Source organism: Lactuca virosa, chromosome 8, assembly GCF_052849685.1.
Source record: "Lactuca virosa cultivar CGN04683 chromosome 8, Lactuca_virosa_CGN04683_v6, whole genome shotgun sequence".
NCBI classification, from domain to species: Eukaryota; Viridiplantae; Streptophyta; class Magnoliopsida; order Asterales; family Asteraceae; genus Lactuca; species Lactuca virosa.
In genome coordinates, this window is record NC_136433.1 from 298,013,129 (window position 1) to 298,085,217 (window position 72,089).

General features: G+C 37.6%; 2 protein-coding genes and 1 long non-coding RNA gene across 11 annotated transcripts in view; 2 read left to right on the forward strand and 1 right to left on the reverse strand.

Moving 5' to 3' along the window:
- The first annotated feature begins 22,787 nt into the window (after nucleotides 1-22,787).
- LOC145134725 (uncharacterized) lies at nucleotides 22,788-32,128 on the forward strand. 7 transcript variants are annotated; one of them, XR_013719298.1, is made up of 5 exons: nucleotides 22,788-23,114; nucleotides 23,190-23,349; nucleotides 25,493-25,599; nucleotides 29,485-30,540; nucleotides 30,647-30,926. It is a non-coding gene; the product is annotated as an uncharacterized LOC145134725 (long non-coding RNA). The 7 variants fall into 7 exon arrangements; XR_013719303.1 differs by lacking the exons at nucleotides 22,788-23,114; nucleotides 23,190-23,349; nucleotides 25,493-25,599 and adding exons at nucleotides 28,740-29,208; nucleotides 31,083-31,157; nucleotides 31,856-32,128 and having other exon boundaries at nucleotides 30,647-30,742; XR_013719300.1 differs by lacking the exons at nucleotides 22,788-23,114; nucleotides 23,190-23,349; nucleotides 25,493-25,599 and adding exons at nucleotides 28,740-29,208; nucleotides 31,083-32,128 and having other exon boundaries at nucleotides 30,647-30,742.
- A 1,129-nt stretch (nucleotides 32,129-33,257) lies between these two features.
- LOC145134724 (uncharacterized) lies at nucleotides 33,258-36,826 on the forward strand. 2 transcript variants are annotated; one of them, XM_079069560.1, is made up of 6 exons: nucleotides 33,258-33,684; nucleotides 33,863-33,958; nucleotides 34,048-34,305; nucleotides 34,376-34,507; nucleotides 35,070-35,542; nucleotides 35,851-36,826. In XM_079069560.1, the coding sequence occupies exons 3-6, from the start codon at nucleotides 34,050-34,052 to the stop codon at nucleotides 36,385-36,387; spliced, it is 1,398 nt and encodes a 465-aa protein (XP_078925686.1). In that variant the 5' UTR covers nucleotides 33,258-33,684; nucleotides 33,863-33,958; nucleotides 34,048-34,049; the 3' UTR covers nucleotides 36,388-36,826. The 2 variants fall into 2 exon arrangements, with proteins under 2 accessions (XP_078925686.1, XP_078925685.1); XM_079069559.1 differs by having other exon boundaries at nucleotides 33,259-33,684; nucleotides 34,035-34,305.
- Nucleotides 36,827-62,816: 25,990 nt separating this feature from the next.
- LOC145129793 (ketose-bisphosphate aldolase class-II family protein) overlaps nucleotides 62,817-72,089 on the reverse strand; it is a 9,463-nt gene continuing 190 nt past the window's right edge. The window contains exons 2-36 of one of the 2 annotated variants that reach the window (XM_079064601.1): nucleotides 71,459-71,596; nucleotides 71,237-71,318; nucleotides 71,073-71,151; nucleotides 70,949-70,989; nucleotides 70,678-70,872; nucleotides 70,325-70,400; nucleotides 70,116-70,196; nucleotides 69,971-70,051; nucleotides 69,511-69,587; nucleotides 69,264-69,318; nucleotides 69,122-69,170; nucleotides 68,901-69,038; nucleotides 68,724-68,805; nucleotides 68,540-68,618; nucleotides 68,404-68,450; nucleotides 68,067-68,275; nucleotides 67,881-67,968; nucleotides 67,685-67,804; nucleotides 67,477-67,595; nucleotides 67,309-67,381; nucleotides 67,087-67,206; nucleotides 66,548-66,616; nucleotides 66,294-66,464; nucleotides 66,160-66,207; nucleotides 65,943-66,084; nucleotides 65,773-65,870; nucleotides 65,558-65,702; nucleotides 65,197-65,285; nucleotides 64,990-65,100; nucleotides 64,799-64,873; nucleotides 64,560-64,625; nucleotides 64,263-64,451; nucleotides 64,069-64,179; nucleotides 63,882-63,962; nucleotides 62,817-63,220 (exon numbers count right to left, since the gene is read on the reverse strand). In XM_079064601.1, the coding sequence (XP_078920727.1) occupies nucleotides 63,032-63,220; nucleotides 63,882-63,962; nucleotides 64,069-64,179; nucleotides 64,263-64,451; nucleotides 64,560-64,625; nucleotides 64,799-64,873; nucleotides 64,990-65,100; nucleotides 65,197-65,285; nucleotides 65,558-65,702; nucleotides 65,773-65,870; nucleotides 65,943-66,084; nucleotides 66,160-66,207; nucleotides 66,294-66,464; nucleotides 66,548-66,616; nucleotides 67,087-67,206; nucleotides 67,309-67,381; nucleotides 67,477-67,595; nucleotides 67,685-67,804; nucleotides 67,881-67,968; nucleotides 68,067-68,275; nucleotides 68,404-68,450; nucleotides 68,540-68,618; nucleotides 68,724-68,805; nucleotides 68,901-69,038; nucleotides 69,122-69,170; nucleotides 69,264-69,318; nucleotides 69,511-69,587; nucleotides 69,971-70,051; nucleotides 70,116-70,196; nucleotides 70,325-70,400; nucleotides 70,678-70,872; nucleotides 70,949-70,989; nucleotides 71,073-71,151; nucleotides 71,237-71,318; nucleotides 71,459-71,596 (3,613 nt within the window). In that variant the 3' untranslated portion in view covers nucleotides 62,817-63,031. The remainder of the gene's footprint in view (nucleotides 63,221-63,881; nucleotides 63,963-64,068; nucleotides 64,180-64,262; nucleotides 64,452-64,559; nucleotides 64,626-64,798; nucleotides 64,874-64,989; nucleotides 65,101-65,196; nucleotides 65,286-65,557; nucleotides 65,703-65,772; nucleotides 65,871-65,942; nucleotides 66,085-66,159; nucleotides 66,208-66,293; nucleotides 66,465-66,547; nucleotides 66,617-67,086; nucleotides 67,207-67,308; nucleotides 67,382-67,476; nucleotides 67,596-67,684; nucleotides 67,805-67,880; nucleotides 67,969-68,066; nucleotides 68,276-68,403; nucleotides 68,451-68,539; nucleotides 68,619-68,723; nucleotides 68,806-68,900; nucleotides 69,039-69,121; nucleotides 69,171-69,263; nucleotides 69,319-69,510; nucleotides 69,588-69,970; nucleotides 70,052-70,115; nucleotides 70,197-70,324; nucleotides 70,401-70,677; nucleotides 70,873-70,948; nucleotides 70,990-71,072; nucleotides 71,152-71,236; nucleotides 71,319-71,458; nucleotides 71,597-72,089) is intronic. The other variant, XM_079064602.1, reaches the window with a different exon arrangement.

Below are 72,089 nucleotides of genomic sequence, written 5' to 3' on the forward strand. Positions count from 1 at the left end.
CCGCCCGACATCAAACCAAAGTCCGGCATTGGGCCCCGCTAGGAATTGGATCGAGATCCGGCATCGGTCCCCGCCTTGTGCTAAATAGTATTTAAATTACAAAATACATAAGTCTCATATGATATGCATGCTATAAGTTTAAATTATTTCAAAGTTTCAAAGACTTCTATACATGAATACTTTTATGCATAAGACTTTACACACATATACGAGATCATTACATTGAAATACATTTTTCTATAAAAGCGAGTACTTTATACTATTATAAATACGTTAACCAACTCAACTTTTATGAACATTATACTATGAAATTCATTATATGTATACTTTTATGCATAAGGTTGTACACATATATACAAGTTTAAAGTATTCCGAAGTTTCGAAGACTAGTACCCTCGAATGCTTTCTTGCATAAGGCTTTACACACTTATACAAGATCGTTATGTTGAACTACATTTCTCTATAAAAGCGAGTAATTTATATTTTATAAATACTACAACCATACTCAGCTTTTACAAATGTTATACTACGAAATTCATTATGTCCGGCACTTAATCTTAATTAAGTTAGGGCTGAGAGTTATTCAGAACTTTTCGTTAATGGTTTTTGAGTGAGACGCTACTATTCATTAGCTGAGTTTAATCAATTAGCCTACCTCACACTGCTATAATCGTTAATCTTCGGAGCGAGGTACATATGTATAGATCTATATGGGGTCGACAACCCCACCTGTGGTTGCTAGCTACAACCATCGACTGATCAATCGTAGCAGGTGATATGTGTCTACGATCGTTACTACGACGTCCAATGAAGCGTCGTAGGGAGGGGTACTTTTCGTCCATAGCTCGATTATAGAACTCACTAAAAACATTAACACGAATCTCTCTCTCTTACTACGACCATAGGGTTGGTTGCCTTCAAGTACATTTGTAAGTATGGAAATTACTTATACAAAGCATTCATTTTGACTTTTAAGAAGTCATTACAAGTACATTTTTAAGTATGGAAGTTCCTTATACAAAACGTTCATTTTGACTTTCAAGAAGTTATTACAAGTACATGTTAAAAGCATGAATTTACTCATATCAAAATACATTCTTGGCTTTTAAAGACTCTTTGCAAATACTGTTTGTAACTATCATTATACATACAAAGATAATACTTTTTAGACTTATTAAAAGTATTACTGCGTTAGCAGAAAACCCGTGACACTCACCAACCTTGTGTTGACTTTCAAAACTACATGTATTCTCAGGAAAACACTAAACAAACATTCAAGACAGATTGGATTATAGGTGACCTAGTTTACTTACTATTGTATTAAATGCCTATCTGTTAAGGGAATTCATGTATAATTATTATTATTTGTAAAAACCTTGTATTCAAATATCAGGATGGAACATGAATGCTATTTTGTTTATTGTTGTACTTGTGCTATATATTCAATTTGTCTGTGATCCATGAACTTAGCTGCACAGCCCGGCGTGTTCCGCCGTCTCGGCTGGGGTGTGACCAGGGGCGGAACACGGACTATATTATGAGGGGGCCGAAACTAAAACTTAAAAACGAGAATATGAAAAAGCTTAATTTGGTTTTCATTAATAACATTTTTAACATACGAAAGAAACCTTATATTTTTTGTTTAAGCATTAGTTTTCTAACAATTTATCTCAAACCCTATTTAGACACCTAAACTTAATGCAAATATAAACGCCAAAATAAAAAGAATAACAAAAGCATGCCAATGTATCAAATTCTTGCGTAGAGAGGCATTAGGCAAAAAAATGTTATAGTCTCCTAAGAAAAAAACCAAAAACTATCTCCTAAACAATTTAGTAACATATATATAACTGATAATGAGGCTCACTGAGTCACTGTAGCATAGAGACGCACAAGTGACCACAGGCTACTAATGTACTATATTCATAGATAAGTAAATAAAAAGCAATAAAAAAACCTTAAAGCAATACTCTAAATCTATAATAAGAAAAAGAACAAAAAACAAGACAAGAGGGGGAAAGAAGAAACAAGACAAGAGGGAAAGAAGATGTATAGTGTCAGACTTACAAGTAAGCAAGGCTGTAGAGATTAACCGAAGTCGGTAGGTGCTCCGACGATCGGAGTCGTGAAAGCGAGAGAGGATAACAGCCCGGGCGATCGATCACAGGAGTTCATCGACTCAGAACTTACCAGAGAAGAAAACCATATAACAGAGACGACAAGAAGAGAGGCGTCGGCTGATGACTTATGATTAAGGTTTAGGTTTTGGGTTTTATTTCTTTTATAATCTTTTTGTTTATCTTTTCTTTCCATGGTTATTAAATACTATAAAATTGTAATCTTTTTCTTTTAGGAAGATAAGTTTTCCTCCGAATTAGGAATTATAGGTATCCTCAAATAGTTTAGATTTTTACGTGATTTCCTTTCAAGTTTCTATAATCACATCCTTCTCCTTTGAATAACTCGTACATAATTTATATATATATATATATATATATATATATATATATATATATATATATATATATATATTAGCAGGTTAAAAAGCAGGGGGGCCATGGCCTCCCCTGGCCCCTAAAGGGATCCGCCACTGACGACAACCATACTCAGCTTTTACGAATGTTATACTACGAAATTCATTATGTCCGGCACTTAATCTTAATTAAGTTAGGGCTGAGAGTTATTCAGAACTTTTCGTTAATGGTTTTTGAGTGAGCCGCTACTATTCATTAGCTGAGTTTAATCAATTAGCCTACCTCACACTGCTATAATCGTTAATCTTCGGAGCGAGGTACATATGTATATATCTATATGGGGTCGACAACCCCACCTGTGGTTGCTAGCTACAACCATCGACTGATCAATCGTAGCAGGTGATATGTGTCTACGATCGTTACTACGACGTCCAATGAAGCGTCGTAGGGAGGGGTACTTTTCGTCCATAGCTCGATTATAGAACTCACTAAAAACATTAACACGAATCTCTCTCTCTCTCTCTTACTACAACCATAGGGTTGGTTGCCTTCAAGTACATTTGTAAGTATGGAAATTACTTATACAAAGCATTCATTTTGACTTTTAAGAAGTCATTACAAGTACATTTTTAAGTACGGAAGTTACTTATACAAAACATTCATTTTGACTTTCAAGAAGTTATTACAAGTACATGTTAAAAGCATGAATTTACTCATATCAAAATACATTCTTGGCTTTTAAAGACTCTTTGCAAATACTGTTTTTAACTATCATTATACATACAAAGATAATACTTTTTAGACATATTAAAAGTATTACTGCGTTAGCAGAAAACCCGTGACGCTCACCAACCTTGTGTTGACTTTCAAAGCTACATGTATTCTCAGGAAAACACTAAACAAGCATTCAAGACAGATTTGATTATAGGTGATCTAGTTTACTTACTATTGTATTAAATGCCTATCTGTTAAGGGAATTCATGTATAATTATTATTATTTGTAAAAACCTTGTATTCAAATATCAGGATGGAACATGAATGTTATTTTGTTTATTGTTGTACTTGTGCGATATATTCAATTTGTCTGTGATCCATGAACTTAGCTGCACAGCCCGGCGTGTTCCGCCGCCTCGGCTGGGGGTGTGAGTTGTGACAGCATCGGACCGAAGTCTAGAAACATATAAAACAAGCACATGCAAGAATCACGAAGACATCAAGCATACAAACATTCCTTGGCTTTCCTCGACATTGGACTGAAGTCCAGAAACATATAAACCTACATCGGGCACTGTCCGACATCGGACCCTAGTCTGGAACATACTAGCATACACAAATGGGCCGACATTGGTGCCTTAGACCCGTTCCTACGGGAGGAAACTCACCTCGCAAAGTTGAATGCAGAATCTCACGGTAAGGAATCTCTAACGGCTGCTCCAACGACTACCCGGCTATCATTATCACAATAACACTTAGTCGAAATCCAATAATCCTTCTTAGGGTAAAATGACCAATTTACCCCTGGTCAAAGTCAACATTCTGGTCAAAGTCAACATTCTGGGTTGACTCAACTCGCCAATTTAACCCATCAACTCGCCAAGTTCCATAAATCAGAAAACCCTGAAATCGCGATCCAACTCGTCGAGTTCTTTACGAACTCGTCGAGTTTCTCCTATCAACAAAATCGGGACTTTCCAACCCCACTCGTCGCGTCCGCCCTGGAACTTGTCGAGTCTTACCTTCTAAAGGGTCGGGGCATTTCGACCCAACTCGTCGAGTTCTTCAGTCTGATAAGTTATCTTAATATGTCACACCCCGATCGACTGCGGAAATCGTTGGGGTTGCGATGTTATACAATTGGATCACAAGTTAACCACATATATCGAACACTTAACATATTTAAATCATATATTACAAACCTTAAAGTTTTGGAATTGGAATTACATATTCATAGTTTAAACACACCACGGTAAATAAAAATAGTTCAAGATTATTCTCAAAAGAAAGGAACTATAATTTCCTTAGAACCGATGTCCTACCTCCGGCTCCTTAGTTACCTGAGAATACACATTTTTAAAATACGTCAACAAAAATTGTTGGTGAGTTCCACAGGTTTTGACTCCGTGAGTTTTATTACAAGAAATCTTTATAAAAAGTGGAATGTTTAACAAAATAAGATGTGCAAAACATGGTCGATAATGTTACCGATATGCTTCGTTTGAGACCCGATATTTGAAATCCAGTACGAGTATCCATGTTACATACTTACGATAAAAGTAAATATTAACATATTTTTGTGAAGCAAAATATTTAGTATTTGTATAAATAGATACTAACAATCGGTTTAGCAATCTACAAACAATATTTATACCACATAAAGCCTCATCCCAGTATGTATTTGTATATTTATATCCGAGACTTTGTTATAATTTCCGATTGTTTGAGTTTAAAGATTTTTGGCTGTAATGCTTAAAAATGTAAAGCTACCAAAGTTCTAACAGGACAACTGTCGTATGTGTCCATATACGAGTTTAAACAATACGTCGACTGTAACTGACCATATATTTAGACAGTACTCCGACTGTAAGTGAATAACAAAGTTTATACAACACCCTGGCTGTGAGTGACCAAAGTTGACACAATTCAAATCATCTTATCTTATAAGGTTGTCAACATGATTATATTAGAAATACTTGTTATAATTTACACTTTTGTAACACTTAAAGTATGTGTGAATTAAAAAATGTCATAATTTGTGTATTTCTCATTTACAACAATACTTTATATTTATATTTGAAAAACCAAACAGCAAGGTTTATCAAAAGAGCAATTATGTCCATGATTTTAGAAAAATTATAGAAAAATTATCGTAAGTCAAAATTGTGATCCATAAACTCTCAGAGCTTAGAAAATGAGTATACTTTGTCCATAATTTTTACCCTGTCCATAAGTGGTTCCTAACGAGAGTGAAAATGTTCATTTTCACAGACTGGTCCGAAAATGTTCAGAAATGATAGGCAGTTTTATAAAAATCATCATAAATTGTAGAAAAATCGTATGAACACGTGTGAGTAGTATTTGAAAAGGTATAGACCTGAACTATTTTCATATTGTACAGTTTTGAAATCCATTAAGTTTAAGAAGGGAAAAACAGTCTGTGAACAGACCACAACTTTTCTGTAAAAAGCTGAAATTTAAGCTTAGATATGTTTAGTGACATAACTTGCATTTTTAGTTAGCAAAGCCTTTAAATCATTCAACTATAATTTTTTTTAGTGTGTATTCTCCCCTAAAACTCGTAAAGCATAAAAGAGGGGTCGTAGAAAACTCATGTTCGTCACGTATCGTTTTTGGGTTCGAGTTATATCGAGATGTTCCCGGTTTCTCCAAGGCTTACGATGGAAGTGTCTTTGGAGAATTTTTTCATAACAATGATAGATCAGTAAGTTAGAAACCAACAATATGTATTCAAATAACTAAACCAGTTATATTTTTAAGGTAGAGTTTATAAGCTGAAGATGGAGTCATTACCTTTGTTCTTAAGTTTCAAAAGTAAGTTGTCAGACTAAGGTTTGAACACAAGTTTATCAGCAACCAAAGAGATGTATCTTCTTGGTTTTGTGATTACTTGAAAATGGCTTCTTGTATGGTAGTTTAAATCTCGAAATTGGACAGCAAAATAGTGGGTTCTTGGATGTTAAAAGCCACTCAAAAAACAACCATTTCTTTCACTGGTTTGGGTCTCGAAAATTCAACAAGAACATAATAAAAAGATGAGTTTGTGGGAAATGTAATTCTGATTTAGTCCTTGTGTTGACCTTGTCTAAAGGAATAATTGGAGTAGTTGCCTACTATTTAGGAGGTCACGTTTTTTCAGTTTTTAGCTTAGCAGTTCCTTTCTTTTGTTTAGTATTTAAAGCTTTGTAAGTCTTTGTTTTATGAATATAATAAGAGAGAAAAACTGGGAATCTTTTCCCTGCAACTCTGTGTTTTGCTTTATTTGGGTATACTCTTTTGATCATAACAGGGGCCTCAAACCAACACTTGGTATTAGAGCCTTCCATTTTATGCCGAAAAATATTAGATACAGTAACATGATGAGTTCTAGCCATCAGGTCACAAAAGATAATGGTGGGGTGTCGTTCCAGTGTCCATTGCTGACTTCAACAAACTATACCACATGGGCAATCAAGATAGAGGCCATTATGGATGCTCAAGGTGTTTGGGAATCCATAGAACCAACAGTCGGAGTGACTGTGGATGAGAGGAAGAACAAGATGGCATAGGCCTACATTTTCCAATCAATACCAGAGGATATTCTCATGCAGGTAGCCAAGAAGAAAACTGCAAAAGAAGTGTGGGAATCTTTGAAAATTCGGTACCTGGGTGCAGATCGAGTGCAAAAGGCAAGATTGCACTCACTCAAGAGTGAGTTTGATGCACTGAGGATGAAAGAAGGAGAGTCAATAGATGAGTTCGCATGAAAGTTGAGTGGGATTAACTCAAAATACATCAGTCTCGGTGCAACAATAGAAGACAACACTTTGGTGAGGATGTTGCTTGATTCTGTCCCAGAAAAGTATCTACAACTTGTAGCCTCCATTGAACAATATTCAGATTTGGATACCATGCCGTTTGAAGAAGCTATAGGAAGACTCAAAGCTTATGAGGATCGGTTGAGAAGTCGTACCGAAACCACTAATGCTGAAGCTGGTCTGCTGCTCACCCGATCAGAAGGGCAAATGGGTCAAAAGTCAAAAAAAACTCCACCAACTCAGCAGGAAGAGGACGTGGCTCATCTCACAGTGAGAGAGGAGGTCGAGGAGGTCATCATGGTGGAAGAGGAGGCTCAAGGGGTAGAGGTGGTCGGGGTAATCACCAACAATCACGAGACAATGGTCAAGGAAAAGGAAGAGACAAGAGTCACATAAAGTGCTTAAACTATGATGTGTTTGGACACTATGCATCAGAATACCCCAATCCTAAGAGGAAGGAGGCTGATGTCAATCTCACACAGGTACAAGAAGAAGAACATACTCTTTTATTAACTGTCTGGGGTGAAGGTACAGATAACTGGGTATTGCTTAATGAAGACAAAGTGTTCCCAGCAACAAAAGAGAATGAGAAGGATACATGGTACTTGGATAATGGGGCCAGTAACCACAAGACAGGGGTGCGTGAGTACTTTGCAGAACTTTATGAAAGAGTAACAAGGCAGGTGCATTTTGGGGACGGGTCCAAAGTTCAGATCAAAGGAAGGGGTACAATTATCTTGGAATGTAAAAATGGAGAACAACAAGTCATCTTTGAGGTATATTACATCCCAGCCTTACAAAGTAATATACTTAGCCTAGGACAGATGACAGAAGTGGGATACAAGATCGAGATGCTTCATGAATTCTTAAGGGTTCATAATGATAGCAACAGGTTGATAATGAAGGTACAACGTTCAAAGAACAGGTTGTACAAGATTGTCTTGCATACAACACAACCTGTGTGCCTTAGTGCGAGCTTAGATGATACGGCATGGCTGTGGCACGCAAGATTGGGTCACGTAAACTTCCGTGTGATCGAGTCTATGGTGGTAAAGGACATGGTGCGGGGAGTGCCAAGAATTCACCATCCCACACAGATCTGTGAGGGATGTCTAGTTGCCAAACAGACCCGATATTCGTTCCCAAAAGAAGCAGAGTGGCGTGCAAGCTCTCCACTTGAATTGATTCATGCAGATTTGTGCGGTCCTATAACTCCCCAAACACTAGCTGGAAATCGATACTTTCTCCTCATTGTAGATGACTACAGCAGGTACATGTGGGTGTCGATGATTAAAGCCAAAAGTGAAACTCTCACTGCCTTCAAGAGGTTCAAGAATCGAATAGAAGGTGAAGGGAAATACAAGCTAAAAATGTTGCGCACTGATCGTGGTGGTGAATTCACGTCAAATGAATTCACTGAGTTCTACAATCAGGAAGGAATCAAGAGGCAATTAACCGCACCCTACTCCCCTCAACAGAATGGGGTAGTAGAACGCCGGAATCGCACAATCCTTGAAGTCACCAGGTCTTTGTTGAAAGCAATGGACATCCCAGAAACACTTTGGGGGGAAGCCATTCGCCACGCTGTGCAGATTCTAAATCGAGTCCCGACAAGAGGAGTGAAAGATCTGACTCCGTATGAAGGCATACATGGGAAGAAACCCACACTTGAACACTTTAAAGTGTTTGGCTGTGTCGCTCACGCAAAGGTGCCATCAAACAAGCTCACAAAATTGAGCGATAGGAGTAAGAAACTGGTGTATTTGGGAAACAAGGAAGGAAGCAAGGCATTCCATTTATATTGCCCTGAAAGAAACAAAATAAGTGTAACAAGAGACATCGTATTCAAAGAGAAGAGAAAGTGGGATTGGGCTAAGGTCCAAGATGAAGGCCCAGTTTTAAGCAACAATTGGGTTAGATTTCCCAGTGAAGGAGTAGCCCAAGAGACTGTGGGAGAATTCGATCCAACACAAGTCGAGATTGGAAGCCCTAATCCACAGTCAAACGAAAGTCACTCACAATCGACATCACCTAGTCAATTACAAGCTGGAAACGAATCACCAAGCTCAATTGCGGATACCTTATCTCCATCACCAGACGAAGTTCCTAGGGAAACATACGACAACAAGCCAGTTCATGGCTTTCGATCTCTGACCGATATATATATGAAGAAACGCAAGTCCTGCAAGAAGATTCGGAAGTCCTGATGTATGCAGGTGAAGAACCCACCACGTATGAAGAAGCTTCACGTGACAAAGAATGGAGAACCGCAATGAAACAGGAGCTGGAATCTGTTGAAAAGAATAAAACTTGGAGACTAACCCATCTTCCCAAAGGGAATAAGGCAATAGGGCTGAAGTGGGTGTTTAAATTGAAGAAGGATGTGGAAGGAAAAGTAACCAAATACAAGGCAAGAATTTTAGCAAAGGGGTATGTACAGCAAAAGGGTGTCGATTTCGATGAAGCTTTCGCTCCAGTGGCACGTTTGGAAACAATACGGACCTTGTTGGCTTTGGCTGTAAGTGAAGGATGGAAGGTTCATCATTTGGATGTAAAATTAGCCTTCTTAAATTGGATTTTGCAAGAAGAAGTGTATGTCACACAACCAACCGGTTTTGTTATCGCAGGAAAGGAGAACATGGTGTACAGGTTGAACAAGGCTCTCTATGGCCTACGTCAGGCTCCAAGGGCATGGAATGATAGGCTTGATAAAACATTGAAAGAAATGGGATTCCAGAGATGTCCACAGGAATATGTTGTGTATAAACTCCAAAAGTCAAACAGGTCTTTGATTGTCGGGGTCTATGTGGACGACCTGATTGTGACAGGTTCAAGTGAAGAACTGGTTGTTGAGTTTAAGAGAAGGATGTTGAAGTATTTTGATATGAGTGACTTGGGAACCTTATCCTACTACCTAGGGATAGTGTGACATCCCCATTTTCACGGTCAGAAAAGACCGATTTTGTTTATGCTTTATAAAAATTAGAGTACCTTTTTTTAATAAAAATGTTGCGGAATTTGTTCCCAGTAAAACATGATAAATACGTTATCAAGGCATTTCTGAAGAAATGTATTTTTATTCATTTTAAAACATTTGGGATGTCATCGTCAATACAGAAACATAAGCATAAACAGAACTTACATTCATTATCACTAGTGATTTATATCTCCTTAATCTCTCAGTGTAATGTAACTTCATATCGACACCTGTGATATAAATAAACTGAGTGGGTCAGGTTGGGAAACCTGGTGAGTACATAGGGTTTTCAACCCACAATAATATAATTATTATGTTTAAACAATCAAGCAATCAACCCAATTACCCATCCCCATTATCTTATTTATTCTTAAGGATCTACCCTAAGAATCAGCTATCTCTCGTTCATTCATTCCTAAGGATCATCCTAAGGAATTGGCATGAAGTCCATCGTTGCCATGGTTTACACAACGGGCACTAAGTTTGCATAGTCGCCAGGGTTTAGGCATCAAGTCTGCATAATCACCAAGGTTTAGGTATCAAGTATGCATGATCACCAGGGTTTAGGCTCAAGTCCGCATGATCACCTAGGTTTAGAGTACACCGGGTGAAAACATCGTTCACAACACCTACGGGTTGAAAGTCTGCTAGTGTTCCACTGGACTGTCTAGAATAGTCTGTGGTTGTCATCCATACTCTGCTGAATGACAGGGCCATCGTTTGGGAAAAGGCTTCTCACATCGTCCACCTCTCACCCTCACCTCGTGGTCTATAACACCTCTCAACTCATCATCCAACTCATATTCCATCTATTATATCTACCCATGTTTTATCCCAACATTTTCGTAGATATAAAATACATATACAGTTTAAATCGTTTAAATCGTGTATAAAATCGTTCATCTAGCATAGACAGCAAGTATTCAGATAATATGCACACATAGCACGTAATTTATATAAAATACTTCATATCTATGTGTAAGATGAAAGTAACTATGCACTCACTTGAAAGGTGGTGACTCGGTCCTCGGACAGTACTTCGTAACTCTTAAAACAATTTTCCTCGACAAAACCTAGTATCATTACCACTAGGGTTTAGTTTAATATTCACCGAGACTAATTTAATAGTCTAGCTATTATTATTTTATATAAGAGTTAAACAACACTATATAACTCATAATAATAGCCCAAATAAATAATTATTTTAAGGTCCTAATAATGTTACTATAATTAATTAGAAGCTATATTAAAAATTTCATAGGCGTAGCTCACTTACAGCGGATTTTAAAGAAAATCGGGTCTTGCTCGGAGCAGCGTTTCTGAACCGAAAGACCCTTTTTCTCAGGACTCCGGGAGCCTCGGGGCTTCCCTCGGGTGCTAGGGGTTTTACCTAGGGTTTAGGGGTGGTTTGGAACCTTAGAGAGAGAAAGAATTTAGAGAGAGAAGGGTTTTTGGTGTGATTTGCTCGACAGCCCTCGTAGCCTATTTATAGGCGTGAGCCTTCGGAGGTACGCTGGGCGTACAGCACTACGCGGGGCGTAGTTCGGATGAGGGGACAGATGGCGCGGCTTCGGTGGGGCGACGTGGAGCTTCCGAGACCAAGCGATTTCCGAACGCGGGGCGTACCCTCTTACGCGGTGCGTATGCAAGGCGACGTGTCATCCATCCGAAGCGAAGCCTTGGGCAACAAGCAACAGCTCAGATGCGGCCACGTCATCTCCCTTCTCACAGATTTCGCAATTTTCCTTCCCGACTTCTAAAAATCATAACTTTCGCATACGAGCTCCGTTTTCGACGTTCTTTATATCCACGAGTAGGCGGGAACATACCCTACAACTTTCGTTTAGACTCCGTCGGCTAATTTTGAATCAATTTTAAAAGTTATATTTTTAACAGGCCGGGACACGATTGGTCCGTTAAAATTCATAACTTCTTCATCCGACGTCCGTTTTCGTTTGTCTTTTTATCGTTACGCTACTATTAACGAGATCTTAGATTCTCGTTTAGGTTGTCTCGGCCAAAAACCACTCGATCTAATATTCGAATTTCGGAAGCCGAAACTTCGAAAAATCATAACTTCCTCTATCGTAAATTCACTATTTACGCTTCCCGGTATTGTGCCGGTTTTGACGTAAAACTTCGACGGGCCATAACTTCTTCGTTATAACTCAGATTTCGAGGCTCTTTATATATACGGAAACCTTGTAACATATACTACAACTTGGTTAAGATTATTTATCCTAAATAATCTTTTACCGAAAAGTCATTTTCGACACTTATTGCCTCTAAATTGACTAGCCCGGATCTACGGGCGTTACAGATAGAAGTTCACCAAGACAAGGATGGCATCACAATTGGTCAAGCAGGGTATGCTAAGAAGATTTTGCAAATAGCAGGCATGGGAGAGTGAAACCCATCTCAATACCCAATGGAACCTCGACTGGGTTTGACAAAAGATGAAGATGGAATACCAGTCAATGCTACCGAGTATCGACGCCTCATTGGAAGTCTTTGCTATCTCATCCACTCAAGACCTGATTTGAGCTACTCAGTTGGAGTAGTGAGTAGATACATGGAATCACCAAAGCAGAGCCATCTCAAAGCAATCAAACACATTTTAAGGTACATAGAGGGGACAACCAACTTTGGCCTAATGTACAAGAAAGGTGGTGATAAAGGCTTATTGGATTCAGTGATAGTAGCAATGGAATGGATATTGATGGTAGAAAGGGTACAACATGAATTATTTTCTTTCTATCTATCAGGTAATCCAATCACATGGTCGTCCCCGAAACAACACACTATGGCCCTATCTTCCTGTGAAGCAGAGTTTATGGCAGCAGCTGCAACAGCATGCCAAGCACTTTGGCTAAGGAGTCTCCTCAAAGAATTGACCGGTTGGAAAGAAGAATGTGTCAGGATGTATGTAGACAACAAGTCAGCCATAGCTCTTATGCATAATCTTGTTTTCCATGGGAGGAGTAAGCACATTGACACCAAGTTCCATTTCATACGGGGTTATATTGAAAGGAAACAAATTCATGTGAAACACATCAGGGGTGAGTAACAAAGAGCAGACCCCTTGACAAAAGCTTTTCCTAGACTCAAGTTCTTGGAGATGAGAGATCTGTTGGGAGTTATAAGGCTTGAGGACAAAGCTTAGAATTAAGGGGAAGTATGTGGGAAATGTAATTCTGATTTAGTCCTTGTGTTGACCTTGTCTAAAGGAATAAGTGGAGTAGTTGCCACCTATTTAGGAGGTCACGTTTTTTCAGTTTTTAGCTTAGCAGTTCCTTTCTTTTGTTTGTATTTAAAGCTTTGTAAGTCTTTGTTTTATGAATATAATAAGAGAGAAAAACTAGGAATCTTTTCCCTGCAACTCTGTGTTTTGCTTTATTTGGGTATACTCTTTTGATCAGAACATACATTACATTACCCATAATAGCAATTAATTTTTATGGGTTTATTTGCTACATATTGTTATTAAAATATGTAAGTATATTATTATGTGTAAAGAAACGTAAGTTTGCTTTAATTGGTTAAAAAATGTTACTATGTTATTGTAATATGGGTAAAGAAATGTAAGTACAGGGGCCTCAAACCAACAGAGTTTTGGGGCTGTTTTGGTGACTTCAAACATACCGTAACAGGAGGCATGTTTAAGGGGTATTTTTGGGATAAAAATGGGTTGAAAATAGGTGCTAAATGCTGTGACAGGAAACTAAAAAAAAAAAGGGAGGCAGCAGCTCCATTTCTTCTTCTGTTTTTGATGGTTTTCGTGGAGATGGGAGGGGCTGTAAGAAGGTTGTTTTTCTTGTATGATATTGAGAGAAAGAAGGAGTGATTGTTTGCAGTAAAATGAGAGTGAAATGGAGGGGAGGGTGTCGATGTATTTATGGCCGGAGGAAAGAGTGAGGAAGGTGCAATCGAATCAATTCACGTGCTTCCCATAATTAGCTAGATTTTTGAAATCTTTTTTTTAGTTAGTTCTCAATTGGTATATAGTTAGTAATATAAGAGAAGTTATATTATTTGTGTGGGATGTAGAGGGTAATAAAATGGAGGGGGAAGAAAAGAAAGAAGAAAAATGAATCAGGTGGTTTCCTTCTAGCTTGTAGCAATCATCCCCTATTTTGAATTTATATTTCTTATCTTCTAGATGTTCTAGGCTCATATCCCCTGTAACATATCACCTCCTTTAGGTCTCATACTCCTTTACTTGTTATTATTATTATTATATATACATACATATATTTATGTATAGCCAATTAAACTTTGGTTAAATTAAAATGTGACATATACGATTAGTATTTATATACTTTTTTTTTGTTGATCTTTATGCATTTTATATTATCTTTTCAAAGCCATAATTGGTAAGATTTATAATCTAATACAAAATTATGTACTTTTGTAAAAATGTTATTTATTTTCCGTCGATTTTGTTCATAAACGACTAAGTTTGATAAATTTCAGTTCCGTATATTTGTCCGTTGATAGTATGACACGTAACTTTTATAAAATTTTCCGTTACCCGAAGTCGTGTAAATATAATATTTTGAACACACAATTTTTAGTCGGTTGTTTTCACGGAACCGGTTCTAGTTCAGATTATAAAATAACATCGTTATTCGACAAATTCCTAGATCATGAAATTTCCTCAAGTTATTATCTAACTTGTATCAAATTTTCTCAGCATTTTTAGAAGGTATAATATTCGTTATTCATTATTAACATAGATTGTCGTACAGAAGTCTATATTTTTGCCAATTGTTACATAATAGATTAAGCTTCTCCTTAAGATCTATTATCCATCCTTCATATACATACAATGTCCTTTTAAGGGTAGAGTTCCCAACTTTTACCCATTAATACCCTTCCTTAATGGATTTAGTTCAAACTCTAACTCTTTAAGACCTAGATCTTGATCCATAAGCCATTAATACTTCAAGCTAATGCATACAAACTGAGATCTAGACCCTAGACACTACATGAACATGCAAAGTCTCTGAATTTCTCTCCATGCATGGCCTTTTGGAGCTTAAAAGGCCAAAATGACATCCTAAAGCTTGCATGGGGATTCAATGACCATAAAGTTTGCACCTTTATGCCATGAAAGTCCTTCAAGGCTCAAGATCTGGAAGTATACCCACTTGGGACGTCCATTTCCCAAGGACCATGCTATTTGGACCAAAACCCAATAAAAGTGAAAATAAAGAGATTTAAGTAATCATTAAGCAAGTTTGAGACTTGCTTACCATAAAATGCTGTAAAAATGGAGTGAAGTTTATGGATCTAAAAGCTTTCTCTTGGCACTCAAGCTTCAATACACAAGTTTTCTCTCAAAAATGACTCACAAGCTCACACAAGGCATTAGGGTTTCGAGATTTAGGGTTTGGGACTTGGAGGCTGGAAATGGGGCTAGCAAGAGGGAATTAAGATGCTTAAATAGGGTGCAATACCCCGAAATAGGGTTTCACCTTTGCCAGCCTACTCGTTGAGTTGAAGGCTCTCAACTCGTCGAGTAGGTTACTTAAAACCCGCGCCTCACCTGATCTCTACTCGACGAGTATAAAAGTTGAAATATATAAAAGTTGTAAATGAATAGGTAGATTATTTTTTTAGATTTACAAATTATAAATAAATGATCACTAACTTTTTGAAATATATAAGTTATGTATTAACAGATAGATTATCGTTTGAGATTTGAAAATTATAAGAAAACTAAGGTTTGGACCGTCCGTGCGATGCTGCAAAAGCCCAATACGTTGAAAATGCATATCGACATATATAAGGTTTTTGGGAGAAATTTATGCGCATTGCACCGAAAAACTTCTTTACAAAGTGAATTATAAAAGTATAAAATAAGGTTTCGAAGAAAAAAATTATGTTTGGATGATACATACAAAATGAAGTTTGAAAATGTATCTTAAACGTATTAATCATCGTTTAAATAAAAAAGTAATATTAATAAAAATAAAAACTATAAAAATAATTATGTAAGGGACCAAAAATATAACTTTAAAATATAGTAAGGGATCAAAATTATAACTTAAAATTACCAATAATTTAAATTTAAAATTATAAAGGATAAAAACTATTTAATCAAAATTATTTTAGGGTAGAAAATATAAATGTAAAAAGTTTGTTGTAATAAGAATAAAACTTGCTATTTCCAAATAAAACCTTATTTGCATTTTGTACACAAAACTTTAAAAACTATAATATGATAGGAATTTAGTAAATTTGGTTATGGAAAAAGAAAAAACCAAATGAACACCGACTTATACTTGTTGGATTAGTGTCTAAGCCCGTAACTATATTTGGTATGTACTTGGCCCGGTTGTGCATGGTCCTTTTGGGTTGCCTTCACCAAAGCAACTAGACAAGGTAATTTAAGGAGAGAGAGAGAGAGAGAGAGAGAGAGAGAGAGAGAGAGAATATTATGGTTTATTAATATATTATAAGAATAATATATTAAAGGAGAAATCATATTTATTCAATTGGTATTGGTCATAAATTAATTAGGAATTAATTTGGTGACTAAAAGAGATTAATTGAATAAAGGGGTATAAACTGTCAAATGTATGATAGTTGAGTTTTGGGCTGGGAAACCTAATGGACTAAGGGGGGAACGAAATTATGATGGGGATCCATCATATTTTCGTCCAAGGCCCTAATATAGAAGGTTCCTTGGGCTGCTTGGTGATTAAGCTGTCCATTAGGGTTTAGACTGAAACCCTAGAAGCCTGCAGTATAAATAAGACCCCTATGCTATGAAAATCAGCGACACTGGATTCCAAGAGAACCCTAAGGCCGATTTTAGCATCTCTCATCCTCTCTCATATTGCCTTCTTGCTTGTGGGGTTTGTGAACCATTAGAGGAGTTACAATTGTGCCTCTAAGCTCAAGATCAAGAAGACTACAAGGATTCCAAGTTATTTGAAAGAAGTAAACACTTAGATCTGTTCTTATGATGTTATTTTCGAATTATATATGATAGATCTAGGTTTGTAAGTCTTGGATTCAAAGCATGTACAATAGAGAAACCTAGATCCAAGCATTAGGGTTTGTATAAGCACATAAGATTGTTCTTATGCATAAAACCCATCAATACTCACATACTCGAAGTTGATATATATATATATATATATATATATATATATATATATATATATAGGTAGGTTCAAATGTGGATTAACAAATATTGTGTGGATGTAGGGATTAATATGGGCCAAGTATTATTTAATTTTAATAAATAATTAATTAAATCTTCTACCTTTTAATTTAGGCAAATTACTTTATTTAAAACCCTATTGCCTATTTCATCCACACCCACAAAATCGCCTTCGGCTTCCATCGAAGATGTCAAGATCGTCGGCACAAAATCGCCTCCTACTTCCATCGAAGATGTCAAGATCGTCGGAGGGAAGTTCTCAGATGCGTTGTCCGCTATTCTGGATGTCGTGACCAATCGAGATCGTCTCCAGGGTTCGAAGAGGTTGAAGAGACAGAGGGAAGATGGGAGGTCGTCGTCTCCGGGGTCGACAAGGCCAAAGGGGAAAAGCAGCGCAGGGTCTGCTCCGGCAATCAAATGTGTAGAGAAGGGAGAAGGTTGATCCGAGAGGGTAAGGCAAGCAGCAACAACACACGATCTGGGGAGATGCGAAGGAGGCTGCTGCCCTCCTGACCACCGGGTACCTGCAACCTCTTGACTAATCGGAAAGCCCTCCTACGACGGTACTGGACAGCCTACGAAGATGAAGATGAGTGTTGCTCCGATTGATAGCAGGTTTTCTTTTTCTTATCCGTCGTCCACATCTTTACATAATTCTGAGTTTTGGTGTCCTTAATTTTTTCTTAAATGTACCAGTTGAGTCGATTCTTAGATGTGTACACCTAATTCTTATGCATAGCAATTTCTATAGAATTGATGTATTTATGTGGATTTGTTTGTCTGTATATATACATAATGGTGTTTCTAAGTGTGTTAGAAGACAATGAATGAACCACATGAATTCTTGAAAATATAATGATGTTGTTTTCTAAAAAGGTCATAACCCACATAGCTTTTAGTAATTGTAAAGTTTGAAGCTGTCAAGTTTTTCTTAATTCAGCCATAAAACTTAATTTCTAAACCACATGTTTTCTTGTTATTTGTATAATCTTATTCCCATGCTTATTTTTGTTTTTTTTAAATACAGGTCTTTGTTTACTCATTAGTTGAAGATCTAAAGTCAAAGGAAATAAATCCCCTTCTAGGAAGAAGGAGAATATTCTTATAGAATGAAGATATTTTCAAGACTTACTTACTATGGAGCTTGTATTCTTATAGAACTTGACAAAAATTCAAAAAAATGACATTGTATTTTTATAGAATGTAACAGTAAAAATTGTTTTTTTGTTTATTTTTGGACCTTAGATTCTTCAATAATATTAATAATAGATGGTTATTCTTTAAGAATGTTGTTATTCTCCAACTCATGGTTCAAAATTTGTTATTTTTCAAAATGTTCATTCAATCAGAACATGTATTTTGTCAGAATTTGTATTCAATCAGAATATGTATTCTATTAGAATATGTATTTTAAACTCTTGGTCCACATTCATCCCTACATCCACACAATACTTATCATCCACATTATAACCTAGCCTTATATATATATATATATATATATATATATATATATATATATATATATATATATATATATATAATGATTAAGTTTTTTATTTGATTTTACTAAATAATATTAAGCATATAAAAAATATAAAGATATGTTTTTTATGAAAATAAAAAATCACCACCTACTGCACAAACATGATGTGTGGAAATTATTTTTAAAATCTTAACTATAGTTATATATTTTGAATAATTATTTGTTTTGATTCGGTTAAAGAATAAATAAATAGACAAAAGATGAATAGACAAAAAAAATTATCATCCAACGTGATAAAGTAATCAGGTTTATATGAAATAAGTATATAAAAACTAAAACAAATATTTAAAATTAATTAACATAGAATGATAAAGACTAAATTAATAAATTTCATATATGAAATCTCACAAACAAATGAAATGACACATAGAATGAAGTTGGAATAATAAAAAGAGGGAAAATGAGTAGCAAATAAGTTTCAAAAATGAATTGAAAATGCCACGAGAGAAAATGAAATCTTAGAGGGTGTTTATTGTATGTTGTTTATTCCCACCACAATAAGCTAAGTTTAAATGTGTGGATAAAAATCCTTAAAAATGAGCTTATTGTTTGAATTTTGTTTTTCTTATTTATTAAATTGATTTTAATAGAAGTTTAAATGTTGTTTGAATTTTGTTTTTCTTATTTATTAAAATATAAAGGGAATTTTATATATACCCTCTTTAAACATCAAAATATCATATTTGTCCACTCTAAAATATAAATATCATATTTACCCTTTATAAACATTTAAAATATCAAATTTACCCCAATCTTTATTTATAATATTTTTAAATATTTTATTATCATTCAAAAATCTTTACTTTTATCGATTTACTATTAAACCCCTTATATAATAAGACAAAATTGCAAAAATGGTCCCTGTGGTATGCATTTTTTTAGGGTTTTGGTCCAAACCCCGACTTTTTTGGATTGACAGTCCTTTTGAGTTACTTTGTTTGTGGTTTTGGTCCCTCGTAAAATTAAAAAGACAAAAATACCCTTCTGATACATTTTCTATGTTTTTTTCTATTTAATATAAAGTTTTATTAATAAAAATTATGGGACCCACCTATCTCCCCCCCCCCCCTCTCTCTTTCTCTCTCTCACACACACACACACACACTCTCTCTCTCTCTCTCGTATCTCACCAGTTGAAGAAAGAAAGCACCGGTGATTGTAACACCGGTCTAGGCTGCTCACCACAACGACTGTCGCCATAGACCACCACAACCCCACCGAAAATCATCCTCGTCTGTCTTGGTCGAGCCCCACCACCATTCCCTTACTGTTTCTGTCGAGCAAGCTGCCAGGCACCACCCTACACCACCATGTTCTTCCCCGTCTTGCTACTGATCGGAGGAAACAACCACCACCATCTTAACCCACCTAATTTTTCGAACACCTCCTCCACCTCCCCATGTCGTGACCCACCACCAGCAAACACCCTTCCCAAATACCTTCGGACCATAACCTTGCTCCTCCCAGCCCTCTCTCTCGTCGAGCTCTTCTGAAAAGAAAGGAAACGAAGGTAGTGAAGCTGCCACCACAACTCCGTCACCACCCACCGTTGTAAAACCTACTTCACCACCTACCACCGTTGTGACTGTTGGCAAAACCCACTTCACCACCCACCACCCACCAAACACCTCCATCATGTCGTAACCCACCACCACCAAACGTCATCATTGTTGCTGCTTCGTCTTGGTCCCTCGTCGAGCATCCACCAACAAAAATTAAGCAGCAAGGCTGTCCACAGCCACCAACTGCAGCCACCTATCGTTGCCCTTCCACCGTTGGATCAAGTAGAAGAAGAAGAGAAGGTGGGGTTAGGATCGTTTCTTCTCATCCTGACGCAGACTAAGTCGGAGGAGGAGCGATCATCGTCTGAAATCTTCGAGCTTCCTTTTGATGCGTTGTTGAATGCAATCGATGGTGGGAGGATCGAGCGGAGTCATTGAAGGCTAACAAGTGGCGACTGCTTGTATATGTGGAGTGTGTGTATTTATATGTGTGTATCGTGGAGTGTATGTAGGTTCTTTATGGTGATCAGGGGGAGGACGAAGAGAGAGAGAGAGAGAGAGAGAGAGAGGGAGGTGGGTCCGGTTTTATATTTAATAATAATAATAATTTTAAAAAGTAAAAGAAAAATGAAAACTAAATTCATTAAGGGTATAATAGTCTTTTTAGTTTGGACAGGGACCAAAACTGCATGTAAACTAGCTCAAAATGACCACCAATCCAAAAAAGTCGAGGTTTGGACTAAAACCCCAAAAAAATGCATACTACAGGGACCATTTTTGCAATTTTGTCTAGATAAAATTGCAAAAACAGTCTTTGTGGTTGGCAAATTTATGTACTTTTGGTCCAAAACGAAATGTTGTTGCACCATTGGTCCAATTTTGAATATCTTGTGCGACTTTGGTCTCTATGATTGACATTTTTGTGTGGTTTTAGTCCACACCCAACATAAAAAGACGGATATGCCCTTATATTTCTTTTACTAATTTCCTTTTTATTTTCTTATTATTAAAAGAAAAAGAAATAACACCCACCCCACCCCTCGTACTCACCTTTAACCCCCCCCACACACATACACACACACACACACACACACTCTCTCTCTCTCTCACACACACACATACACACAGCAACACCATCACCGGTCACCCTAACCACCATTTGTTAGACCTCCACCTGCCGGACAACCATCTTTTCATTTCTAGATCTGCAAAACGAGACCAGTGTCATCATAACACCCCTTTTCCACTACCGACGTTCATCGTTGTCACCTCCCTTCACTGCCTCCGAGTCCGACACCATCACCCCTTACCATCCATACCCTCACCGGCGACCATTATACCACCAGAATCGACAGAAAACCATAGTCCTGCCGTTAGAAGACCACCAACACCACATGTGGGATCTGCCATGGAAAGCCTCAAAAAAATCCCACCTTCTTTCTCTCTGCTCTATCTCCGATCATCATCTATGAGACTGGAGGATATGGTGGCTCAACAACTGAGAATCGAGAAATCCAACCCATCTTTCCATTTGAAACGAACCTTTCGATCAAGACTAAGTTCATTTCATCTATCTGAATCTAATCATCAGCAAAACCATTTTGATTACCAAATCGACGCAGTGAAATTCGTACCACTGAGATCGACAACAAATTGAAAACCATTAATCAAGATCTAAATGATTTAAACATACATAAATATGACAGATTCTAGAAAATGAAGAGCACGATGTGAGGAAAAACAAAAATATTAAAATCAGTATCCACTGTGTTTGATGCTCAAATAATAACCATCTTCGGCCACCATCATCTCTCTTCTCTGTTTTTCAGTAACAATCTGTGTAAGAATAACAGTGGTGAAGGAGAGCTTTTTCAAATTTGAGTTTTTCAGATCTGAGGAGAGGTCTCATCGAGTTAAGGCCAAGGAGATATGGAGGTAAGGGTAGGGAGATGAAGGTGGTTAGTGGCGGATGGTTGTAGCGAACGGTGATGGCTAGAAAATGGTGATGCCTGTGTCGACTTCTCTGTCATCACCGTTGCCCCTTTCTTCCACTGGCTCTATGGTGCAGAACGAAGTCTGTCACCGCTCCTTCCCTAATGTAGGAACATATTCGTGGCGTCTGGTGGTGCTGGAGGATGGTGGTGGCAGTGTGGGTGTTCTTGAATGTGTTTTCTCGAAAGAGAGAAAGAGAGATGAGAAGTGAAGAAGATGAAAGCTACCACCAGAGAGAGAGAGAGAGAGAGAGAGAGAGAGAGAGAGAGAGAGAGAGAGAGAGAGAGAGAGAGAGAGAGAGAGAGAGAGAGAGAGAGAGAGAGAGAGAGAGAGGGCCATTCTTTAATTTTTAATTACTTAAAATCATTAAAATTTATATAAAAATAAGAAAAACAAATATGAAGGGTATAATTGTCTTTTTAAGTGGATGGGGACCAAAATCACTAAAAATATCCAATTTTGGACAAATGGTGCACCAACATTTCGTTTTGGACCAAAAGCACAAAATTTTGACAACCACATGGACCATTTTTGCAATTTTGTCAACATATTATAATCACCGTGCTTTTCATCCAATTTCAGTCTCGCTAAATCAACACTTGACATTCATTTTATCCGCTCTGAGTTCCACCTCCAGTGACACTTATCGACATTTCCACACAAATTCACCCAAATTCTCAATGATTTTTCCCCGAAATCACCCCACAACAAAGCTTGGTGAAAACCCTAATGTCTGATCCTCACACGGTCGCCCGGAAATTACAGAAAACTGGTTTGTGATGCTATGTTTGAAGTTCTCTCCATGGACTCGTTGTCAGAGATAGAAATGTCTTGATTAGTTCATCCTCTTGTGGAGTTCTAACTTCAGCCATGTAATTCGTCGAAAGTTATCGAATTCAATCCATTTACTTTGTAGTTTTGTAAGTTTCCGTGAGTAATTCAGAGATTTGGGCATAATTATATGTAGAGTTCTGATTACAATTGAATTTTCACAGATTAGGATTTGGAGTGGAACTTGTTCATTCTCCAATTGCATCATTACCAAATTCATTCCCAAGAGTCACTGTAATCAATCTTGTGAGTTGGCCCCATTTCCAGTGAGTTACTGGATCGAGTTAGTTTGGATGGCAAGTTTTTGCAGGACACTCACTGAAGGTTTTTCTCACAAATGATTTGTTCAAAGCTAATTTAATTAATATAAAAATGAAAATGATCACATTCTCTTGAAATTACAAAACTAAGAAAGTGGACACCTTTACCTCCAAGATTCTAAATATACACTCCAGGAAGCTACAAATTTGAAAGAATGAAGTTTCTTTATATGGTAATTAACATTTGTGATAATTTTTGTGGAAATGTCAATAAATGTGACCGGAGGTGGAGGTGGGAATGGATAGAATGTATGTTGATGTTGATTTGGGGCAATTTAGTGGTGATTATGAAATGTTTATGGAGATAGATTTATTATAAAAAAGGTATTAGGGATGAGCATCGGAACAGGATACCCGCTTTCGGAACCGAAGCCGCTTTGGAACCGACGGTTCCGGAATGGGAACCGTCTTTGGCGGTTCCGGTTCCGGTTCCTAATGTTTTGAAACCGCCTTAAGCGGTTTCGGTTCCGGTTTTTATTTTTCCAGAACCGCTACCTGTTGGGTAACCGCCGAAACCGATTATATATATATATATATATATATATATATATATATATATATATATATATATATATATATATATATATATATATATATAGGGTTGAGATCGGTTGAGAACTCATAGTTTCCCGAGAACCCGAGAACTAAAAGTGGAGCGTTAGATCAAAACTAATTCATTAAGGGCATGATCGTATTCTTATCGATTTCATTTAATGTTTAATTTTTTGTGTTATTCTACATATTAATAGAAATGTCTAAAACACTACATAATAAATCAAAATTTCGGATTTTTTTAAAAAAGTATTTTTTTTCAAGTACAGATTTTTTAATTTTTTAAAGAAAACATGAATTTTTGAAAAAAAAAATCAGTTTTTTGCAGATTTTTTAAAAATAGTATTTTTCAGTTTTTTTTTAAATAGTATTTTTCAGTTTTTAAAAAAAAAAGTGCAGATTTTTTAGTTTTTTATAGAAAACATGAATTTTTGAAAAAAAAATTGAAAAAACTATTTTTTTTTAAAAAACTGCATATTTTTAAAATCATTTAAAAATCAATAAAAAACTTGAATATTTAAAAAATACTATATTTTTTTAACCAAAAAAATCAACATTGTTGGTACATTTATGCATATTTTTACAAATGCATATATGCATATTTCATATACTATAATATATGTAAGAAAATCATAAGAAAACTCATTTTATTTACTAATCTATAAACACAATACAATAAGTATTTTATTCGATACAATATAAAATATAAAAAACAAAAAAATGCTACAAAATTTCAAAGCATTTTCATGTCTTCGTGTCAATATTTCCATATTTTCTACAATTTATCATTTTCCACCTCTTCAATATTCACCACAATTTCTTCCAAATTTACAAGAAAATTAAAAAGAATATGATTGATGCAAAAACACTCACAAAAATACATATGTGATTTGCATGTGAATCACATGTAATTCATATGTGATTTACATGTGAATCACATGTAATTCATATGTGAATTACATGTGATTTACATGTGAATCACATGTCATTCATATGTGAATCACATGTGATTTACATGTGAATCACATGTAATTCATATGTGAATTTCATGTGAATCACATGTAATTCATATGTGATTTACATGTGAATCACATGTAATTCATATGTGAATTGTGAATTACATGTGATTTACATGTGAATCACATGTAATTCATATATGATTTATATGTGATTTACATGTGTGTCACATGTGATTTACATGTGAATCACATGTAATTCAGATGTGAATTACATGTGAATCACATGTAATTCATATGTAATTCACAAGTGAATCACCAAGTTAGTATGTGAAAAAATATGTACATGTATAGATACCAAGTTAGTAAACAACTATGTGAAAAAAAATATGTACATATATAGATACCAAGTTAAAAGAGGAATATCATCGTCCCTCATACAAATCTGATTATTAATTTCATCAATTTGGAATTTTTAATTTCATGGATAATAAATAAGGATAATAATAATAATGCATACTTGTGATCTAGTGAAGATTGCAGGCTCCTTTTCTACTAACTGTGTTGTAGTCATGGGATTGGCTGAGAGCTTTGTGAACATTTTTTTTACCTGATCCATAACATCTTCATGTTTAACAGCTCATGAGGCAGAAATTACCTGAAAAGATTCATGATTCGTCATACAAGAATTATATGTCACTTTGAAGTACTATGGAGTTTCTGCCCCTGAAGGTTCACTTGCTCAGGTTTGTTAACATTTCCTTTGGCTCCATTTACATTTTTATTTACATCTGATTCACCAGTTGGATTCTGCTTTGAATGTTCTTCTATTTGCATAGTGTCTGCAATAAGTAGAAGGCAAATACATTGGGTGCTAGTTTTGTGTATTTACCTGCTGGAGAGAACCTAGAGTGGAGGGCTTATTTGCCATAAATTTGAAATTAATGTGTCACATCGACTTACTACATGAAGTAAGCAACCATTTTTTTCAATTGATTTGCCATAAATTTTACCTGAATTTGACTATTTGTACATGCACATATATTCATTCAGGCCTTATTTGATTAGATAAAAATGACACAAGATAAAATTAGAAATATGATACAAACAGATTAGGCCAACTTTAAGAATATAAAAGTTAAAATATGATACAACTTGAGTTTAGTGTTTACTATTTTATAACTTGATAAAAAAAACACCAACATTATTATAGTGATATTAATTATATGTATCTTGTATCCAGTCAATGAAGTTGCTGAAATTCTTATCAGAGTGGCTACATTTACTTAATCTTCGACAAAGAACAAAGAAAAAATTTGACAAGATAATTAGAGATGAATTGTTCACTAGGGCATTTTGTCAAACACCTAATAGGCAATACAACTCGTCGCTTCAAATAAACTCAAACTGTAACATATTAGCAAGCAAAAAACACACCTTAAACTGTAATTAACTCCAAATTATAATGTGAAATAAGTCATATGATTAAGAAAAAGAATTAGTCTTCAATGATTGAACAAAATTTCACCTGGTATACTTAATGATGAACTCAACATGGATGCATTGATGGTGACGAACAAGCTGAGACGGAAGCTTTAAATCAAAGCAATGTCGCTTGAAATCAAACACGTATAGACAAAGCAACGTGTGTTGATATTGCAGAAACACACTAGAGATCTCACTTTGAAATACAGAAACATGAGCAATACCTTCATAGCTGGTAATGGCTGTTTCAGAATAGATTAGATCTGTTAACCCGCGGAATGGTGTCAATTTGTTGATTCATCGATTATCTGCAGACGATTTAGAAATTAGGTATCATGGATTGGAAGTCAACGCAAATCAGAACCTGTAAAAATCTCGATTATCAAGTTGAGATGATGAATTTATGATTTCAGTAAAGAATAATAGTGGATCGTGGATTATTCATCGATGATTTGGAGATGAATGACATTGGATTTGTAGTAGTCTGCAGAGGTATAGGTGGTCGATCAATCGAGGAAGGACGAATAGGGAAGAGATACGGTGAAGAAGATGACGTGTGTGAGAGAGAGAGAGAGACGTAAATTAAAGGTTTAATCGAGGAATTAAAATAATTCCTAACATGACCTTGATTCATTTCAATTTTTTACCCCCGTGTCTTATTTTCTCTAACTATTTACAAAAATGTCATAGATCATCTTGACCCTCTATTATTTTGATCTAACAGTCTTTGTTTGGTTCTCGGACTATAGGTTCTCAAATGATCATTTCTCTCTCTCTCTCTCTATATATATATATATATATATATATATATATATATATATATATATATATATATATATATATATAACATTATTCTATTCGTTCGATATGTTATATGTACATAATATAATTGTTGGAAGTTTTAAGTTATAGTTGTTATTTTCAATAAAGAAAAACTTAAAAGTTCTTATATAAAAAATGTAGTTTAATTGTGACGGTGGGTAATTTTAAAATAATAAAAGAAATTTGTCATTATAAATGTAAACGTGGGATAAACGACTAATCAGAGGAATTGAGAAAGAAATCATTACATAATATGTATGCATAAACTTATTAGAAAAATGGCAATATATTAATTTGCTTTAAGGAAGCAAAAACCATATATATTAACTTCAATGTCCATGCCTATGTAGTGGTTGTTATCATCGGCGTTGTTGTAGTGACGAAGGATAAACATTGGTTTTAAGGCTTCACGGAGTGGGATGCGGTTTGGAACCGCGACGGTGACACGTGGCCAAGGAACACTGCCCCCAGGGTGCGGTTAGGTGCGGCCAAGACCGCAGTGCGGTCCTTGAAGACCATGGTTTGTGATTGGTTGTTGGTGGGTGTGACCGTTGGGGGCATAAATGAATTGATTTATTTATTTATTTTTTCTTTTTTGCCTTTTGAAAGTGTGGCACCACTCCTTTGGTGTGGCAAGAAACCATACTTGTGTGGTAAAAAATGACATGACACTGATGTGGCGGGGGAGGGAGTGCGGTTTCGGTTGCACCACACCCTCCAGCCTAAGAAAGTATCCCATATCGCGTGAGTTATTACAAAATACATGTATCTTATCTTATGCTTATATAAAGGAACGAATAAGGGAGCAGGTAGTAAAGATGATATCTTATTTTGTGGTAACCTTTTTGATTCTCAAAGAAAATTCTCTTAAACTTCGATTTTATGTAATCTTTTTTTATATATTACAGGTTTTATAAGCTTTAACTTGTTTCTAAAGCTAAATTTAGTTTAAAAAAATTTAGCAAGCGGGTATCCGGAACCGGTTCCGGCGGTTCTAGGAGTGGTTCCAAAACGTTAGGAACCAATATAATCGGTTCCAGTTCCGGTTCCAATATATTTGGTCGGGTACCCGGTTCTGCTCATCCCTAAAGGGTATAATAGTCAATCCTTAAAAATAAGGATTTTTAAATGCTTATAATATGTTTAAAAATATTAAAAATAAGGATTTGGATAAATTTGATATTTTGAATGTTTATGAAGGATATATATATGATATTTAGAAATTAAATTGGATAAATATGATATTTTAATGTTTAACGAGGGTATATACGAAATTCTCTAAAAATAAAAATCAAAAGAAATTAATATTATAATTATTTATATTATTAAACCAATAAAAACAGAAAACAATTAAAATGAATTTGGTTGAGTATAATACACAGCATATATATTTTATTATTATGGTCACGGTTACTTAATAATATTATTATATAATTAAAATTATCTAAATATAGATAATAATATTCATGTAATATAAAAATAATAAATTCGATAGGAGTGGAGGGTTAGTATAAATATCTTCTCTTTTAATAAAACAGTCTTAAACATGCCACATTGCATTTATCTACAAATTCAATTTGCCATATTTGGTAGAGTTTTCCCTCTAATTCCCGCCTATATGCTTCGTTCATCCTTAATCTTTAAACTTTAAATATTTAATCTTTAGCCTTTAATGTGATCCTATAAAGTAGGATTCTCATTGAAACAAAATCACCTATTATCCCTGTAATTGAGGAGATGAGTTATACATTCAATTTTAAATCCCCAATACTTCTCCCCTTTCCTTATCAGATTCAATTTTGAATCCTGATTTTCTCCGTCTCGACACCTATCTCTCAAAACTCCCCCCTTTGTCTATATTCGATGTCTTATGTTCTATTGTTTCATCATCTACTGTTATTTTCTAAACGCAACGTCGCAGCCTCCTTCGACAAATCGCAGCTTCCATAAACGCATCTCAGTTCTGCTTCTGCACGGCTTCAAGCGATTTTGTATTCTATAATTTTCATAGTGTTGCTGATTTTTATTCTACTCAATCTCCATTGAAGGTAATTTTTTTTCACTTTTAGGATTCAAGCAAATTGATATTAGGTTTGATGTTAATTTTTTGCTGGTTTTATTTGCTATTTTTGTGATTTATGTATTTGCTTATTAATTATCTGCTAGCATAAAATGGCTCGATGCCATCAACTTAATATGAATATTATTTTTCTGGGGTTCATGTTTCATTATGTGCCTAACTGGTTGAATATCGTGCTTCTAGGGCTGGTGTTTCATTTACTCTTGATATTCTTTATGATATTGATGTTGTTTGTTTTCTGTAGGATTTTACTTTGCAATATCATACCTGAAGATGAATGGTATATGTTCATCTGTATGACCTCCACATGTTCGATGAAATGTCTGGCAAATAAGTTCTATCTTGGGCTTCAAAATTAAACGAGAAGGAAAATTTAAAGGACGTAATTATGAAGAACTGGATTAGACTAATGATGCTATAGTTGACCAACTAAAACTATAAGGGCTTTTCTTGAGGTACTTCTACCACGATTTTGTTGAAATTTCAAAATCAACTTAAAATGGAATAATCGCTCTTCCTCATATGTAAATATTTTTTGGAAAAAGTTAAATGTTATGATACGAAGCTTTTAAACAAAATCATAAAGAGTGATTACTTTGACATCTACAAATCAAAATTTAACTTTTGTACTGAACTTTTAGAACCTATTTTGATCCCTTCTCATTCTCTTTGAATGTGTCTGCTTTGGGAATTACTGAATTCGAGTATTAAGGTATGTTTCTTCTCCCCATTAACTCCTATATCGATAACGATTAAAGTTTTGTTTATATAAAAATGGTTTTATTTAAGATCGGGTGAGCTGCTTGAATCCGAGTAAATGTCCATTTTATCCTTCTATAAAAAGTGTTTGTTTAAATTTTGTTATATATCATTATTTATTCAATCTTAATATTTATAAAAAAAAATTAAACAGAACATAATAGTTAATCATAATGTTGTTGGAATATAGGACAACCGAACTCATTGAGCATCCTTTTTTGACTTAACACATTAAGACCTTTCTGTTGGAATTAAGTCAAAAAGAAATAGCCAGCAATAGATTGAAAAACTATTAACTTTCCTACAGGAGAGTATGAAATCATACGACAAATTCGGTGAAAAATGTTTATGTTGTTAAAAGCACAAGTGACCTCTTGATGCACATATTGAAGAAGGTGACGTACTAACATATAATTTCTTATCTAGGTTTCCAAGATTCAATGATGCAATGTTTCAAGATCATATTGGAAGTTCTTAGTTGTAAGTTGATAAGAAGAAAGACTTCTGAGATGCAATATGAGTTGAGATTCAAACTAAAAGGGTGAGAAAAGAGAAATTTCGAAATCTTTGTTCTCATTTTTTTTTTTAATAAATTCAGAAGTTTTATTAATCGATTCATTCTATTTTGTTGATGCTTTCTATAATAGACAAATTAAGAGGCCATAATGAGTCATTAAATGCAGCAAATTTGGAGGAGACGGGTACATGGTGGTTAGTTGATGGCCATAGTTTCAGACTATTAGGTACTGTTTTTTTTTTGTGTTATTTCATAAATGGTTATTTTGGAGGTATGCTAAATAATGAAAAAGGATCTGTAAGAGAATGTTAGTTGGTTCTGATAAAGAAATTGGGTTAAACCTTAAACATAAGAAATCATGAATGTACTTTCATTAATTATTTGGAGTTGATCATGACGATTTGAGTAAAGTATTTATACATATGACACTTGAATTTCTCTCCAAACAAGTACCCTAACTACAACTTAAATTTGCATACACAATATATCACATATGTTTTCAAATATATAATTAATTTTGTTCACATATGTTTAAAATTACTAATTATTTTGTTCACTTGATTCAGAAATCTAACGCCTACAGTTCTAAAGGAAATGTTCGTGATGGAAATATATATATAATTTGTTTAGGATTGTTTAAGGTTGGTACTGACACCATCTTCTACTGGTGACGAAGGTCCACTTTCAAAATGCAATGTTAGTTGATTTAATTTATTTAGGTTTGTTTTAATAAGTATCATTGAAATCGTCTAAATAGATTTGTTTGCAACCAATTTCTGACTTTGGTGCATGTTTGATCCACACAGTGGATTTAAGTTCTAAGGCTTTCTCATATATTTTTTGATGCACGATAAGTGTTTGACTTTTATGTCTTTATTGAGTTATACTCATTGTTTATTTCCACTTAATACTTGCATGATATCTTCGAAGGAAAGAAGATGATAAAATTGTCAAATTGGTATGACTTGCATAACAATATAATTTGAATGGTGAACAGAACTTTTTTACGGTTATAATTCGTTGGCTAATGAACGATTTTTGTGTTCATTTTAATTGCCCAATCAGTGTAGAAGATTATCTGCATACAACATATATTTTTTATAACTCGAAATAGAACTTTAAAAATCTTTAATTTTTATTTTATTTTCCTTTTAGGTTTGATGGGTTGAAACATGATGAAAATGAAATGCGTTTAATCTTTTTAGAAGTTACAAAATAGTTGTGATGATTTGGACTAAAAATTGACATGGTTTTTATGATTTTTTATCCAGCCTTTTTTGTGTATATTCAATTGAACATGATGTACCCTATCTAGCGTTTGTTGTTATGTTAACTGCAGGAGAAAGCTGGGTCAACTTTGAGTGTATAATTTGGATACAAATTGGAGGAGACTATATTTTGTATGATTGTTAATGTCTTTAGCATTACAAACTCAACATCTACATAAAACAGATGATTATATAATCAAGGGGTATAATGGTCAATGATGTAAATGTATATTAAAAGCAGAGGAGTATCGGCAACAAGCTTTAATGCAACAGTGTGAGGTGTACGTACAGGTCAAGTTTGCAAATAAGAATTTGATAAAAATAAGAAATCTATATTTAAAACCTGATTATGTTGATCATTTTCTTTGAAAAGAAATGTAAAATCTTGAAACATGGTGAATTTCTTTTTGACACCTTGTAATTCAAGTTCCAATACACTGCCCTAAATAAATAAAAAATAATATATCTTTTTATAAGAATTATAATCTTTTTATAATGGCAAAAGGGGTTAAGAGAAAAACATTTAATTAGTATTGACTAGGTGTTGTAATATATTTTACTTTTCCCATTTCAAGTAGTAGACCAGTGTGATGTTCCAATAAACTGTTCTTATATACAAAGTCTTTTTAAAGACAACAAGATAATTTTACAATAACTTAATTTTAGTTTTGTCATATAGCAATTGCATTTCCATGATTAACTGTGTTGGTTTTTTCTAGACTATTAAAATTATATATTTCATTATATAACATTGTCATTTTTTTCATTAATCTACACCTAAATAATGTTATCTTCAAACCATTTTATGTATTAATTTAAATCAACAATTATAAAGTGACTATAAATCATCTAACTTTGAAAGTTAATAACCGTTTGAAATCATTTATTAATGATTATGGTTTTGAAATATCAATATTCTTTTTACTTTGTTAACCGTAGTTTTCACGGGTTATAACCTAGTTTAAATGTATAATATAACTGGTTTATAACCCGTGGGAACCACGGTTACAAAATTAATTAAATTTTAATAGTAAAAACTCAAAATTATTAATCACTTATCTTAAATAAATTATTAATTAAGAGAATTTTTTTAGTTATATAAAATTATAATCATTGATTTAAATAAATATGTAAAATCATATCACTTTATAATTTGTATTAATTTTATTTTAATTTTTATTCTAATATTATTAACTTAATATAATTAGAGTGAAAAATTTAAAATTTGAATTTGAAATGGAGAATAAATAGGTTGATAAGTGACATGCATTAATTAGGAGATAAAATTAGGTGACAGATGATAAAAAAAACATGTATTAATTATGAGGCCTAATGTGATGACACATGTCAAAAAGAAAATAAAACTATTATTTTATTAGAATAAGAAGATAGAACGTAGTTGACTAGTCGTAGGATGTGGCAAATGTTGAATTTACATAAGCAAAAGCAAAATGTGGAATTGGCTGCTAGGAAAAAATTGAAGGACCAAATGTGGAAAGAAGTTGCTTATAAGGGCTAAAGAGAAAATGTTGCGTTTATAAGTGTTTTCTCTAGGAAGTTGAGCATAACCCTAATGGAGCTCTCTCCGTCGTTCCCTCTAACAGCAGATAACTTTCTGATCTTGTTTGTGTTCTGATGCTGTCAACGAACCGATCTAGTTGATTTGTGGTGAACTGTAAGATCTAATTGATTAGTTGTCAACGTACCATAAGATCTTTTTGGAGTTCTGTTAGTTGATTTGTGGTCAACGAACCGTAAGGTCGAAACTCGTTAAGCTTTTTGCAAAGAGAGAGGGCGTAGCCACCGTGAGAGCGCCTTACCAGTTACGCAATCCGTCAGCGGCCGCCGGACCTTCGAAGAATGTGCGTTAGTTTGACCTCATTTTACAGCCATCCATCAGGTAATCAGTTTTACGGATTTCGGCTTGAATTACCGACTGTCAAATTTGGTAATTTTATCACTTTGCATAAATTTGGGTTTGAGAATGAAATCCGATGTGTGTTTGGGTTTGGTTATTTTATGTTTTTGAATTGTGGGGTTTTAATTTAGTTTAATTTTATAATTATGTTTGATATTAGGATTCATGATTGAGACGCAGAAGGAAAAAATTGTAGGCAATACATACAAACAGAGCTACATTGAACCTAATAGAAATCACATCCCCCCATTTTAAGGTGATTTCATATCTGTTTCTCACAGTTTTCTGATTTGGTTTTGATTATTACTATTGTGACTTAATTTGGATTGTAGTTTGCTTCTATAGAAATGAACACATCAAGAGAAAGCTCAGAGGAATTTGATAAGGCCGGTTTAGACCTTTTCAAAGCATCAACGAAAGCTGCTAAGGTCATTTTAGACAAACATGAAGGCAATGATGGAAAGTTGTCACTCCAAATGGCAGATTTTTGTGGACCCTTTGATATGTTGGCAAATCTTCAGGGAAAGTCTGAAAGAATGAAAGGCTCGACAGAAGAGAGTCGAGGTGGTGTGCTCTTGGCGTGTGTTGAAGCTGAGCTATTCGGTAGCTAGATTTTACTCTCTTGATCTCTTTCCACAATAAACTCTTATTCTAAGCATCAAATACTTTGCAGATGTGGCACAACAAATTGTGAAGGATTGTCCTGAACTTGCAGTGAGTGAACGCATTATCCTCAGAATTCTTGCAATTCTTGCTCGAAAACCTCATGCATTTGGGAAAAAATATAATCCGATTCAAAAATACAGTAAAAATCTCTACTCCTTAATATTTATATATACACACACATAAATAATGGAACTGAACTTAGAATTCAATATAAACATTATAATAAATATTTTTGGTAGCATGCTGGAACGAACATAATTGACCTTTTGTTACCATTTAATGAAATAAATATTGCCAAAGAATTTCCTTACTATAGTCAAGTCAATAGTTGAACAAGTAAACAAGCCACATGCTCTCTCTCTCTCTCTCATATATATATATATATATATATATATATATATATATATATATATATATATATATATATATATTCTCAGTCAATATGCATCCCTTACCCCTACAACTTAAATTACTAATGTTTATGTTTAAAGTTTCAACATTAAATAAATAAAAAAATGCAAATAAAACAGATAAGGGGCAGAATAGTCCTTTAACATGTGATGGGTACTAAAATTGTTATGAAACTTTCCAATAGGGACCAAATCTGCAACATTTTTTTTTTGGACATGATCCATAATGAACACCTAAACACATGCACCAAAAATGTAATATAGTCTAATATCATTTATTTGGTTTCTTAGTTTATCAATACGATGCGAATGATGGGCATGTTGATGAGGGAAATCAAGCAGTGCAGTTGCTTAGAACCATTTTGCCAAATATTCCCAAACATGAACTTGATGACATGCCAAGTGGTTCTTTGTATCAGATTATGGAAGGAATATCTTCATCCAGTGTCCTATTTGTAGCTGCAGAATTAGGCAACACAGTATTTGTAAATGAGCTAATCCATCATTATCCTCAACTAGTAGTAGAGTTAAATGATAATAAGCAAAGTATATTTCACATTGCTGTCTTAAATCGTCATCTTGGAATCTACAACTTATTGCATGGCATAGGCTCAATCAAGGATTCAATAATTAATCTTGAAGACAAAAATGGAAATAATTTGTTGCATTTTGTTGGAATCCGAAAGGAGCCGTTGATGGATAGTCAATCACAGTACCTTCAAGGACCAGCTGTACATATGGAACGAGAACGACAATGGTTCAAGGTAAGTGTTTCAGCATTTTTTCTCTTTGTGTCTTTTCATTCTCACAAATGCAATTGACTTTAGATTTAGTTTTTGTACAAAATACCTTCTTTCAGTTTATTATATGTAAAATGCATGTTAAAGGTAAAAAAAATGTGCCTAGAGTTGAGGTTTTAGCATGACAATACCAAAGAAATATTGACGCAAGACAATAAAATTGAGATCAATATTAAGTGGGATGGGAAAGCTACATCTTTCATGTGGCGCCTATTATTTTATAATGATTGATATGGTCTTTGATCATAACTACCTAATCTATGTGTTTATAGATGGTTTCAGATATGCTCCCTCCCTCACTTAGGGAAAAGAAGAATAAAGCTGACCTAAGGCCACGTGAATTGTTCACCAAGAATCATAAAGAGCTACTTTCCAAAGCTGTAGATTCTGTGGAAAAGACATCTCTTGAATTAATGGTGGTTGCATCAGCTATAGCCATCATATCTTGTGTGATTGATATTGCATTTGTAGGCAGATACGGAAAAGACACAGGCAAGAGTACGTTTATGTTTCATCAAAAGAACTGGTCCATTATATGGAATGGTACCTCTCTTCTATTAGCCTACACCGCAATCTTCATTTCGTTATCCATAGTTCGCTCTAGCTATGTTGAACGTGATTTCTTCTCTTCATCACTTCACAAGCTCAAGTCGGCTGAAATAGTACTTGGCATATCTTTCATGTTCCAGACTTTAGCATTCCTACACAATTTCGTTCTGCTCTTCCAAGACATCTCTCTGAAGATCCCACCCCTTATGCTAATAACCTGTATCGCGGTCTTTTATCTATTTCGCCATCGCTTCAATTAGTCACTCCCAGATTCCTTATCCAAACAACGGCTTCTCATGTGGATGGTATTTCATATTGGGACCTGAAATATGCATATCTTTGATATGATTCCTAATCTATTTCGTCATACATATGGTTGCTTTAATTAGTCTGTGTCAACTTCCTTATCCAAACAGTGGTATCTCATGTTGATGGTATGTAGCTTCTACAAGACATACATGTTTTCAGGAGATATGTGGATGATAATGCATGTAGTTTCTCGTGTGGATGGATCTTGAAATTGCTTAGTGAGCAGGATCCAAAATAAATCAAGGTGTGAAGATCCCAAATAAAACACTTTTTAATTGTCTTTGTTATACATTTGTACAGGCCACAATGAGAGTTGTGATGAAAACGTAACAATTGAAGTGTTCATGTCTTCCAAAATTTGCAAAATCCAAACACACCCTGGGCCTTAAACCTTGATGTGGAAAGAAAAGCAGGTCCAGCTTTTATTGCATAAGGAAAATTCCCATGAAAATAAAAACCAGTATTTTTGAATATAATTCAAACGTTGTTATCATCTGGTATGATAGATAAAAATGTTCTCTAGTGACTAGTAAAACCTCAAGGAACAAACGGCCCTTGAATACTTAACAAAAAAAGTCTATGCAAAACTAACAAAATTGGTAGAAATTGACGTATGCATAAACTTTTTAATCACGAAGCACGGGCTTTATTATTTGCAAAAGACAAAATTATGTGATTGGTCTGTGCTTTGTAATACAAAAAGTTATGGGGTCAATTCCTAATATTTTTTTTCTGATGATGAGGGTCTTGAGTATTTAATTTTGACCCACTTGAAGAGATTGTAATGTCATTTTTTTATCCTTTTTATTAAATTATAATTTATAATAATATTAAATTATAAGGGACCCTAGAGACCCTTTAAACCGCACCCAAACCATTCCTCTCTATTCTCCCGTCGCCCTCCTGGCTCCTTCACCATCACCACTAGTTTAAAAATCACCAAATTTAAAATTGAAAGCAATATTTTTTGTAATTTATTGTCATGTGTCAGCAAAACGTGTTAAGACCATTTCCTAATGTTTTTTTTTATGATAACAGTACGTTTTAATATTGACCTATATGAAGAGATTGCTGTATTATTTTTTTATTAAATTATAATTTATAAGAATATTAATTTACAAAGGACTCCACATACCCTTTCAAACCCACCAAACCCTCTCCATTCCTGTCGCTCTCATTCACCATCACCGGTGTGAACAGTTAGCATGAAAGGGTGTGAGGGGGTGTGGTTGACCTTCGATTTCAATTTCAACGAGGTCAATGGTGTTGGTTGCATGTGATTGGAGTGGCGTTGAAAATTTTCTTCTTCTCCTTCTTGTCTTCACTAGCAGAAGAAGCACCATCCTCCATATCAACGTCTTTTTTTTTTTTTTTTTTTTTAATAGCGTCTTCACCATTCTCATTGGGCTCTATTCTTTCTTCAAGCAATGACTTCTTTTCAGACTTAGATTTTTGTTTGTAACCACTGTATTTTCTTTATCACCATCATCACTAGCCTCATTATCTTTAGATTTCCTTTTCTTGCTTTTCTTTGATGTGGTTCCAGAAACATTTCCACCTCCATTTCTGTATCTGAAAACAAAATAGAAATTCATTATACTAACATATAATCCTAACCAAAAAGTTTCGATCCATTTAACATTCAAACCATTTCTTTTTCCCATTTTTTTTTCATTTTATCCATTTGACTCGTAAGAGATAAAACATAATGCTAATCAACCCACTAATCAAATACATTATCAAGTATTTTTAATCCTAACCTTGATGTGAATCATGTTCGATAACATCTTTCATGACATCTGTAACACCCATAAATTTCACGCCAAATTCAAACTTTTTAAATCATAAATAAAAGTCAAATAGTATTGTTTACAAAATGTTTTCAAATCAATATCCATCAGAGTGTCCCAAAATCATAACATAAGGATGAGGAGCGGTACGGTCACGCCTTTGCTTTGCCACGATCTCCTGAAGTACCTGAAACAATAACTGAGAACTGTAAGTCCAAGGGCTTAGTGAGCTACCCCCAAAATATCAATATCACACTGACAATATCATATCAGTAACAATCAATCAAACAATCATGCATACTGGGCCATCGGCCTGACTGGACCGCCCTACTGGGCCTGCAGTCTATCTAAATCTATCCCGAGCCTTCGGCATGACTGGTCCGCCTCGAGGGCCTGCAGCCTCCCCGGACCGCTCGTAGGGTATGTTGGCCTTCAGCACAAAGCAGGACCGCCTCAACCCAACCAACAAGCAATTAACCATGTGCGCATAACTATCACATACTAGCATATACAAACATCAACATATCTGTCACACTGATCATCAACTATAGAATCCTCTCGTAACTAGAGTACCGACCTAGCAGGTCACTACATACTAATCCTTACGGATCATAAAAACATAACATACTATCTATCCTGATTCCGATCTAACAGACCAAAATTCATATGTAGCATACCATAACAACCGATCTAACCGATCTCTAGCATAGCAACCATCCTAAACCAGGATGAAATCTAACATAGCAACCATCCTAAACCCGGATGTAAATCATAAAGGGCCGGCCTTGGTGCCGTAGACCCTATCGATAAAGTGAGGATAACTCACCTCGCAGATGTCGACTCAGAAGATAAACTCCAACTCTCGGATCACTTGACACAGGCTCCACCACCTATGACCATAATACAATATACCCATAAGTACTTAACCATATAAGGTACTCCATAATCCACCAGTCAGCCCCTGTTCAAAGTCAAAGTCCTCAGTCAAGGTCAACAGTCCATGTTGACCCCAACTCGCCGAGTATCCTCGGCTACTCGCCGAGTGCCTTGAAGCACATCCCACTCGCCGAGTCATCGGGGTGACTCGTCGAGTTCCATCGATTTCCGATCAAAATTTCAGGCCATCTGTCGAGTTCCCTCCTTACAACTCGACGGATACACACGCATACATATCCTAGGGAAAACTCATCCGACTCGCCAAGTTGTTCTTCAACTCGTCGAGTCTTATGGTGATCTTCATCGGACTCACCGAGTTGTTCATCCAACTCGTCGAGTTCACGACCATCTTCATGTGACTCGCCGAGTCAACCTTGCGACTCGCCGAGTCCATTCAGTCCACTTTCCATACAGACTTGTTTTGAGCCATGCAGCGGCTCCAAATCACAGATCCAAGCTTCTAGGACATACTTATCACGTAAAGTTGCAAACTTTACGTGCATGTATGGCTATAAAGGCTCTAAATGTCTATTTCAAGTTCTTAATGGAGCTTCAAGTCCAAGAGGGACCTCAATCACAACCAATACAACAACTTTATGATTCTAGAATCCAAGGAGGGTCCAGAACTGAAGTTACAACCTCAGATCTAGCCCCTAGCTCGTCCTTTCAACTTAATATTTCATCAAAACCCTAGAACTCAACCAATAGAAGAGATTCACAAGGAAAAAGGCGATTTGGTTACCTCCAGAAGATGGCAACTGAGATAAGAGCTGATTCCCACACTCCACTTGCTCCAATATCCTTCTCTTCTAAGCCTTCCCCCTCCAAAATCCTCTTTTCAAGCTTCAATCACACAATGGCACACACACACACACACGTATTAGGGTTTTAAGGACTCTCTAGAACTGTAAAGAGGCCCAAGGGAGGCTAAGGTTCCCTTAAATAGGGGTGCAACCCCAGAATTTAGGGTTTCCATCGCCAGCTCCTACTCGCCGAGTCCAAATATGGACTCGTCGAGTAGGTCACTTAATACGCGTTCCCACCCCGCACCTACTCGACGAGTAGGTCAACCAACTCGTCGAGTAGAGCTTTACCCCATAAATCTTCTTTAAACAATACCTGAGACTCGGGGCGTTACAACTCTCCCCCACGTGAACTAGACTTCGCCCTCGAAGTCCGCTGGAATAAACAATGTCGGGTAATGCTCGCGCATCTCTGCTTCCGGCTCCCATGTCCACTCGGATCCCCTCTGATGTTCCCACTGTACCTTTACTAAAGGTATTTCCTTATTCCGCAGAATCTTCCTCTTCCTTTCCAAGATAGCCACAGGCCTCTCCACATAGTTCAGGCGCTCATCGATCTGAATGTCATCCAATGCTACCACTGCCTCTTGGTCCATAACGCATTTTCGTAATTGCGAAACATGGAATGTGATGTGGATCCAGCTGAGCTCCTCCGGAAGCTCTAGCATATAAGCCACCTTGCCAACCCTGGCAACAATCCTGAACGACCCGATGTAACGGGGACCCAATTTCCCCCTCTTCCTGAAGCGGATCACTCCCTTCCAGGGTGAGACCTTCAGGAGAACCATGTCACCCACCTGAAATTCCAGCTCAGATCGGCGTCGGTCGGCATAACTTTTCTGCCGACTCTGAGCGGTCTGCAGTCGCTGTCTAATCTGCTGTATCATCTTGGTAGTTTGCAGAACTACCTCTGTCCGACCCATCACCCTGTGCCCAATCTCGCCCCAGCAGACTGGGGTCCTACACTTCCGCCCATACAACAGCTCGAAAGGCGGAGCGCCAATACTGGAATGATAGCTGTTGTTGTAGGCGAACTCTACAAGCGGTAGGTGGGAATCCCAACTCCCACCGAAATCAATGACGTACGCCCTCAACATATCTTCGAGGGTCTGAATGGTCCGCTCACTCTGCCCATCAGTCTGCGGATGGAACGCTGTACTGAAATGCAGCCTCGTACCTAGTTCCTCATGGAACTTCTGCCAAAAACGGGAAGTAAATCGGACATCCCGATCGGAAACTATGGAAACTGGAACCCCATGGCGAGAGACAATCTCGCGGACATATAGGTCGACCAACTTCTCCGCCGACGAACTCTCCCGTATAGCTAGAAAATGGGCACTCTTGGTCAATCGATCCACGATGACCCATATAGCATCGAAACCCTTTGTCGTCTTTGGCAACTTCGTGATGAAATCCATCGTGATCCGTTCCCATTTCCACATGGGAATCTCCAGGGGCTGCAACTTACCATGCGGCCTCTGGTGCTCGGCCTTGACCATCCTACAGGTCAAGCACCTCTCAACAAACCAAGAGATATCTCGCTTCATGCCAGACCACCAATAACTCGAACACAGATCACGGTACATCTTGGTGGCTCCCGGATGAATAGAGAAGCGAGACTTATGAGCCTCCTCCATCACTGTCTGCCGGACCCCTCCGGTCATCGGGACCCAAACCCGACCGTAACGGGTCAACAATCCGCGGCTATCCTGAACAAACCGAGCGCTTTCGCCCTTAATCTTCTCCAACTTCCAGTTCTCTGGCCTCATACCCTCAATCTGAGCATCCCTGACCAGACCCACCAGCGGGGAATCCACCGTTATCCTCATACACCTGGCTGGGGTCGAGGACCCAGCTGACTTGCGGCTCAGAGCATCTGTAACCACATTCGCTTTACCAGGATGGTAAAGGATCTCATAATCATAGTCCTTGACTACATCCAGCCACCTGCGCTGCCTCATATCCAGGTTTGGTTGATCCATAATGTGCCTCAAACTCTTGTGATCCGTGTATATGGTACAACAGACCCCGTACAGATAGTGCCTCCAAATCTTGAGAGCGAAGACCACCGCTCCCAACTCAAGATCGTGCGTGGGGTATCTCGTCTCATGCGGCTTTAACTGCCGCGAAGCATAAGCTATCACTCGTCCCCTCTGCATGAGGACTGCCCCTAAGCCTGTGATGGACGCATCACAATATACCACGAAATCCTCCACTCCCTCGGGGAGTGTCAACACTGGCGCCTCGCATAACCGCTGCCGGAGGGTCTCAAACGCCCTCTGCTGCTCAGGGCCCCACCGAAAATCCACTCCCTTCCTCGTTAGACGAGTGAGGGGTACGACAACCTTGGAGAAATCACGAATGAATCTCCGATAATACCCTGCTAAACCCAAGAAACTCCTGATCTCTGAGGGAGATCTCGGAGTCTCCCACTGCATAACCACCTCCACCTTGGCCGGATCGACCAAAATCCCATCCTGGTTAACGAGATGTCCGAGGAACTGAACCTCTCGCAACCAAAACTCACACTTCGAGAACTTGGCATAAAGCCGTTCTCGTCGCAGTACCTCCAACAGCTCCCTGAGATGCTCCTCATGCTGCTCTCGGGTCTTGGAATACACCAAGATATCATCTATAAACACAATAACCGAGCGATCGAGCATCGGCCTGCAGACTCGGTTCATCAGATCCATGAACACTGCTGGCGCGTTGGTGAGTCCAAACGGCATCACCACGAACTCGTAATGACCATAACGAGTCTGGAACGCGGTCTTCTCCACGTCTTCCTCCCTCACCCTGACCTGGTGGTATCCTGATCTCAAATCAATCTTGGAAAACCAAGATGCACCCTGCAGCTGGTCGAAAAGATCGTCTATCCTCGGGAGCGGATAACGGTTCTTCACCGTTAACTTGTTCAGCTCCCTATAGTCGATGCAGATCATGTGCGAACCGTCCTTCTTCCTGACGAAAAGGATCGGTGCTCCCCAGGGTGAGCTACTCGGACGAATAAACTGCTTACCCAGCAGCTCCTGCAACTGAGATGATAGCTCCTGCATCTCTGGCGGTGCCAAACGGTACGGTGCCTTGGCGATAGGGGCCGCACCTGACACTAGATCAATCCTAAACTCAACATGCCTCACCGGAGGCACTCCGGGTAACTCCTCCGGAAACACATCAGCAAACTCTCTAACCACAGGGACCTCTGAACTGAGAGCTGCTCTCTAACCCGCGTATCTACCACATACGCCAAATAACCGGCACACCCGTGCTGAATATACTGTCGAGCCCTGGCCGCCGAACAAAACCCTGATCCCGACCTGGTGCCCTCACCATATACTTCCAGTTCTCCCCCACTTGGGGTTCGAACCACCACCCGCTGTCCCTCACAGTCGATCATGGCGCCAAAACGGCTAAGCCAATTCATCCCTACAATTACGCATACATCCCCCCTGGGGATAGGAATCAAATCTATCGGGAAAGACACCCCGAAAATCTCCAACTCGCATCCTCGGTAGACCGAAGAAGCAGAAACCCCGTGCTCGTTGGCGATCGAAACTCGCAACGGACACTCAAGATCATCTATCAACACACTGAACCCTCTAGAGAAGGTCTGAGACACAAACGACCGACTCGCCCCTGAGTCAAATAATACCAAAGCGGGCAAAGAATTCACTAAAAACGTACCTAACCACAGGTACAATCAATAAGCATAACACCAAAATAATAACTGAGACAGAGAAAAGAAACGTACCAGCAACCACATCCGGTGCTTCCTTGGCCTCCTCGGCCATGAGCTGGAAGGCGCGACCCTGAGCCTTCGGAGGCTCCACCTTGACTGGCCTCCCATCTCCAATCCTCACAGTAGCTGGCGCGGAACCCAGCGCCGGCTTGGCGGCGAGCTGCGGACAGTTGGTCTTCACATGACCAACCTGATGACAATGGTAACAAATCCTCATATCTGCTGGAGGGGCGGACTGACGGCAGTCCCTGGCATAGTGCCCCTCCTTGCCACATTTGTGGCACCCACCTCCCGCTCGACAAACTCCCGAATGACCCCCGCCACACTTTCCACAAGTGCGGCTCTGCTGAATCCCAGACCGAGTATCAGCGGTCTTAGACCGCTTAGGCGCCGGCTGAGACTGTGCCGGTGTCTGACGTTGCTCCTTCAGTTGCAGCTCTAACTCCAACTCATGCCGCCTCGCGGCTTCCTGTAGATCCAGGAGGGTCTCACAACGCTGTGTAGCCACAAACTGCCGTATATCCGTCTTGAGCATACTCAGATAACGGGTCATCTGAGACTGCTCTGATGCAAACTTCGGGCAAAACATAGCCCTCTTAGTGAACATCCGGGTAATCTCCATCACAGACTCCCCATCCTGCCTCAAAGTCAAAAACTCCTGACCAAGCCGCTCCCGTTCCACGCGTAGAACGTAGCGGGTACGAAACATATCCCAGAACTGCTCCCAAGTAATAGCGGCCCGCTGATCATCAGAATATGAACCTGTCGTCAATCTCCACCAATCCTTTGCCTCGAGCCTAAGCAGGTTCAGGGCACACCTGACCTTATGGTCAGCAGGGCATGAGCACGTGAAGAAACAGCCTTCCACGTCAGACAACCACCGCATAGCTCTGATCACATCCTGTGTACCATCAAATGTCGGGGGCTTCGTATTATCAAAGTCCCGGTACTGGAAAGCCCTGTCGGCTCCTCCTCCAGCCCCTGCCGCAGTTACAGCCGAAGCGGCTGCAGCGGCTGCTGTCTCTGCCAGAGCGGCATATCGCTCATCAAAATACTCGACCATCGCGGTCTTGATCGACCCAAACATCTCTGGTAGCTGCGCTCGGAAGGCCGCAGCGACCTCATCGTGCATGATCTCCCGAATCCTGGCATCCAATTCCTCGGTCCCTATCTGTACCACGGGCTCAGGTGCTACCGGCACCTCCAACTCTCCGTCTCCCGACCCCGATCCTGATCCTGATCCGGATCCAGAAGCAACACGTCTCATCACCACCATACTGAAATATATAAATCATCAGATAAATAACATAATATCGTGAGACCGAAACCCACAAATCCTAGGGGTTGTGACTTCCTTGCTACGCGTATGGGTCCTGTGCTTCCAGTAGTACGGGCCCATACTACCTTCCACACCTACCCATATTTGTCTCAAGTATCATCACAACGCCCTAAAACTATACTCAACATAATGCGCGTTCAACCCTCACTACTAGGGGACATCGCCTATCTCACAACTGATCCCACGGCTCGGCACAACTCACACCCACATGGAACTTCCATCAGCCCCTGCAGCGCTAGTGTATGCTAGCCGCACATAACGCTGGACCCGATAGACTTTCGAATATCCAATCCCACCCTAAGGTCGAATCAGACATTCTCAGGCTATAAGATCTTAACTATACACAGCCATAATGCATACACTAAACATCTACAGTTATGATGTCAATCCCATATACAAGAAACCCTAGGCTATTAGGTATCATACAATCAGGCAGATCTATCATGCGATTCCTGAAGATCCCTAGCCTAGCACTAGCATGCTGTTCTAACATATCAGAATATCAAATAACTGTATGGTATTTTGGGGTTTACTTACAGGCTCCGACTGGTCCTTTCAACTTAATATTTCATCAAAACCCTAGAACTCAACCAATAGAAGAGATTCACAAGGAAAAAGGCGATTTGGTTACCTCCAGAAGATGGCAACTGAGATAAGAGCTGATTCCCACACTCCACTTGCTCCAATATCCTTCTCTTCTAAGCCTTCCCCCTCCAAAATCCTATTTTCAAGCTTCAATCACACAATGGCACACACACACACACACGTATTAGGGTTTTAAGGACTCTCTAGAATTGTAAAGAGGCCCAAGGGAGGCTAAGGTTCCCTTAAATAGGGGTGCAACCCCAGAATTTAGGGTTTCCATCGCCAGCTCCTACTCGCCGAGTCCAAATATGGACTCGTCGAGTAGGTCACTTAATACGCGTTCCCACCCCACACCTACTCGACGAGTAGGTCAACCAACTCGTCGAGTAGAGCTTTACCCCATAAATCTTCTTTAAACAATACCTGAGACTCGGGGCGTTACAACATCAATATTTTTACAAGGATTAGCACCTGTGTCATCAAATCAAGCCACTCCTCAACTTGTTCACAAAGTTTATCACCAAATAGTGTCGTCCTTTTCCCTATCAATATCAAGAAAAAGAAAATCATGAGCCACATGCCCACAAACACATATAAACAAAGCAAAAATCTTCTTAAACAACCCCAAACTCACCTGAAAAGCAATAATAGAACACTTGTTTGCTAGATATCGAGCCATCCGACCCTTGTTTTTAGCAAATACACGTCCAATAAAAGATGAAAGAAAAATCAGCCCGCATTTCAATGAAGGTGTTATTATATTATATCTTCTGTGAAAATTTGAAGGAGCATGAGAAACTCGCAACTTTCAGTAAAATCACGAATGACACAGAAATTTCATTAGTCTCCACATGTTAACCAAACGAAATCATTCAAACAAAGGATATCGATACATATATGCAGGTACCTTTAGAGACTACATTGTATTAGTTGAGAACATCAACGCTGATTCAAATAGATAAAAAGTGGCAATCCTTACAACCATTCCAAATTGATTAAGATCAACTACTGATCGGTTATGAACAACTTATGTGTTCTGCCCGATTTCATCCATACTGTGGGCCAAAAACAGTTCGTATCGAGGCACAGATTCGTAGAGAAGATACATCATTGGAGACAACAATCTCTATGTTAGTGGCAATGTGTTTTATTTCAACCTCTAAAAAATGAAAAAAGGGTTTATGTTGAGGAAAGCAGCTCAGTTTTTAGGGTTTAAGCGCCGATGTTTCAGGAAAATATTTATTCGTCCACTTTTAAAGGAAATAGTTATGGAATTGTAGTAGCCAAATCACGAAAATGGGTTTGTAGTTTGGTAACCGGATACAATAGGTAATAGTGACGGAATAAGCAGGTCAATATCAATTTTGTCCCTCTTGAAAGCAAAAAATTAAATTTAGAGACCATTTAAACATAAGCAGGTCAATATCAATTTTGTGCCTCTTGAAAGCAAAAAATTAAGTTTAGAGACCATTTAAACCAAAACCAAAAAGTTGGTTGGGATAAAGTAGTTAACTCAAAAAAAAAAAAAAAGATAATGTGGGTAGACAAAAGGGGGAGAGAGAGTATGTCGTAGAGATGATCCATCAAGAGATTGAGAAAGGTGTCATCCGGTGAAAAAGGAGAAGGAGAAAAAGGGGTTGGTCTTTTTGGTCTAACATTTGTGAGAAAGAGAAAGGCAATCAAAGTTTTAAGGTTAAAAGGGTGTTTGGAATTCCTTTTCAAAGTGATTTTTTGGACTTTTGGTTTTTTCAAAAAGCTAAAAGTTTAAAAAGGTGTTTGGTAAATCTAAAAGTCTTTTTAAAATGACTTTTTGGTAAGAAGAAAAAGAAGGGGTTTTAAAAGCTAGGATTTGTGACTTTTGGTGACTTTTGGTGACTTTTGGCTTTTTGACATTTCCTTCCTCAAAAGTTAATCCAAACACATTTTAAAACCATCTTTTGGCAAAAGCTATAAGTCAAAAAGTCTTTTTGTTGAAAATGATTTTTTAGGTTAAAAAGCAATCCCAAACACCCCCTAAGGTGGGCCATATGATGCAAACAATCTAAAAAATAAGAGTATATTAGACTATCCTAATATATTTTTCTAACTATGAGAGTCCCTAAGGTATGCTTTTGTTGCGTAGTTAGTTAAAACAAAACTTTTAAATAATTTTATTTATTATATAATGAGTTATATAATTAATTTATTCAAAAAATTATTTAACAAATTATTTTATTGCCCATAACACCACCACCAACATCACCTCCACAATCATCACTGTTTTGGTCAAAAATTACACAAGTACTAATCAACCAAATTGAATGAGAGGCTGTGATGTTCAGATTGTGTAATAGCAAATGATAAAAGAAAGTGACACAATGGTTTACAAGGAAAACCCTTGATCCTTGCTAGGATCTCCGGCACAAAACCTTGGGAGGTGATAATGATCACCTGCCTTGATGATTTTATTAATGTAAAATGATGTTTATAGAGAATATTTAAGTAAGAACAAATGAACAATTTCGTAGAGTAAGCTTAGAATAAAAAACAGTGTGTTGTGTGCGAAGTACAAGTGTCAATTTATAGTCTAAACTATCCAACAAGATGTCCGATATTTCCGGGATCCTCTATGACCAGCTTCTTGAACATTATTTGACTAAGTATTCCGGGTCTTTAGCATAGTTGAGATGATTCTTCGTTGAGAATTCGTCTTCCCTTGACTACTTCTGCACACGTGATAGTTATGAACAAAATATAACCGTTATAAATATTAATAAAAATAATAATGGTAATAGCTAGGTAATTTTGAAATCCAACGGGTAGATAACTAGCCGTTAACAGTCAAATCAGCTTCAATTCCTCAGTATAAATAGAAGTGATCAGTCCTTTAATCTCCTATTCGTTTCGATTTTCTTTGCTTTCCTCGTGTTATCAGTGATTTCGATAAAGGTAATATTCTCTTTACCAAGGTTGTAGAACTCGTTATTCGGTACCTGTTCGGCCGACTACCGAGTAGCGAGTACTCAGGAGTACTCGGGAGTACTCGGATTCGATAATTCATGTACAAATATTTTTAGGGAACTTATATATGTCAAAATCATAAGTTAAAATCTTAAGTTGATTGAAATATATAACAAAATTAGATAAATGTGAATACACAAAAACCGAAAAACACATAATGGTCTCACTTCGTGAATAATTACTAAAAATTTAAGATATATATGTAGTAATAATCAAATGTGTTTGTGTTAAATAATAAATCATTAAGTATATTATACATATTAATCACCGAGTTGACCGGGTTTTACAACACTGCTCAGTTCAGTAAGGGGCCGATCGAGGAGTACTCGGGATTTTGTAACTCGCCTCGGTAAGGGGCCGAGTAGCGAGTACTCGGAGGAGTAATCGGCCAACTCGGCGAGTTTTACAACACTGCTCTTTACTCAATCTCCTTTCTCCACTTTTTCGATCATGGGTAAAAAGATGGTTGTTTCTCGCAATAAGATCCTAGGTCTTCCTGAGGACGATTTCACAAATCAAAAGGTCTTGTCCTATGACGAGACATGCTTCTTCGATGATGGTGATATCGAAGTGTTGAAGACTAGTGGTGTCTTCCCTCTTGAAGTAGTCTTCAGGCCTTATGATCCTTTGATCCAACCAGACTTCACCTCCCCTTCTCAGGTGTGCTTTCCGGAGTACCCCTTCTCTATTTTGGGCCTTAAATATACATTTTCTGGTGTGATCTCATAGTTTTTTGGGATCACAAAACTTTCTTTCGTCCAAATGATGCCTATCATTTGGAGGATCTTGTACTGGGTTGAGTTTCTGAATCAGACACAAGATCTTGGCATGGGTCTGGCTGAATTGGCCCATTTTTATGATCTCTTAATTTTTGGCAATTCCCGCTTCCTGTTCAAGGTCAAGAGCGGCAAGCCTCCTCTTGTGTTAAAAACAAAACACAATGATGGGGCTTTGAAGGGGAGATACTTCTTCGTCGGGCGTGACTCCATCCCTGGCGGAGATCTCTTACCCAAATATTGGGTTAAGAAGGGTAGGATTTCAATATTTTTCCTTGCGATCCTGAAATCTTATTCATATTTTGTTCCTTCTGTTACATGTTTCAAGTTCGGGGAGCTCATTGCTGCTACTGAGGACACGGAGGATAAGATTACTAATTTTTTTCCATACCGGATGCAGATAGATTTCTCAGGCTTGATCAATTTGGTCTCCAAGAAGGATCTTCCAACACAACTTCTATAGCTACATGTATCTCTTTCTTTCTTTTCGATTTTGAGTTGTTGTCTTAGGATCCTTGATCTCATCAGGATCCTTGTATATCGTGCAGGTTCCAGGACTGTTCTCTCCAGTGCTCGTTTCGCTTTGGCTGACCTTAAGGACGATATAACCAATGGCATGATCAGGATCAAATAGGAGAAGTCCTATGCTCGTCTCGTGCAGGTTATTGGTAGCTTGATGTATGTCATGAAAAGTCCAGACCTGACATTGCTTTTGTTGTTGGAAAGTTGAGCAAGTACACTAGTAATCCTAGTGCTCAACAATAATATCATAGAGTGTTTAAGTATCTCTAGGGAACCATGGATTATGTCTTTAGTTACTTGGGAAGTCCTTTGGTTTAGAAGGTCATTCTGATGCAAGTTGGATAACCAACATGGAAGATCATTCCTCAATTACTGGTTGTGTATTCTTGCTTGGGGGAGGTGCCATTTCTTGGGCTTCAAAGAAGCAAACGTTCATTACAAACTCGACAATGGAATCTGAATTTTTTGCATTAGCTACTACTGGTAAATAAGTAGAGTGGCTAAGGAATTTACTACTTGAGATTCCTTTGTGGTCAAATTCGATAGCATCTATATTTATCCGTTGTGATAATGTTGCTTCCTTGGCTGAGGTATGGCCATCTTTATAAGAGGAAGTCTAGACACTTAGGTGTTAGACACCATATGATTACACAATATGATTAGAGAGTTAATCATATGGTGTGATTTCGGTTGAGTTTGTGAAATCGCAACAAAATTTGGCAGATCACTCGACTAAAGGTATGACAAGAGACTTAGTGCACAAGTCTGTTATTAGGATAAGATTAAAGTCCATCTAATTTTGTAATGATGAAATACCCGATTCCCTTCTAATATGATATTGGGAGTTGAATTCAATATTGAAATATCACACTTATAGATTGGAACGCGGTAAGTATTCATCCCAGGTATGTGTTCAGTTCTATAGTTGACCAAGTTGAAGTTTAACTTCTTAATAATCCCTTTGATAAAATGTATGTGCAGATACATGAACTAAAGGAATTATCTACATGATTGTGAAGTGTAGCCGCATTTCAAGAGGTTGTAGACTTGGCATTGATACAATCATGAGAGGATTAGGACACACGGCTTTATAATTGTGTCAAGTTTTTTTTATAGAAAGTTCAATAAATTAGTATGTATTTTACTTTCAGATATTTAGTTGGGTTGAGGGTTCAGTTCTTAGAACACCCCGATTCTCGAGTATTTAAATTGTTTGATACTAAGATGAGAATTCAATTGTTTCGACATTTTCATTTATGTAATGATTTGGTTTGTTTAGATTAATTTTATGTTGGTTTATGGGGTACACTAAAATAGGGGAGGATTGTTGGTGATTTTAGTGTCATCGGGCATTTTGTGTTATTGGAAATAATATGTGAGCTAAGGGGCTTATTATTTGTAGTACCCGAGTCGCTAGGTATAAAGTTAATGATTCATTCTGTTTTAGTTCAAGTAAAAAGGTGGTGGGGGACTCGTGAGTACGTTGGGCGTACACTTGGTAGGCACGACGTACTCCTTGCATGTGCATCATCAGGTGATCCCTGGCATATGTTGGGCGTATGCAGGGCGTACTCAAGCCATGGGAAAACCCTAATTTTTAGGGTTTGCACCATATTTAAAGTCCTTAAGTCCCTCAAGCTCATTACCCTTTCAACCTCCATTTCCCTTTTAGTGTCAATCTCGAACCCTGTCCTTCTTGAGTGCATATTTGAAATTACCTTGAGTGTTTTGGTGTTCTTTGGTGGTTTTGAAGAAAAAGGAGGTTTAGGAAGAAGCAAAGGAGAAGAATGAGCTTGTAGATCCAGAGTTTATGCAGTAGAAAGTTTGAACCTTGATCATTATAAGCTTAGATACAAGTTTAGAGTAGATTATAGCATCTTTTGGTCCCATAGCCTGGTTTCTTGGAGTATGAGCAATTCCAAGCCATTTGAGATGTCCTTTTGGACTCTTGGAAGTGTTTTGAGTCATAAAAATCATATCTTGGTGGTCAAGACTCAGCCATGCAAGTGTTAGTGACCATCCAAGTGAGTTAATGGATTTAATTCATTGTTTGAGCCTCATCCATGCATGCAAAAGCATAATGTTTGCAACTTTATGGCTTAAGATGTTATTATGAACTTCGATCTGAGTTTTGGACGTTAAGGCTTAATGGATTAAGTCATGGGAGTTTTTTTGGGTTGGCTGACCAGTACGTCATGCGTACTCCAGTGTACGCTGTGTGTACTGGGCCAACGTCCTAACTCCGGATCAACACCAGCGTACGTTGGGCGTACAAGCCGAGTACGTCGTGCGTACGCAAAAAGTGGGCTTATGTGATTTTGGGCTTGAGCTTTGTTGGGGCCTTCTCCTTGTCTAGAACTGGGCCTCGGACCTTTATGTTGTAACATGGCATTTTTGGGCATTAGGCCATTCTAGGAGCTCTTGGGCCTATAATGGGCCTTATGGTCTTTTAGTTGGGCTTAGAAAGCCTTTTTGGACTAATATGAATTTGGGTCTTGGTGAGGTAAGCCTATTAAGGCAAGGGTTAAGTGACCCTTGTCTTTAAGTCAAGGTTAGGGTTTGGACTCTTAGGTTAGACTATTAACCTAATTCCTAATTAGGGTTTTATAGTTGTGATCTAGTGAGAGGATTCCGCGAGTCAGCAGCCCGAGTGTGATTGATATCTTCAGTCTGAGGTGACCCTTCTTTCGCAGTATCCGTGGGTCGAAGGCACCAATGCCGACCCACTAGTTTATGATGTAGTGTGATGATGGTCTTTGTGACAATTGTCATTTATGCATGTATTTGTTTGATGAATATGTGATTCATGTTATGATATTATGTGGTAGTAGTAGGGGTGAAATAGACCCAATATCCAGTTAAAATAGACCAAAGGGGATTGCAAGCACTCAAATATGATTGATAGTATCCGGTTGAAATAGACCGAAGGGGTAGGAAAGCACCCAGATATGCTTGATAATATCCGGTTGAAATAGACCGAAGAGGTAGGCCAGCACCCAGATATGTTTGGCAGTATGTTTGTTTAGTATGTTGTATTTTGGGGGAACTCATTAAGCTTTGTACTTATAGTTTTTAGTTTATGTTTCATGTACTTCCAGCTCGAAAGGGAAGGGCCCGACTTGATCGCACCGCATCACCCTATGGTTCTACATTAAGAGATTTTGGGAATTTGTACTCTGATAACATTTTATTATGATACTCTTTTGACTATTTTGATATCAGTTTCTTATGAATTGAATGAATTTAAAAACAAAATTTTATCCGTATTTTTGGGTCGTTACAAGTTGGTATCAGAGCCTTGGTTTGAGAGATTCGGGCATACTCTCGGGTGTGCCTGGACTCAAATCGAGGGTTTGGTAGATTTTTTTCCATAAAAAGAAACATTTTGATCTAAGGATTTTAATAAAAGAAAGGGGTGTGATGCGTGCAATCAGTCGAGCTCAAGTAAGTCTGCCTAAAATACCCATAAAAGTTATATGTTTCATGTTATGACATGAGAATTGCATGCTAGATTAGGGGCTAAGGATCTGCTTAGAATTGCATGATAGAATGCTAGGAGAGATGCCTTTAAGTGTCTATTGGTATGAGCTTTTAGGTTTGCATACTAGTATCATATCAGTTACTTGTTAGGATGGCTTGTATATGGTATGTTTTGAGTTGAATTGTTTGATGCTCAAATGCTACATGTTTTGTGCTTTAGGAAATTCTGTTGATACTAGCTAATTAGCGGATTAATGTGTTGGATTACATATTGTTGTATTGGATAATTCCAGAAGGATAGGGTTAACCCTATTGCGCAACTCTTGTTTGATTCCAACCGTTGTAGTGTGGGACCTGTCATTCGAAGAATTATCTAGTACTAATAGTATGTAATTGTGTTCATGCAGTAGTTAGGTAGTATTTGTGGAAGTTCCTTCTAGAACTGATAGCAGAAAGGGGTGAGGAAGGGAGTCTTATGGAGTCCCTGTGAGATGCTTTGGTGTATTGGACGCCTTATAGTTTGAGGAACGTATCAGTTGGGAAGAGTGACTTGGAAGAGTCGGGGTAGTCCTTGAGGAAGGTATAAATAGGTTTTGAAGCTAGTATTGGGCCCGTACTACTGAAAGCACAAGATTTATACCCGAGACCAGGAAGACCACGGTGAATCTAGGGAGCTCGAGAGTGTGAACCTTCTCGTGTGTATGCTAACTGTTTATATGGTTATGTTTCAGTATGGTGGTGACACGTCATGGAGCGGGAGGTTCAAGATCTGGATATGGTTTGGGCACGGGCTTCGAACCAATTGATGAGGGCTTACGAGATTTCATTATGTCTGAGATTACTAGAGGCATCCTTGATGCGACCCCGGTGATGTTCGGGTCGATCAAGGAAGGTATCATGGAGCTGATGGAGGAAAGACTTTGGATTTTCAGGGTCGATCTAGCCGCTAGCCAGTCTGAGACCCGCACACTCTCCTTCAAGTATTTCATGGGATGTGGGGCACCGGATTTCTTCGGGGTGAAGGACCCCATTGCATTCAGACTATGGATAATTGATATTGAGTGTGCCCATATAACAAGCTTCTGCCCCGAGGGGTGGAAGGTGAGGTTTGTTGCAGGATGTTTGAGGGAGCGAGCCCGCGATTGGTGGGAGGAGGTCGGCTATGTTTTGGGAGCCCCAACCATTGAGGCCATGACCTAGCTAGACTTTGTGACCCAATTTCGAGTAGAGTTTGCACCGGCTGTTGAGGTGCAGCAGTTAGCGAGAGTTTTTGGACATGAGACAGACGATCGAGACTGTAGCGACGATCACCGCCAAGTTCAGAGAGAGAGCTTTGTTGGTACCACAGTATGCGACAGATGAGGAGATGAGGAAGACCAGATACCATGTCATGCTGAGATCTAATATCAAGGAGTTTGTTAGTTTTTATGTCTGCCCGACTCTAGATGAAATGATACTGTCACACCCCCAATCCGAAACGACGGAAACGTTCGGGGGTGGTGGACGTCATGTATAGTATCACAACAATTGCATCATAGTAATCAAAGTAAACACAACCATTACATTGAATATATAAAAGGTATTTACATCAGTTTGATTCATATTTATATACATTCAAAAGTAGCAAAAATATAAAGACGTGACTCTATACGCTCCGTCTTCTCAAAAGCTGCAAGAGTACCTGTCTACTGATTTCCTGAGAATACAAGCGGTTTTGAAAAGTGTATCAGCATTAAGCTGGTGAGTTCGTAAGCATGTTTTTGTAATGAAAACATGTTAATGAATCAGTGAAAATGTTTGTATGTTTCCAAGAAAATCCAGTATTTTCTAACATATTAGTTCGTTACAGTGTTCCATAATGTATTAGTTTGTATGCCTGGTTACCACCAGATGTATTGTATAATGTTGTTTTGAATGAAAACCCTTTTGTATGAAAACCCTGGCTATCACTAGTGTGTATAGAAGTTTTATTAATTAAAATAAAACCGTGAGTTGAATTCCCTGGAATCCTCCAGTTGTAGTATGAAGTAGTTCCATTAATGAAAATAAAACTAAAGAAGAATGAAATCCCGTAAACAAAAAGGTTAGTTTATACTATTGTGAGTCGTATAACCATGCTTGATATGACTGTTGATCTCTACGACGTTCTTCAGGCGTCGGACGATATGATATTTGTCACCCCAAGCATGCCTGCCTAACTGTAGCTAGCAGTTTAGGTGTGGGATTGTCAGTCCCGAATAGATCTATTCAAAAATCTCATGCTTTCCCTCCAGGAGACTCTGGTTACACCAAATGATAAGATTTAACCTATACCCCGAAAGGTACAATTGAAGAGTTGTCTCACAATCATGTATTAACTAGTTTACATGTAGTTCTGTATTGTTCTATTGTATTCAAATTCGTTTGTATACTGTGTAGAGTAATAATTATACTTAAATAATTATTTAGTAATGTATTCTTGTTACCCGAGAAATACCGTTGAATATCATAAACTAAGTCTGTCATAGTTTATATGCTTGTAAATGTGAAACCTTATATTGAAATCACAAACTATACCTATTATAATTTGTATGTATGTTATGTACTTGGTTTGTGTATTGATCTGAAAACTATGCAATTATGCTTGTAAGTGGAAAACATCCCTTATGCTCAGCATGTTACAAAAGGGATAAAATATCTAAATATTTTATAAAAATGTGGAAACCGTATGGTTGTATCAATTGCATCAGTTTTAAGCGCGTTGGAATCCTTTTGTATAAATTCACAAAATCCTTTGTGTTTGGCTTGTATTCCCCCTGAAAACGTTAAATAATAAAAGCATAGGGGTATGAACTCACTGTTAGTTGCGTGAAAGTGTTGGACAACGAAACTGAGAATGAAGACCCTCGGGTTGATGTACGCGACACTTAACGGGATCCTAATAACAATTAAATACATATATGCATTTTATTTACCGAAACCATTAATTATAGTGTTGGAAAAACACTTGCTTTTGGTTTAGGAATGTTACCGGGACTCGATTGAATCGGAGAAAGCGGGTTTTCAGCCAAGTTCACGACTTGGGAAGGTTTGCGGCGTAAAGGGTTTCCAGCCGTGAACTGTTTACTGACTTTGAAGAGTTTACGGTCTTTGAAGGTTTGAAGGGTTCACAGCCTGTTCTTGGTGAAATATGAAGATTTGAAGGGTTCACGGCCGTGAACTCAAGAACAACAATGCTTGATTTGATGAAAAACGGATGTTTTGATGCTCCAAAACGAGTTCCAAGGCGGATAGAGTGATAGATGAAGAGAAATCTTGTGTTTTTGGGTGATGATTTTTAGAGAGAGAAAGGGTGTTCGCGGCCAGAAAAGTATAAATGAGGGTAGCGCACACACACACACACACACACACATATATATATATATATATATATATATATATATATATATATATATATATATATATATATATAGGGGGTGTATGGTCGGTGGTGGGGTCCACCAACCGTGAACAGGTTTACGACCGTGATTGGGTTCACGGCCGTAAACACCAGTCAGGCCGATTTTCGTTGATTTTCGAAGTAACTCGGGTTTTCGCGCGATTTTGGTTCCGACTCATAAAAGAAAATTCAATTATATAACTTAAATGATTTTCCAAACCATAGGAATTTGACGGAACTAAATAAAATTCAAAATTTATTTAACGGAATCGGGTTAATGTTAACGGAAAAAGGTTCGGGTTGTCACATCATCCCCCCGATAGAGGGAATTTCTTCCCGAAATTCTAACATAGAATACAAGTCATGGACTCGGAAAAAGATGAGGGTACTTTTGTTTCATTGAATCTTCTCGCTCCCAAGTGAACTCAGGTCCCCGCTTGGCATTCCAGCGGACGTTTACTATCGGTATGCGACTTTGTTTCATTCGTTTGACTTCCCGATCCATGATTTTGACTGGTTCTTCCACGAAATTAAGGTTCTCATTGATCTCGATCTCATCAAGAGGGATCACAAGGGTTTCGTCGGATAAACACTTTTTAAGGTTCGACACGTGGAAGACAGGATGAATATTGCTAAGTTCTTGGGGCAAACGAAGTTTGTATGCTACGGGACCGATCCTAGCGAGGATCTCGAATGGTCCTGTGTATCTCGGATTCAGCTTTCCACGCTTTCCAAAGCGTATCATACCTTTCTAGGGTGAGACCTTTAACAAAACACGGTCACCAACCTGGAACGCCAAAGGTTTTCGTCTCTTGTCGGCGTAGCTCTTTTGTCTATCTCTTGAAGCTTTTAATCGTTCTCGAATTTGTACAATCTTTTCTATGGTTTCCCGGATGATTTATGGGCCAGTGAGAGAGCTATATGGGACTTGACCTCTAGCTAACTGCGTGTCACCCACCTCAGCCAGCACAGAGGGGATCTGCACTTACGGCCATAGAGGGCTTCAAACGGCGCAACCTTGATGCTAGTATGATAGTTGTTGTTGCAAGAGAACTCAACCAATGGCAAATGGGTATCCCACGACTTACCAAAGTCAATAACGCACGCTCTCAGCATGTCTTCTAGGGTTTGAATGGTTCTCTCACTCTGCCCGTCTGTCTGTGGATGGTAAGTTGTGCTCATATCCAGCTTAGTTCCAAGAGCCTTCTGCAGTGACTGCCAAAATCTCGAGGTGAATCTGCTATCCCGATCGGAGATAATGGACATAGGCACACCATGCAGACGAACTATCTTTTGGATGTAGATTTGTGCCAGTCTCTCCATCTTGAATGTTTCTTTGATTGGCAGGAAGTGGGCAGACTTAGTCAATCTGTCGAAGATTACCCAGATAGTGTCATGGCCACTCGGAGTCTTGGGTAATTTGGTGATAAAATCCATTGTGATCCGCTCCCACTTCCACTCAGGTATTTCTGGCTGCTGAAGTATACCTGAGGGCTTTTGATATTCCACCTTCACCTTGGCGCAAGTCAGGCACTTGCCCACGAAGGTAGCGATCTCTGCTTTCATGTTTGGCCACCAATGTAGCTTTTTGAGATCCAAATAAATCTTATCCGAACCTGGGTGAACGGAGTATCTAGTTCGATGAGCTTCGTTCGTGACAACCTCCCTGTAACCGCCGAACTTTGGGGTCCAGATCCGGTTCATGAAATAGTAAACTCCGTCTCCCTTGATCTCTAGATTCTTTTCCATTCCCCTCAAGGCTTTATCAACTACATTCTCTGGTTTTAAGGCTTCCAGTTGAGCCTCTCTGATTTGGGCGGACATATGGGAATAGATGGTCATTGTCAGTGCCTTCACTCTACGACCTCAATACTCCTTCCGGCTAAGGGCATCTGCTACCACATTGGCCTTGTCGGGATGATAGCGTATTTCGCACTCATAATCGTTGAGTAGCTCAACCCATCATCGTTGCCTCATGTTCAACTCTTTCTGATCGAAAATGTGTTGTAGGCTCTTATGGTCAGTGAAGATGGTGCACTTGGTTCCGTAGAGATAATGTCTCCAAATCTTTAATGCAAAGACTACTGCTCCTAACTCCATATCGTGAGTTGTTTAATTGACTTCGTGTGCTTTCAGCTATCTCGAAGCATATGCAATGACTTTTCCTCGCTGCATGAGCACACATCCTAGCCCCTGGTTGGATGCATCGCAGTAGACCACAAAGTCCTCCGTCCCTTCTGGAAGAGACAAGATAGGTGCGCTGCATAGGGCCTGCTTCAATGTTTGGAACGCAGTGTCTTGACTTTCTCCCCAACTAAAGGTTACACCTTTCTGAGTCAGGGCGGTTAGAGGCTTAGCAATCTTGGAGAAATTCTGGATAAACCTGCGATAGTAGCCAGCAAGACTCAAGAATTGACGGATTTTTGTGGGTGTCTTCGGTGCTGACCAATTCTCAATCGCTTTAATTGTGGAAGGGTCCACGTGTATGCCTTCCTCACTAACCACGTGACCGAGGAAAGTTACTTTTCTGATCCATAATTCGCACTTTGAAAATTTTGCATATAGTTTCTCCGCCCTTAGAGTTTCTAGCACTAGCCTCAAGTGATATCTCTGTTCTTCCTCACTCCGAGAGTAGACAAGTATATCATCAATGAACACTATTACGAACTTGTCTAAGAAAGGGCGACACACCCGATTCATCAGATCCATGAATACCGCTGGTGCGTTGGTCAGACCAAAGGGCATCACTACAAACTCGTAGTAACCATACCGAGTCTGAAATGTTGTTTTAGGAACATCACCCTCATGGACTCGTAACTGATGGTACCCTGATCTCAAGTCTATCTTTGAGAAATAGCCGACTCCTTGGAGTTGATCAAAGAGGTCGTCGATTCTGGGTAGGGGATAACGGTTTTTGATAGTAAGCTTGTTCAATTCACGGTAATCTATGCACATCCTAGAGTACCCATCTTTCTTTTTCTCAAACAAGACCGGGGCTCCCTAGGGCGAGGAACTTGGTATGATGAATCCTTTGCTGAGTAGTTCATTGAGCTGGCTGGATAACTCTTGCATTTCTGTCGGTGCTAGACGGTATGGGGATTTAGCTATGGGGGTAGCTCCGGGGATTAATTTGATTCGGAACTCAACTTGGCGCTCGAGAGGGATTCCAGGAAGATCCTCGGGAAAGACATCAGGAAAGTTGCAGACTTCGAGGATGCTCTCGAGGTCTTTAACTTCCTGTTTCTCATTAACAACATGGGCTAGGAATGCATGACACTCCTTTCGCAGATATTTCCGGGCTTTGATGCATGAAATGATACGAAGGTTTGAGCTGAGTTTATCACCATAGATAATAAGGGTTTTGCCAGAGGGCAGATTGAGGCGAATGACTTTTTCATAACAAATGATATCAACACAATTGGGGCTCAACTAATCCATGCCGATGATGACATCGAAGCTTTTTATGGAAACTAGCATAAGGTCGATGGGAAAAGAATGGTCGTTTAAGGTAAGGGTACAACTTATGAATATGTCGTTAGTGCTCTCTTTCTTTTGGTTCATCTCGACGGTGAATGTTTTGGTTAAAGGTTGGGATTTATGCTTGAGTAGATGCTTAAATGCATGACTAACAAACTCCTCTCCGCACCACTATAAAAAAGAATGCATGCAAAAGAGTTGTCGAGGAGGAACGTACCCGTAACAACGGTGGGATCAACGACCGCTTCCTCCTGGCCCATGGCTAGCACTCTCCCTGTGTTGCCAGCTGTCGCTTTTGGGCAATTTCTCTTGAAGTGCCCGGTCTCCCCACAACCATAGCATGCTTGACCAACTCCCGCTCCAGGAGCCTGATTGGTTGGTTGGAATTGTGTTTTGCAAAATCGAGCTGTGTGTCCCTTCTTGCCACAACTATTGCACAACATCTCGCGGCACTGCCCATGATGATGAAAGTTACACTTGTCGCACCTTGGAAGGGTACCAGCATATCTACTGGCAGGTGTTGGAGTGGTAGGAACAGCGGCAGGAGTGGTAGCAGCATGAACTGTCACTACTTGTTGTTTCTTGGAGGCCTCCTGCAAAGACTTGCTCTTGCGCTTGTTCCAAAAAAATTTCTTCTCACCACTCACCTTGGGTGGTTCGGGAATGGCTGCCACAGCTCCATGATCAACCCCGTGATCTATCAGGGTCTGCGCTAGACACTTAACACTGTCAAATGTGAGAGGTTTTGCAGCCAAGACATTTCCTTGAGTCGGAGGTGTCAATCCCCAAATGTACCTCTTGATTTTCTTGCTTTCCGGGGTGACCATCCCGGGACATAGAAGAGTCGGGTCGCAGAACCTAGTTGTGTACGCAGCAATGTCAGAACCCTTCATCTTCAGGTTCCAGAGCTCGTGTTCCAGTTTTTGCATCTCGCCCCTTAGGCAATACTCTGCAAGCATCAACTCTCTCAAAATCTCCCAACCCATGGCATTGGCTACCGGCAGAGTTAAGGATTTGACTCGACTATTCCACCAAGTCAACGCTTTATCGATGAAGGTGCAGGCGGCGAACTTCACCTTGCTTGCCTCAGGGCACGCACAGATCTCGAAGATTGATTTGATCTTCTCGAACTAACGAGTTAGGGCAATGACACCTCTATTGCCGTCAAAGGATTTGGGCTTCACATTCATGAAATCTTTGTAGGAACACTCCTTCTGATGTCCTTGACCACCATCAAGATTATGGGGATGGGTACCACTTCCTGATCCGCTAGAGCCACCAGAATTGATCTGCGACATCGCGGCAGCCACAACGGTTGTTACTGCTGCCTGGAACATGGCAGGATCGAACTGAGGAGGTGGTGGCGGAGGATCTGTCGAAGGGTTGTTGCTCTTTCTGTTGGGTCTCTTCCTGGGAGGCATCTTTCTCTAAAAGATACAAGGGGAGATGACGATAAGCCTTCTATACTGATCATGAATCGGATATTTTCGAGCAAGATATATCTAAATCCTACAGCGATAACAGAGATCTACAATAAAGGTTTACTAACATAAACAAGGAATTGCAGGTCTTTCATTTGCGAGGATTAGTACTACTTGTAATAATTTTGTGCAGTGTTATAGAACCATAAAATACTCCTATAGTATTTTAACTATGTACTTCATTAGTATAAGATTTGATGAGTTTTAGACTTGTCGCAACACCACAGTCACTTCCAAACACATGTTGGTCATATCTCGGACAAATATAGTTGATCAGGTTATATTGGCCCCACATATGACTACATAACTATGTTATAGCTTCTTGTACGTATGTATACTTGTATACTTCTTGTAAAATACTTATATTTTAAAGTATACTTTTAGTTTCAGAGCGCTTTGGCCCCTTTAGTGTTTATAGTTGTATACCATGTAAGGTTCGGTTACTTTAGCAAGGATTGTACTACTACTATCACCACCACCCAGACATCAGATCTGATTTGCATTCATTGTAATCAGAGGGGCCACAAGAAGGCCACTGTCCGAGTTTAGCATTGGGAGGACCAATGGTAGCACCTGCTCCAGCTACCCTACGGACTACTGATGGCCGCCAGGGCAAGGCGGGTGCGCCAGTTGTGAGGAGCAGAGCTTTTTAACTAACTGCCGAGGAGGCGCATGCTGCACCAGATGTGGTGATGAGTATGTCTCTTCTCCTTAACTCTTTATTTATGCTGAGCGCAAGAGACATCCCAAAGATCTTGAAAAAAACATATAGTATAGAGTACAAATAATGTAAAACATAATTGGTCAAAAACAAAGTTAATAATAATAATAATAATAATAATAATAATAAAAAAACTACATATAAATAGTTGTAAAACAAATATCTTGAAAAAAACTTATAAAAACATTTGGACCAGATTTTGAAAGTTGGGTTAAAACTGTAAAAAAAAAAAGGGGGTGGAGGGTGGGGGGGGTGGGGGGGGGGAGTAAAGGTAGATAGGGCAGGCATACCTATCTAGGTCAGGCAGGCGAAAAAAAAAAGAGGAGGATTCAAACCCAGGTTTTTCCCATCGTCCCATGTCATGGTGATCAAACCATCAGGCTACATGTTATTTACATTAAAATACTCCACAGAATAAATATAAAATAATGTTACATACACTGTTCACCATGTCAGATCAAATCGTAAGTTGAAATTTGAACGGGGTATATAATATAATGTGAAAAAGATGGTTAGTTAGTTAATTAATTAGGTGGCTTTTCCTGCTGAACCAAACAATTGCATCTTTTCTGCAACCACGGCTTTCATGGCTTCTTTAGCAGCAGCCATGACATGGACAAGGTCTGTCTGAGCCTCAGGGCTTTTCAAGATGTCCATGTAAGCTTTCCGTACTTCGGTGTTCACATTGAACTTCCTAACTCCCAGCTCTATGCATTCCTGTACATCATAAAATTCACTAATATAAAGGACAAATTGCAGGAAATACCAACCTATTTACTTTTTCTTTACTAATATACGCAATGTACTTACCTTTCTGTAAGTTACTTATATTTTTTTTTCCGAATAATAGCAATGTAACTCATAATAGCAACATACTTACATCTCTTAACATATAACAGTAACATACTTACAAATTCTAATTATTATTTATTTTTTCGTTTGGAAAATGGAAGTACGTCTAAATATTGTAACTATTGCTGTTGCTATCATGGTCAAAAAATAACGCTATATCAGTTAACAGTGTATTATATACCCTCAGTAAATATTGTACTCAATTTACAGCTTTGGATGAGATGTTTTGTATAAATGAATTCTTAATTTTTCTGTATAAGACCAAGTTCGGTGTTCTGGTGCAATATGGATATTGTAACACCAAATTTGGTGGGCCACTATTCAGTATTCATTGAAACAAATACTATTGTGTTTTTGCCAGACCATTAGAGGTGTTTTGGCTTGAAAATTGTCCCTAACGATGATACGTCTGAAAATGGTTTGTAATTATCAATAATGGCTAAATAGTCATGTTAGGACATTTTGACCAAAAATGCTAAATCCGAAAATGAAAACTATTGTAATCTTACTCTATGATCATATATACCTGGACAAGCTCTTTAGGCAATCCAGAGGCTCCATGAAGAACAAGAAACACTCCATTCTTTGAAGCCAAGTCATATAACTCCTGCAAAAAAAAAAAAAAAAAAAAAAAATGTGGAATTATGAAGCTGCTAATGATGCGCATAATTGAACAGCCCATAAGGTGAAAAGACATAAATACCCTCCTCTACCTTAAGTAACTTAAACCGAAGCTTTGGCCCACTTGCAGGGTACTTCCCATGAACATTACCAATACACACTGCTAAAGCATCAATACCAGTCTCATCAATGAACTCTTGAGCCTATAATTCATATGGACCATGATTGAACCCATGTTTTTTTTTTCTTATTAACAAAGTTAGGGCATAGAAAAATAAGTGTTGACCTGATTTACATCGGTCAACTTTGCATCATAGTCTTCTACAGTCAAATCATCTTCAGTTCCAGATAATCTGCCTAATTCAGCTTCCACTGTCATTCCCTTTGCATGTGCTAATGATGAAATGTATTTTGTGTATGAAATATTCTCCTTGAAGGGTAGGTGTGAACCATCTACCATGACTGAGTCAACTCCCTGTGTATGAATTCAGAAATTAAATAAATAAACGTAAAGTCGTAAAGATTATAATATAGTGGATGAATTGAATAAAAAAATTTGTCCAAATTTAAGATTCAGACTTACCAACTCGAGAACTTCCATAAGTTCTTGTTTGGAATTACCATGATCAAAATGAACAATGATAGGCACCTGAAGAATATATATATATATATATATATATATATATATATATATATATATATATATATATATATATATATATATATATATATATATACACATTATGATTTAGTCTCTTTTTCCTTTAAAGAATTCACTAGCCTCTAAACAAAGAGCATAACTTTTTTGTTCAGAAAACTTACAGTTGCTTGTTCAGCAGCAGAGATGCAGCATGCCACCAAAGGGTTTCCTCCTTGCTTTAGAGCACTAGGATGAATCTGTAGAAAAAAACAATGTTATAGTATATCATATTTCAACTAAACTTTTTATTCTACATCCACATAGAAAGAAAGAGTTGTTCTAGTATATAGCTTCTAGATAAAGTATCCAATACCTGTAATATAGCAGGACTCTTTTGCTCTTCTGCTGCAGAAATAACTGCTTCAACCCCTTCAAGATTATACACATTAAATGCTCCAACAGCATATCCTCCCTTTTCTGCATCCTACACATAATAATATAAAAAAACGCATACCAAAATGAGGGATATAACATGAAAAAAAAACAGAGAGGCTTATATTGCTTGTATAAATTGACTTACAGCAAGCAGATCTTTGGTTGATGAAATTCTAACTGGTCGAGCCCAAGATTTGACCACTTCAGCCAAAGCCTTAGTGTCACCCACATTTCCTAAAACCAAGAAAATATTCCAAATTTGTTAATTGTATATATATATATATATATATATATATATATATATATATATATATATATATATATAATGAGGGTACTTTGGTATTTTAATAAAAAAAGGAAGAGCAAAATTAAACTCCTTCCGCGCTCCCCTAGGAATGGTGAAATCCATTAAACAGGAAATTCGAAGGAATTGAATTGTGTCCGTTTGGAAACAAAACACAGAGTGGAATGGAATCTGGAATTCCAATTCCGTAAACCAAACATACCTGGAAAAACAATGTAGGGAACACCTGGATGCCTGCTTTCAGGGCCCAACTGCCACAAAGGAACACCAGCCAATGCTTGTCCAACTATTCTTGCACGTTTTGCTTCTAAAGCTTTTGTAGCAATATCTGAAGAAGTAATTCCACCCTACAAAAAAAAAATAAAATTGTTAATATTACTTATTAGCATCTTCTCAGGTTTTTTAAACATTATATACCTTTGCAAGAATGTAACGTGGACTTGTCTTTATCCTCCTAACTATTTCCACCAGCCCAGAGCTGACCTTGAAGTTGATATCCAGACTCTCAGAAGGAGCTGAAGTTAATAATTAGCACTTAGAAATGATTTATTGCATTTAGCCCTAATAAAAATTCTTAAGCTACTCACTCTTCCCTGTGATAAGTTCTCGACTGGACATCACTAAAGTGTCTTTACCAGTCCTAAGGTAAACATCTGCCATGTCAGCTGCATCACTGATTTCCTCCTCTCTCTCTTCTGCTGACTTCATTGCAAGTTTATCAACAGAAACCTATATAATTACAGGAACATATGAAATGAGTATGTGTGTTTGTGTGTATTGGTGTATGTATAGCTTCTCAATCACCTCAATGCTTCTGAGATTATGATCACATTGCAACTTGAGCTCTTGGACCTGTAGATTTTAGGAAAATCGGTAATGATAATTTATTTAATAAAACTTTACATGGAGAAGGAACATTAATCTAAAAACTACTGGACCTGTTTTGTGGTCTTTGGGACATATGAACCCACAACAATGAGTCCACCACTTTTTCCTTTACTGATTCCAAGATCATTAGGCAAAATTGGAGCTTTTGGAATAATTCCAATCCTAGCAGAAACAAAACTAGCAGCAGTTCGACACAGAAAACGTTTTCCCTTCAATTCTGCCTGATAGTGAAAGCACAAATCAATCAAACTACATATTTTTCAAAAAAAAAAAAAAAAAGGGAACATAATGAATTTTCATGTACCTGAGCCATACCAGCTGCAAATACAGCCATGTCTCTGTCACTAGCTGAATTAACTATACACGTGGAGCCCTGTTTAATGCAGCAAAAACATTGCATTCAAAAAATTTACCAAATTATAGCAAAGCCATTCAAATACACATAAATATTCACTCTATGATTGGTAGAGAGTATAATATCTTAGTAAGAAGTTGAAAGCTGTAATTGAGTACAGATTTCAAAGTTCAAAAAAAAAATGGAAGTATGATGTTGTAAACTTGTAATACAAAGAAATTAAAGTAGGATGCTATATATCACAAGTAAATGGAATGAAGTTGGCATTTTTTGCATTTAGCCCTTCATAAATATATGAAGTAGAACGTTCTTGTTTGCTAAGTAAGGTTTCTAGATGAACCAAGTCACACAAATTAATGTTTTTAGTTCATTTGGCTTTAAAATGTCACAAATCAGAAATCCATCTTAAATGATTAATGTTGTTAATTCTTTATCTATGACAAAAACAATTCTTATCGGTACTAAAAATTTTAAACTGATATATTTACCTTCTGTAAACTGCAAAGATACTCACAGACAGCTGTTGGGCCTCCATTACGTAACAATTGAATAGAGACTGATGAAACACTGCTAGCTTGAATACGTCCTCTTGTTTTCTCCTCAACCCACTGGTTTCCAAATACAGTTAAAAATGTCAAATAGTGTACTTGATACTTTAATAGTATTTAACTGCTAATGAGGATAATGGAAAAAGGATAGTTGGCTAAGACCTCACGCAGGTTTGAAGATTTATAGCCAAATGAAGCATCTTTAGCAAACTCGGTATCTCCTGCAGGAATAAGCCTGCGTAATACAAGACATTTACAGTGTGAGGTTTGAAGATTTACACAATGATTTATATTTTGTGGTAAAAAAAAGGGGGTTTTAAAGTATAATACTGATCAGAATCGGCAACATAATGTACATCTTCAATAGTGTAACGACCTCCTTGTAAGAAAAAGGGGCAAATGATCCAAGCATCCATTTCACCAAGTACTGAAACAGCTGCATCTGGTTCCTATAAGAAAAAGGGAATACAATTCTAAAAAGTTTCTTATCTTTGTAGTAAGAAAAAGCTACCATAAAGTGTGTATACTGTGTACTCACCTCAGGGAAATGACCTCTTAATGTCGAATCACCACGTAACACCACTGTGTAATCGTTGTTTCCAACTGATTTTGCAGCAGTAATCAGGTTTTGACAAATGTCTGTTATCAATGCACTAGCCTGAATGAAAAAGAATACTCAGTCTATACTGCATGAAAAAAGAATATTAATGGTGGTGGATATGGATGTGGTGTACCTTATCAGAGCTTAAGGCACGAGAGTTTGTCAAAATGAAAAAGCATTTAGGTCTACTTCTCAACTGTTGAGCAAGTGACTCCACATTCCTGTAAAAGAAAATTACAAATAGATATGGAAATTGGAACATTGATGTGTTGAAAACTAGAGGAAGATGTTACTTTAAAGTGAGGAGTGAGATACTCACCATTCAGTCAAAACATCAACATCATGGACAGTTTGAGTCCCAGTTGGATCATCATCAAGAACAACTAAAGTCTTCAAGTTATTATCCAGTTTGCGTATGTCATCCAGTGGATCCACTGCCCATTCAGATGGAAGAGATGCCAGGGTAGTTGTTTTACTAATCACAGCAACTTTTCCTTCTACTTTCACACCTGTTAGTGTCTCATAAACCTGTTCAAAATAAAAGGACATAGTTATGTGCTTTCATTAATTTGAAGTCTAATGTCCTAATAGAAAAATGGAAGTAAAATGCAACAATTAGCTAGATTTTTTGAAATATAATGACTTAAGTAACTTACCTTAACAACAGCTGAATCATCTAAGCGTCCCCACCCAGAAGCAGAACCTAGAAATGGAAAACTCCAGTTATATAAACATTTGACTTCTATCAAAACAATATATATAATCTTCGATCATTTTTGTCACATAAACTACCTGATAAGAACAACTGGAGTGCAACAGTAGAAATGTGAAGTGGAACTCTACGTGATGCACATTCACGAGCCACAATACCCTGAAAAAGTGAGGTAAAGAAATAATGATTGATTACAAAAGGTATCATGATAAGGTCAACTTTTTGAGTAAAAAAAAAAGAACAATAGATGGATATTAGTCATACCAGATCCTTCACGAAGATATCAAGTGCAGATAAGGGTGTATAATCATTGTCCACCATGTGTGGAGCTCGATTCTCAAACATCCTGCAATAATGGAAACAAAACTTTCACAAATTCTACACATAAAATGGAAACTTAATCCCATTATGTTTATTAGTTAACCTTTTAAGAGGACATACCAAGATGTTCCTTCACTAGCTTTTATGACATCAAACAAGATTCTTGTATCTAAACCTAATCGAGCTCCAAAGGCCATTGCTTCAGCTGCTGATGCTATATGAACTCCAGCTAGCAGTTGATTCACCATCTTTACACCACTACACAACAGAAAAATAAGTTAACAAAATTAAAGAAAGTTTGATGTAGGGGAAGTGAAAAGTCATGCAAGAAATAGTAATACCTTCCAGCTCCACAACCCCCTTTTATCACATATAGCTTTTCACTCAATGCTATTGAAACAAAAAAGGAAAATAAGTTATTTTGATTAGTCATAATAGTTTTAATAAGAGTGATATATAATGTCATCAAGACATGTAAATTACCTGAAAGAACTGAACCAGCATGCTCAAGAGCTTCATCTGTACCTGATGCCATAATCTGTACAATGTATTTACAATTAAGTGTTTGGAAACAAAGACAGATGTCAATGGGACATGGACTTGTTCTCGATTTGTCATGTGTGCAAAAGACATGAATGCCCTTCTAGAAAATAGCCCTAGAAAGTTGTCCCGCGTAAAAAAATGCAGCTTAAAAGTGAGATGCATTCAGTAAAAAGACTAACTTACACACCGTAAGTGTGCCTTCAGAAGCCCTTGTGACACCACCAGATACAGGGGCATCAATCAATTTCAGACCCTTATTCTCATCTGCATTTTGTGATGGAAAGATCATAATGCATACAAGAAAGAAGTACAAACACATGACATGGTTTTAAAAAGAGTTAAATGCAAAAAAATAGAAAAAACTTCCATAGATTTGTTTATTATAGCATCCTACTTTCATTTCTTCCTCATTTTACTTTAAAAATCTACCAACTATAGCAATGTCATCCAAATACCAAAAAAAAAAAAAAAAAAAAAAAAAAAAAAATCACTGCTATGATTAGGTAACTTTTCAAAGTATAATAATGTCCTAATAAGAAAGAAATGAAAGAAAAATGCTATAACTTGGTAGAGCTTTTAAAGTACAATGCCTTGCCACACACCATATGTAAAAAGGTTAAAAAAAATTAAAAATTAAAAAAACCTACTTTGCAGGCGTAGCTCAAGCCGACTAACAAAAGCAGGAGAAACTGTGGATGAAAGGATAATAGATGCTCCAGGTAGAAGAACTACACAAAAAGGAGAAGCAATGTCAGTTTAGCTCACAAAACTGTAGGGTATAATTAGATATACCTGAAACAGCCCCATTAACACCATATAGAACACTTTCAGCTTGAACTTCATTTGTCACCATGACAATAAGAACCTCTACATCTAAAAGCCAAAAAAAAAAAAAACACAAACTTTGACAACCAGGATCCTACTATTTAACATAATTATTTAAAGCCCATGGAGTGTTTGTAACTTAAAATCCACCACTGAATATGAATCTCTTCTGTTACCTTTTGATACTTCTGCAGGAGAGCCTCCAATCAAGCCACCAGCCTTTTCAAACCTAGATAAAGTTGGCTTATACACCTATAATCCAGACAAAGCATAACAGTAAGGGAATCTTGAGCTTTCTATATGTCGTATTATTTTTTTTATCCATAATAGCAACATACTTTCATTTTGCTACCCTTATGGGTAATGTACTCTATTCGTTTCATATTGCTATTATCGATAAAGGAATGTAAAAAATAAAGTATATTTTCTCTTTTGGTATAGAGAAAAAAAGTGTGTTGCTATTTCCTGCAATTTGCCCTTCATCTAAATACATAAAAGAAAAACTGAAAGGAAGGAAAAGAAGTGTTACATCGTATCCTTGGACACAGAAATTCGATTTCACAAGATGAGTTGCCATGCCAAATCCCATAGCTCCAAGACCAATAAAACCAATTTTATTTGGTCTTTGTGATTTTGTACCAAGTTGCTTTGCCAATTGTTCAGGATTATAAGTTTCTGCATCTGCAGCATCCTTAATTTGCACTCCAAGTACTCTTTCCCAAACCTGCAGAAAAACAATTTCTGAATACTGACATGAATAAACAAGGCTGATAGCAGATAGATGATAGTATAATCTTAACCTTTAAACCATCAAGACCATTTGCATCTGCATGTCTACAGCCTGTTCAATATGAACACAAACAAGCATCACTGATTATTCATTTGATTTTAGCATTCATATAATGTTTTTAATGTAGAGCATACCTGCTAGGAATTGTTGATGAGCAGCAGCCAGAAGTGGAAGAGGAAATATAAGGGACTTAGCCATGTCTAAAACAGTCCCCTGTAGTATACAAAATTTAATTTGGTAAAAGTAAGATGTCATTTCCTTCTATGTAAGCTAGAAACATTGAATTCGGGTAAGTTACCAAATCTTGAACAGAAGTGTTAAGGAAATCATCCTTGATTTGTTTCCCCTGTAATAGATAGGGGATGTAATTCTTGAAAACCCTGCATATTGGAATGGAAGAAAGTTACCTAATGTATAATATAAGATCAAAGTTTATATAAGGTTTGGAATTCTTTAACATCAACTATGAAACTACTTTAAAACAAAAATGAGTTCAGATGGTAATAGTTACTGAATCTACCATGAGTTTCCTGCAGCATTTGATATAATATCGTATAATATCCAAGGATGAATCCCAGCTTGAACGCCAAGAGAAATGGCCTCCACAGAAGAAACAAAATGAATGCCTTTAAGCAACTCAATTACCATCTTGGATTTTCTGAAACGAAACAAGGAATCAAATCATCAATCATAGAAATCAAAAGCCACATATGGAACCAGTTAACTTTAGATCTTTGGCCCAATAGTATCAATCAAATCGATAATAGTTGTCATTCAGCAAAAAACTGAATAGATTAACTTTAGATCTTTGGCCCAATAGTATCAATCAAATCGATAATAGTTGTCATTCAGCAAAAAACTGAATAGATAATATAGAATTTGCTTATAAATTCATAAACGTTGTGTGTTAATCATTATTATAACTAATTCATGTACAGAGTCTTCGCATCATTTTTACTATCCTTCTCTGATCATTTGCATCAACCTCCATCATTAACCACAATTAAGCTTTCATTTGTAACCTCAGTCTTATTCGACAGAGAGGAGTGGTGGAGGAATTATTGGCTCTAAATTGAAGCAAACAAGACTGAGAAATTAACTAGATTGAGAAGCAGGGTTTGATCAAACATGCTTCGGTATATTCGGATAGT

Bases quoted from the DNA above. Each gene is read 5' to 3' on its own strand.
- LOC145134724 (XM_079069560.1), top strand. From the start codon at position 34,050: ATGAACACATCAAGAGAAAGCTCAGAGGAATTTGATAAGGCCGGTTTA. The intron at 34,306-34,375 runs GTAGCTAGATTT...AATACTTTGCAG, and splicing joins TGTTGAAGCTGAGCTATTCG to ATGTGGCACAACAAATTGTG. The intron at 35,543-35,850 runs GTAAGTGTTTCA...ATGTGTTTATAG, and splicing joins GAGAACGACAATGGTTCAAG to ATGGTTTCAGATATGCTCCC.